General features: G+C 34.0%; 2 protein-coding genes across 2 annotated transcripts; both read left to right on the top strand.

Moving 5' to 3' along the window:
- The first annotated feature begins 8,863 nt into the window (after window positions 1–8,863).
- On the top strand, window positions 8,864–15,994 carry Amy2a (amylase alpha 2A). The gene is made up of 10 exons (XM_046452672.1): window positions 8,864–9,046; window positions 9,402–9,548; window positions 10,367–10,564; window positions 11,068–11,298; window positions 12,053–12,186; window positions 12,915–13,037; window positions 13,115–13,214; window positions 14,136–14,254; window positions 14,354–14,479; window positions 15,777–15,994. The coding sequence occupies exons 1-10, from the start codon at window positions 8,879–8,881 to the stop codon at window positions 15,964–15,966; spliced, it is 1,536 nt and encodes a 511-aa protein (XP_046308628.1). The 5' UTR covers window positions 8,864–8,878; the 3' UTR covers window positions 15,967–15,994.
- A 19,657-nt stretch (window positions 15,995–35,651) lies between these two features.
- LOC124098088 (pancreatic alpha-amylase) lies at window positions 35,652–42,840 on the top strand. Its single transcript, XM_046452673.2, has 10 exons — window positions 35,652–35,844; window positions 36,200–36,346; window positions 37,163–37,360; window positions 37,869–38,099; window positions 38,862–38,995; window positions 39,719–39,841; window positions 39,935–40,034; window positions 40,987–41,105; window positions 41,205–41,330; window positions 42,620–42,840. The coding sequence occupies exons 1-10, from the start codon at window positions 35,677–35,679 to the stop codon at window positions 42,807–42,809; spliced, it is 1,536 nt and encodes a 511-aa protein (XP_046308629.1). The 5' UTR covers window positions 35,652–35,676; the 3' UTR covers window positions 42,810–42,840.
- Window positions 42,841–72,089: the final 29,249 nt, after the last annotated feature.

The raw sequence follows: 72,089 nt of genomic DNA, 5'->3' as shown, positions 1-72,089 counted from the left end.
TAAAAACTAGTCAGATATCCTTGAAATGAAGGATACAATAAATCAAAACCTCAATAGAAATCATAACCAACAGACTAGATAACTTGAATGACATCAGAAAATGAAAACAAAGTATACAATCTGAAAAATAAAGTTGATCACACAGTGAAGGAAGGTAGAAACCACAAACAGAACATCCAAGAATTATGGGAAAGCATCAAAAGAGCAAATCTAAGAGTTATTGGGATAGAAGAAGGCACAGAGTTCCAAACCAAAGGAATGTGCAATTTCTTCAATGAGATAATATCAGAAAATTTCCCAAGCATGAAAAGCAAATTGGAAAACCAAATACAAGAGGCTTACAGGACACCAAATGTACAAAATTACCAAGGCACATTATGATGAAAATGCCTAGCATACAGAATCAGGATAAAATCTTAAAAGCCACAAGAGAGAGGAATCAGATAACATACAGGGGTAGACCATTTCGTATCTCAACAGAGTTTTCAACCCTCATCTCAAAGCCAGGAGATTGTGGAACAACACGTACCAAGCTCTGAAAGAAAATGGATGCCAACCAAGAATCTTATATCAAGCAAAACTAAGCTTTAGATTTGATGACGAAATAAAAACCTTCCATGATAAACAAAAGTTAAAAGAATTTACAACAAGAAAGCCTGAACTACAGAACATCCTCAGCAAAATATTCCAAGATGAGGAAATGAAAAACAATAATGAAAATCAGCAGAGGGAGGGATTACACTAAAGAAAATCTAATCAGAGGAGAAACCAAGTCATGTTAAATACCAAAAATAAACAAAAATGGCTGGGAATACAAATCATGTCTCAATAATAACCCTGAATATTAATGGCCTAAACTCAGAGTCAGAAGACATAGACTAGCAGATTGAATTAAAAACAAACAAACAAACAAAAAATGACCCAACAATATGCTGCCTCCAAGATACGTATCTCATAGAAGAAGGCATTCCCAGACTGAAGGTAAAGGGTTTGGAAAAATCATACCACTCACATGGAATGCTGAAGCAAGCAAGTGTTTCCATCTTCATATCAAATGAAGTAGACTTCAAACTAAAGTCAATCAAAAAGAATAAAGAACGACACTACATACTGCTCAAGGGAATTATACACCAATAAGACTTAACAATTATAAATATTTATGCCCCAAACAACAGAGCAGCTATGTTCATCAAACAAACTCTTCTCAAGTTTAAGAGTCAAATAGACCACAACACAATAATTTTGGTTGAATTTAACACACCTCTTTCATCACTAGAGAGATCCTTCAAACAAAAGCTGAACAAAGAAACTATAGAACTCAGTAATACAATCAATAACTTAGACTTAACTGACATATATAGAATATTCCAACTTTCAATGAGAGAATATTCTTTCTTCTCAGCAACACGTGGATCATACTAAGATGACCATATACTATGCTACAAAGCAACTCTTAGCAAATATAAAAAAAGTAGAGATACTACCCTGCATTCTTTCAGATCATAATGGGATGAAATTAGAGATCAATGATAAAATAAGGAGTAAAATCTACTCCAACTCCTGGAGACTAAATAATATGCTATTGAATGAACAATGGATTACAAAAGATATCAAGGAGGAGATTAAAAAGTTTTTAGAGGTGAATGAGAACACAGATATAACATATCGGAATCTCTGGGACACTGTGAAAGCACTTCTAAGAGGGAAGTTCTTTTCATGTAGTTCATTCCTTAAAAGAAGAAAAAGTCAACAAATAAAATGACTTAATACTACATCTCAAGCCCTAGGAAAAGAAGAAAAAAATCAACACCAAAAGCAGCAGAAGAGAGGAAATAATTAAACTCTTAGCTGAAATCAATGAAATTGAAACAATTGAAAAAAGTGACAGAACAAAAAGTTGGTTCCTTTGACAGACCCTTAGCCGTGCTAATGAAGAGAAGGACAGAGAAAACTCAAATCACTGAGAAATGTGATGAAAAAGGAAATACCACAACAGACACTACAGAAATACAGAATATAATTAGAAATTATTTCAAAAACCTGCACTCCAATAAAATAGAAAATATCAAAGGCATTGACAAATTTCTAAAGTCATATAATTTGCCCAATTTGAATCAGGATGATATACACAATTTAAACTGATCAATTTCAAGTGCTGAAATAGTAGACACCATCAAAAGTCTACCAACCAAGAAAAGCCCAGGACCAAACAGATACACAGCCGAGTTTTACAAGACCTTCAAAGAAAGAACTAATGTCAATACTCTCCAATTAATTTCAGGAAATAGAAAAAGAGGAAGCATTTCCAAACTCATTCTATGAGGCCAATATTACTCTGATTCCAAAACCAAGCAAAGACACATCAAAAAAAAAAAAAGATAACTTCAGACCAATATCTTTAATGAACATAATGCAAAAATTATCAATAAAATTCTGGCAAATCAAATACAAAAAGATCATGCACCATGATCAAGTGGGATTCATCCCAGGGATGCAAGGTTGGTTCAACATAACATACAAAAATCAATAATGTAATTCATCACATCAATAGACTTAAATGTAAGAATCATATGATCATCACAATAGACACAGAAAAAGCATTTGACAATATATAGCACCCGTTTATGTTCAAAACACTAGAAAAACTAGGGATAACAGGAACATAACTCAACATCATAAAGGCTATATATGCTAACCCCAGGCCAACATCATTCTAAATGGAGAAAAATTGAAGGCATTCCCTTTATAAACTGGAACAAGAGAGGGGTACCCTCTTTCACCACTTCTATTTAACATAGTTCTTGAAACACTGGCTAGAGCAATTATACAGATTAAAGAAATTAAAGGAGTACATATAGGAAAAGAAGAACTCAAATTCACACTATTTTCTGATGATATGATTCTATACCTGGAAGACCCTAAAAGTTCCACCAAAAAACCTTCTAGAGTTAGTAAATGAAATCAGCAAAGTATCAGGATATGAAATCAACACCCATAAATCAAAGGCATTTCTGTATATCAGTGACAAATCCTCAGAAAGGGAAATGAGGAAAACTACCCCATTCTCAGTAGCCTCAAAAAAAAAAATAAAATTCTTGGGAATCAATTTAATGAAAGAGGTGAAAGATCTATATTATAAAAATTACAGAACCCTAAAGAAAGAAGTCAAGGAAGACCTTAGAAGATGGAAAGATCTACCTTGCTCTGGATAGGGGGAATTAATATTATCAAAATGACCATACTTCCAAGAGCACTATAGATTTAATGCAATTCTGATCAAAATTCCAATGACATTCCTCATAGAAATAGAAAAAGCAATCATGAAATTCATCTGGAAAAATAATTCATACGCAACAAAATGAAATTAAACCCCTATCTCTCACCATACACAAAACTCAACTCAAAATGGATCAAGGACTTAAGAATACAACCAGAGACACTTCGTTGAATAGAAGAAAAAGTAGGCCCTCATCTACATCATTTGGGATTAGGCCCCAAATTCCTTAATAAGACTCCTGTGGCACAAGAATTAAAATCAAGAATCAATAAATGGGATGGACTCAAACTAAAAACCTTCTTCTCAGCAAAAGACACAATCTTTTAGGTGAATAGAGACCCTATATCTTGGGAGCAAATCTTTACCCCTCACACATCGGATAGAGTACTGATCATTACGATATATGAAGAATTCATAAAGCTAAACACCAAAAAAATGAATAAACCAATAAATAAATGGGCCAAGGACCTGAAGAGACAATTCTCAGAGGTCTCATATACCTACAAATACATTTAAAAAATGTTCATCACCACTAGCAATTAGAAAAATGCAAATCAAACCACTGTAAGATTTCATCTCACTCCAGTCAGAGTGGTATCTATTATGCATACAAACAACAATATGTGTTGGCGAGGATGTGGGGGAAAGGGTACACTTATACACTGCTGGTGAGCTTGAAAATTGGTGAGGCAATATGGAAAGCAGTATGGAGATTTTTTGGAAATTGGGAATAGAACCACCATCTGACCCAGCTAACTCTCTCCTCGGTCTATACCCAAAGGACTTAAAAACAGCATCCTACAGGGACACAGCTACATCAATGCCTATAGCAGCACAATTCACAATAGCTAAACCATAGAACCAACTATATGCCCTTTAATAGATGAATGGATAAAAAATGTGACATATATACACAACGGAATATTACTCAGAAATAAAAGAGAATAAAATCATGGCATTTGCAGGTAAATGGATAGAGTTAGAGAAGATAATGCTAAATCAAGTTAGCCAATCCTCAAAAACCAAATGCCAAATGTTTTCTTTGATATAAGGAAGCTGATTCATAGTGGGGTAGTGAGGGGGAGCATAGGAGGAATAGACCAATTCTAGATAGGGCAGAGGGGATGGAGGGGAAGGGAGGGGGCATGGGGTATTTAATGATGGCAAAATGTGATGATCATTGCTATCCAAAGTACATGTATGAAGACACAAATTGGTGGGAATATACTATTTATACAGTCAGAGATATGAAAAAATATGCTCTATATATGTAGTAAGATTTGTAATGTGTTCTGCTGTCATATACGCATTAAAAAAATTTACATTAAAGAAAGATTTAAAACTAGCTCATATTAATCTTTAGGTCATGTTCTAAACCATCACATTTTAGAATTTGTAACCGTGAATCAAGTATGACATTCAAATGATTCCTCTCTTCTCTCTCAACTCTTTAGAGCATCAGCCCTTTCTTACCACCAACTGTCTAATCCGTCTTCTCTTCTAATCTGATTCTAATACTCAACCGCATCCAGTTAGTGTCTTGTAAACCTTGTAAATTTTCCTTTTTAGGTGAAAATAATTCTCTGGTAATGAAAGAGCTCTTTATTCTCTCCTTCCTATACACTCTACCCCATCTTTTATATCAATTGATGGTATCCTTATTTTCAATATCTCAGTACCTTGTCAGCCTTCAAGGATGCAGTTTTCCAGAACAGATAATTCAGACAGCATTAGCCTTGACATTGTTTGGGGATGACATCTGTTCTGCTAAGTATCTCTGGTAAATCAATAAATATATTTTGTGCCATTCCTCAAAATATCATAGCTTTATTGGAAATTCCCAAATTTCTTTGCTTTTTTGCTTCTCACACCTATCTTTTAAGTTGTTTTTGTATTACCATGTAAGTTTAAAAGTGGAAGCTCAAACTCAGGATTTAGTGTTCCTGAAACCAATTTACCTTTAAATTGTACTGTAAGTGACAAGGGCATTGCCATTTTTCACTTACCCAGCCTTTAAATAACAGAGTCCTCTTAACTCCATTTTTTTTCTTTTCTGATGTCTATTTAGCTACCATTTTCTGTGGTCAATCTTCACCAGATTTATTGCATCACCCCTCTCTGTATAGTTAATTATTATTACTTAATAAAAATATCTCATATCTTATAATTGTATGGGTGGAACAAACAGATGGCCCTTCTGCTGGAGCATTATTCACCTACTGTTAGCTAGTGGGTCAAAAACTCAGATGACTGGAATGGCTAGCGACAACCAGACATCTTTACCTATCCATTCATTCCAACTCTGCACACAGCACAATAGACTCTGATTTTCATAAGATTAAGCCCCATGAAAATCCTAGTAAATTTTTTTCTTGTTTCTTGTTGACTGACTTTTTATAAGACAAATCACACATTGTGTAAATCAATCCCACAGATGATGTAGGAAGAGACTCCACATAGGTATGGCCACTGGAAATAGTTATTCATCGGGTAGCCCTAATTGCAACAATCTGCAGTACTCTCCTAATTCTCATTCTTATTGCTATAATCCTAGTTCAGTTTTTCATGACTGCCTGTTTAATAATCTGCAGGACTTCTAGTGTTTCTGTCCCTGCTACCTGTGCCTTCTAATGCATCTGTTATACTTAAAAATTCTAATCAAGTTCCTTTCCTGTCTAAAGCAAACAAACAGTACCTTCATATAGGCTTCCAAGAAAAGTGTTTTCTTCTTCTGACTTTGAGCATTCTCAATACATCTTTACCACCTTGATGTCCATGGTTCTCCTACACCTCAACTTATGGTTTTAAAGCATTACTTTCCTCCTTGTCCTTACTCACATTTTATAATTCTATTTTTCTTACTAAAATAGAATTTTATCTGATATTTTTTCATTAAATTCAAAACCATTCTTCGAATCAATTTCATCTTCTCCTGTTCATGTCAGAAATTACTTTTTGTGTCAATAAAATCTTAACACACTTTACTCATGACTCTCTTACCACAATGATCTCACCCTTCACTTTACTATGGTAGGCTTTTGTGTGTGGCTGTATCCCTTCTCATACTTAACCTCTAGAATAACTCTATTAGAATCTGACATATCACATATATAATTTAACATTTTTAATGACCATTTGTAAAGAAGCAAAAAATGTACTGAGGTTATTCATGTTAATAATAGATTTTACTTATATTAATGTCTCTCAGAATATTATTTCAACAAGTAAAAAATTATTGATTTTTATGTTCTGGTTTTATATTAACTCTGAAATACAAGTATATTTTATACTTACATCATATCTCTGCTCAAATTAGCAACATTTCAATGCTCCATAATTCTTGCTGGTGGCTTCTACAGTGAACATCCCAACTTCAGAAATACGGAAGAAATACTGATGTAACACAGAAAATGTCACTACATAGTCAGACCTGTTATCATATTTTGCCCTTGTCACTTGCTACAGAAGTTTGGACAATTTGCTCAGTCTCTCTAGGCCTTACTTTCTTCATGTATATGAAACTTTTGGAAACACACAATTTCTGACATTATGTTCATTTATTCATAAGATGAAGACATAACCCATAGTAACCCCAATGTCTTGCACAATACTTGTAACTTAGGAGTATATGTTAGATAGCCATATATTGAGCACATTAGACATACTAATCATTTGCTAGGTTCTAGGACCATTACATATGATGTCTGCCTTTTAAAAGCTTGGTGCAGAATGGTGAACATATAAATATTTAATTATTTATAACACATTTACTATATAAATGATATTTAAGAAGTTGAAAAGCTGTGACACAGAAGAGGAGTTATAAACTATGCCTAGGAATATGAGTGTAGGCTTTATAAAAAATGTTGCTTCAACTCAATATATGCCAGGTACACAACAATGGTGGAAGAGGATCATAGGAAGAATACCAGGAGGTATGAACTTACATGTAAAACACACGGAACTTTGATTGTCCACATGGTTGGTCCCAGGAAAGAACAAAAGGAGAGTGCGGTGAATACTAGAGAAATAATTAGGTAATAATTGGAATAACAACTCTTCCCCAGAGATAGTACTTCCTCATTTCCCCTCATCTTGATAAATGATATCATTGCCAAATATCTATATCTTTAGTGTCTGCATTTCATAATTCTTTAGATTTTATATACCAATAAACCTGTTGCCTCTCACCTTTGAAACATCCTGTCTATGCCCTAGTCAAAGTTACCTACCTCTTTCCTGGACTACTATAAAAAGCCTCTAACTTATCTTCCTTTTTTCATTCTTATACTCCAGTTTCTGATTTCCTCCAAGAGGCAATGATGATTTCCTTTTAAAGTACAGCATGCTCTTTCACCACTCTTTACAGCATTACTAGCTCTCTTTCTTGATTCATTCTAAGATATGACCTACCTATCTATCTTCAATTCATTTGCTTTTCCATTTATCACACATGCTTTAGCCTTGCTAACTTAAGAAAGAAAAAGTTTCTCGAGTATTCCAAGATTTATTCTAAACCCATGAGTTTTTGCTTTCTCCTCTGTCTAGATTGGTCTTTTCCTTGTCTTCAACTGACTACTTATTTTTAATTCTTTAATTCACAGCTAAAATCACTCCCTCAAGTAATGTTTCACTGACCATCCAGTCTGAAATACTCTGATAGTGATGTTACCCTCTATTTTATTATGCTGTTACTTCATAGTAGTTTTTATAGAAATCTGAAATTATTTATCATCATTGTTATTCTCATTACCGATATTGTATTTACTTGCATATTTTATTTTTCTTCCACTAGAATGTAAGTTCTCTTGGAATAGAAAAATGACTGTCTTGCTCATCATTATATCCCTTATATCATCCTTAATACTTGGCAAAGGAGAACACTCAATCCTTTTTGAAAGGATGGATAACATTTTCCCACCTATACATTAATTAAAGAGGAAAAGGATGTGCATTCATTGATTTAGTGTTTTATTAGACATAAAAGATATTTGGCTATGGGGATAAAATCATAACCACCACAAATTCTGCTATTCCATCACAAATCCTACTATTCTAGCACAACATCTACTCTCTAGCCATGTTATTAAGCACTTGAATTGATGGGAATGCAGAAGTGTAAATAAATAAAAATTGGTGTGTGGGAAGGAGGACAAGAAAATTAATGTCTTGTTTCTTTTTGGAAATTGAAATATTACAAACATTGCAGATAAATAGTTCAAACAACATTTTGAGTATAAGTTGAGTTGTGTCTAATTGTAACTTTCTATTAGTGAAGCACATCAGAAATAAGATCTACTTCTAGGTAAATAATACATGAATGAGGACTGTTTACACATGTCACATGCCAGATATTTGAAAAGACTAATATTCCTTTAATAAAAACAACATTAAGTTCTAAAAGGTCATTTAAGATTATTTTCTTGAGAGAGTTTATGAATGTTCTTCACCTGTTGATTTAACATTATTATTAATAGTCTTATTCACATTCAGTGTTTTTACTGTAAATATTTTTTCATCTTAACATTTACTTTGTCAAATGTGTTCTTTTACAGGAATATATATATTTGCTAGAAAGAACAGTGGCAGCTTCAGAGCAAAATGAAGTTCTTTGTGCTGCTTTCAGCCCTTGGGCTCTGTTGGGCTCAGTATTCCCCAAACACTCAACAGGGAAGGACCTCTATGGTCCACTTGTTTGAGTGGCGCTGGGTTGATATTGCTCAGGAATGTGAGCGATACTTAGCTCCCAATGGATTTGGAGGAGTTCAGGTAAGGATTGTTCACATCATAAATTGCAACATTTACTTGAGTTTATGATAAATGATATAGTAAAATGTCAATCCATTTCTGTGAATCTGAGATAATATTTTACTTCTCATATAAGTCCTCTGAAACAGTTTTCTGAGGAAGAAAAAATTTAGTATTGGTGGCAACTTTATATTTTGTTTCAGAATAAGAGCAGGACATCTTTAATGGGCTGTTAATATTTTAGAGTGGTTATAAAGTAATGTAGCTGCATGTACAAAGATTCAGCAATAACTTTAGGTTATTAATTTGTTTTAGAGGTTTTAATGATATAAAATAATCTATAATTTAATACTTATTAAGTTTGCTTTCTTTGTAGATCTCACCACCCAATGAAAATATTGTTGTTAACAACCCTTCAAGACCTTGGTGGGAAAGATACCAACCAATTAGCTATAAAATATGCACAAGATCTGGAAATGAAGATGAGTTCAGAGACATGGTGTCTAGGTGTAACAATGTTGGTGTAAGTGAATTTAAGTTTCCATTAAATATTATATAGGAAGATAATTTCTTCTTTTTTTTTCTCTCTTGAGCAGTAAGTTTTTGGGACTTGATTTTTTAAAATTTAACTTCATACTTGAGCAGTAACTCAAAATGAACTATTGCTATATGTTCAACCTTTATAAATACTTATAAATGTGCCATTTATCTACTAAAGAAAAGACCTTTTAAAGTTTAAAGAAGAGTTTACTTGTAAAGCAAGGCATCAACTCTAACCCTTATAACGAAATACATTTCTTATTAAGTATTAGAATTCCCAATTATAATAATTTCTGTAAATTTTATGTGATTTATCTACAAGTAAATTCCTGAGCACTCTTCTCCATCTTTTTTAAAATAATGAATAGCCATTTTCTCTTTATAGTGAGGAGTGTAATGATAGGCAATATCTATCTTCCTTTCTTCAGATACTAAGCAGAGAGTAAAGGCTAATTTTTTTCTTTTTCCTTGTGATCCACTGAAATTTCAAAAATTAATAATTTTTTCTGTCTCAACTGATTCTTATCTCCTCAAAAATGACTTTCTTAATAATTATCATAGTTTCCGCTTTTCTCAATTCATCATTTTTGTAAATGTATGACCAGACAACTAGAATAGATATCACTCTTCATTTCACATTAGTTTCCTTTCATGCTTCACTTTTTAGTCTTATTGGGAAAAGAAGTTATACAATAATAAAGAAATATTTTAGATTTTAATGAATACTCTGTAAAGTTTAATCAATAATGTTTCAGATTTTTACTTAAAAAAAAAAACTGAAGTAAACCCTTTGCTTTTCAGGTCCGAATTTATGTGGATGCTGTAATTAATCATATGTGTGGTGAAGGGGGAGGTGCAGGAACAAGCAGTACTTGTGGAAGTTACTTCAATGCTGGAAATAGGGAGTTTCCAGCAGTCCCATACTCTGGTTGGGATTTTAATGATGGTAAATGTAAAACCTCAAGTGGCGGCATTGAGAGCTATAATGATGCTTATCAGGTAATTTTCTTTTTTAAATAATAATCTGAATAAAGAACTACCCATGCCTTTAATTATGCACATGTAACTTACTTGAACACTGATTTTAAACACTAGTTTAGATTCCTATGTAAAATAAGTAACCATGACTGCATAAAAATAAAAAAACTCAATAATCGAAAGCATTCTGCAGTCATGATACTAGGTATAGAACTCAGTGATAGAATACTTGCCTGGCATGTGTAAGGCACTGGGTTCACTCCTCAATCCCAGAAGGATAAATAAATAAATAAATTCCTCCAATCAACTAAAAAGCTCATCTACTCATTTTCTACTTTCTCCATTTTTATGCTAGAAAATATTTCAAAGTATATCCACAGAATAATGCCAATATTCCCAGTGCCTAATTTAAAAAATGAATTATGGAAATATCTGTTGATGAATAAATGAATGAACAAATGATCAAACAGATTCTCAGGTCAAAGATGATATTTTAAAAAAACATAAAATTTTTACCTCAACAGGTCAGAGATTGTCGTCTGGATGGTCTTCTTGATCTTGCCCTGGAGAAAGATTATGTGCGCACCCAAATTGCCAATTATATGAACCATCTCATTGATATTGGTGTAGCAGGGTTCAGACTAGATGCTTCTAAGCACATGTGGCCTGGAGACATAAAGGCAATTTTGGATAAACTACATAATCTAAACACAAACTGGTTCCCTGGAGGAAGCAGGCCTTTCATTTTCCAGGAGGTACATTCATCTATATATATGCATTAAAAACTGTATCATTTCATTCACTAGAAAATAAATGGCAGATTTAATTCAATAAGAAATTTCTGTAGGTTAATGGCTAAGTCATTAATATACTGTAGCATTCTTAAAAAATTTTATTCATAAATAACACATTTAATTCTATCAAAGTTTGTTATTTGAAACTACAGGAAATTTGATTAGGCTACAAATCCCTGATATTTATTACATTGCAGAGACCATTATACAAGACCAAAAATAAAATAGTTGTTGCCTAAGCCATTCTGAGTTTGGGTCTTTACTATACCACTATTGGCTGTCTAAGTTTTTATTCAAATTAATTTTCCTTTCTGTGAAAAAATATTTTTTATGTAAAGAAAAGGACTAATGATAAAGTTTATGTTTTTGATCTCTTTGGAAAATTAATTAGTAATTAATGAATTATTAATTATCAAGCATTAATAAATATCGATAAGGAAGTAAGTTCTATGATAGTGTGAGCTATTGTTTTTATAATTTATGTGCAAGACTAAATGAGATCAAGATTTTCACAGGTTACCTTGTCAAGAGATTTCTTTCAATATTGTGACATATATTTTATCAAAACAAAATAAGAATATCAATATGATGAAAGCAGTTTTAAGCATTTCAAATAACATAAATGTTTTAAAGCTATTTTTATATTAATTTTTTCATTAAAATACTTTAAAATTTTTGTACTTTAAAATGATATATTGCACTATATTTCTACCAGGTGATTGATCTGGGTGGTGAGGCAATTACAAGTAGTGAGTACTTTGGAAATGGCCGTGTGACAGAATTCAAGTATGGTGCAAAACTGGGCACAGTTATTCGCAGATGGAATGGAGAGAAGATGGCTTACTTAAAGTAAATATAATTTGTCATTTATAGTATTTTACAGATCTATTAGACATACTACTCCAGTATGAGTTATTGTCTTAGAACCTTCTTAGATAATCAAGAAGTAGATTATTAATAAATGTTATTCTTCCTCAAACCACAATTAATCATCTTTTTAATTTAGAATTATCAGTCTCCAGGATGTATTCTGGAAACCAAAACATCACCTAAATATTTTCATCTATTATTTTAATACACTGGATTTGAGTAATGTTTCCTTATAATCTATTAAAACTAAGTTATTTTTAAGAGGATGCTACCATTTATAAAGTGCCTACAATTTGGCCATAACTATGGAATAAGTATGCATTTTCTCAACTCTTTAATTTGAAACATTAAGGTGTTCATTCTTAAGGAATACAGTGTTGAAGCCTCATTTTAACCAAGTTTGTCTTTCTCTATAATGTGATATGAATATTAACCTTCAGAAATCCACATAGAATTCATATACTGAAAACTTTCAAAGAAACTTTTGCATGACAAAAATCTTATATATGAATGGATACAAGCAATCCTACATATATATATATATAAACACAGAATGAATTTATAGATTTGTTAATCTATAAAAACCCTAAATTCTATGGAATAATTAATTATAGAATTTATCTAAGGATGCTACATAAAAAGAGATGCAGATTTAGATTACCATAAACCTATTGTAAAAGAATAAAAATATTTATTTTTTTTAATAGGAACTGGGGAGAAGGTTGGGGTTTCATGCCCTCAGACAGAGCTCTAGTCTTTGTGGATAACCATGACAACCAACGAGGACATGGAGCTGGAGGATCATCCATTCTTACCTTCTGGGATGCAAGGTAGGAAAAAAACTCACCTTTTAATGAGAGTAATAATATTCTATTCTTCGATTGTAATATATTTTTATAATTTTCAGGCTGTATAAAATGGCAGTTGGATTTATGCTTGCTCATCCTTATGGATTTACACGAGTAATGTCAAGCTACCGTTGGCCAAGATATTTTGTGAATGGACAAGTAAGTTTTGAATTTGTTCAAAATATCTTTTTTTCAAGAAAGAAGTAGGTAATTTTCTTTTAATTTCTCATGAGTTTGTTGCATTCAATATTTATCATCAAGTATTTATTTAAATGGAAACATAATGCTGATCTCTGATTTTTGTAATGGAAAGGATATTAAATACATAAAATTTATGTTCTCTTTTTTCAAAGAGTATGAAAACTGTTCAGTAATAGGACAGATATCCACACACTAAGAAAAGAAACTTATGAAAAAGAACAAGTTACAGGGTATAAAGTATATACTTATCATAAGTACCCAATTTCATAGAGTTGATATGAGGATTACACATGCTAAAACTTATCAAGAACTTAAATCAGTTCCTGCTTTTATTATAAGAAATGAATACTATGAAAATATTTTTTTATAAAAGTTTTATGGTGTGCAAAGAAATGGTTCAGCTGAGCTGAAGTTAAATGAGGAAAATATCTTAAAAGATGAATGAAATGATATACATTACAGAATTAAAAAATTCCAGACCACTTCAGGATAAGTAAGTATGAGAAAAATATCAGGGATATGGTAAAAACATTAATCTAAATATCAATTTCAAAACTAAACTGAGAAGTAAATTATGAAGATGCTTTAAAAGTTAAGTGAGGGTTTTCTTTTTAAACTAAAGATTTCAGAAGTAGCATCATTAAAGAGACTTCATATCTAAAATCAATCCCTTCTGTATAATTCAGACAGATGCCTAGAGAAACAGAGTTTACAGAGATTCTAAAAATTCAGTAAAGGTCTATAAAAATTGTATACATGATGTATTCTAAATAAAGACACTGCAGAGACAAGTAGCAGGACCAATTAATTGAGTTTAGTATAATGAAGGAAGTGAAAGATAGATGTGTGTGTTAAAAATTTGTTTTTGTTTAAATTAAGGATGTTAATGATTGGGTTGGACCACCAAATAATAATGGAGTGACTAAAGAAGTAACTATTAATCCAGACACTACTTGTGGCAATGACTGGGTCTGTGAACATCGATGGCGCCAAATAAGGTAAGAGTAATACATATCCTCTAACATTTTCCTTAACATTTTACTTTAAACTGTTTGAGTTTAAGAATAGCAACATTTTATATGATACTATGCTTTTAGAAACATGGTTATTTTCCGAAATGTGGTTGATGGCCAGCCTTTTCAAAACTGGTGGGATAATGGTAGCAACCAAGTGGCTTTTGGAAGAGGAAACAAAGGATTCATTGTCTTTAATAATGATGACTGGTAAGTAGATATCAATTTTAAATAATTTTTACACTATTGTGTTCTAGTTTTATTCTGTTCCTGTTCATTGACTGTTTTCATATCTTCAAAATCCTTTAAGTCAGGGAATTAAGAAAATAAGAAATCAGAAAATTAAAGAAGAAAAATGATGATGGCATTTATTTCACCCCCTATTTTTATAAGGGTCTTTGTTTTAACTGGAGCTTTCTTATGCATCCATGCAATATTGTTTACTGAATATTATGCATATTATGCTAATATTACATGAGCCACTAAATATACCAACAGTTATTTTAAGGGTGGCAAAATCTCTAAAAGAACATGGCTTTCAATATCAATCTTAGTATTGGAATATTTTTTTTTTGCTCTGTATCTCAACTACTCCACTATCTGCTCCTTTGCTATACATTCTTCACTTCCTACCTCTCAGGGACAAGTACTACTTTAAAGTGTATGTGTTAGAAATGTATCTTATGGCCAATGATATTCCCACTAGATTTTTGTAGTTTTACTTCTAAAGCTTCTCATTGCTGTCCTTTCTTTAGTGATACTGATAGCCTATTCTTGTAGTCTAATGAGTCTTTCATATGGAGAACTACAGACAGAAGAACTCTGCCAGCTTTGGAATGTCTCAGTCCCAGCCCAACTTCTGCTCATGTTTAGCTCAGGTTAGGCTAAAATTACATTTTATTGGCCAAAAATAAATAAGTAAGTAATGTGTCTTTTTTTTTCCAAAAGAGCCTATGGCTAGTTCTTTAATTTCTGTGTTTTCCGGATAGAAGAACGGAAATAAATTTATACAAGATAGTTTCTATTCCAAGCTATATAATTCTTCATAAAAGTGCTAAAATATTTTTACTTCTATTTCTAATTATTTTTGGCCTCTACAAAAAATATTTTTTGAAGAAAAATTCCAATTTTAGTTCTTTAAAGCAATCAGTATTTTTACAAATTCACAAAAAGACAAATTGAAAATATATTTGTTTACCACAGGGAGTATTTTTATCTAAGGGTAGCAATTCCTGTAGATCTTCACTGCTATTCTTCAACCTTTATGGTCTGGTAATAGTCACCACTGACTAAGAATGGGTAGGTGTTCTGTATGTTTACATTGTACTGAGAGTGCTGTTGACATCCACTGGAAAGATCTCTGTGTTTTCATTTTCTTCTTATTGAGACCTTGACTGCTTAAAATTCTATGGCACAAAATTAAGCTGTTTATTTACTTTAGAGAGATTCTGAATTCTTATATTTGACAGTAATGAATTTAAGTTAAATAGCAAATTTTGTTTTATAGGTCATTGTCAACAACTTTGCAAACTGGTCTTCCTGGTGGCACATATTGTGATGTCATTTCTGGAGATAAAATTAATGGAAATTGCACAGGAATTAAAGTCTATGTTTCCAGTGATGGCAAGGCTCAGTTTTCTATTAGTAACTCTGCTGAAGACCCATTCATTGCAATTCATGCTGATTCAAAGTTGTAAAATTTAAATTAAATGCATATACACAGCATTATCAAGTGTCTTTTTATTGTAAATACTTTCATTTCCATAATCCTTTAAATTTTATTATAAGATGTATGTCATCAACTTGAAAAGGTCAAGTATTAAAAAATAGCATTACTCATATGTATAATTATAAGAAAACAACAGGCAAAGTGTTATTGTTTTAGAAGACACACTTTAACCTACCTGTCAAGGGAATTTATAAGAACTCAGAAAGGCATTTTGACAAATATATTTATTGTCATTGACACCATTTGTCCACTATGTATCTCTTATTTCTGAGATATAGTCTGAAAGTCTGTCTACGATTTAGAGATATACTCTGAAATTCTGTCTGTAATTCTCTCACAAAGTCTTTCTGCCAATTAGAAAGAACTGGTTTAATGGTGATTCACATACTGAGATAGCTCAATTGGATGGTTTTCACAATACTGAAGTGGTTTTATAATTTACAGAGTTAAAAATAGAAGAGACTGGGGCTGTGTGGCTCAGTGATAGAAAACTTGCTGAGCATGTGTGAGGCACTGGGTTCATTTCTCAGCATCACGTATAAATAAATGAATAAACTAAAGGTCCACCAACATATAAAAAATAGTTTTAAAAAATAGAAGGGACTTCAATTATGCAGTCTATAATTTTTAATATTATTGAGCCCTCAAGAATATTCTACTCCTTTCCCTATAGTCTTGTCTCTCATTGTCTTTTTTTGATTGTTTTTTAAGCTGTAGTTGGACACAATGCCTTTTTATTTTACTTATGTATTTTCATGTGGTGCTGAGGATCAAACCCATCACCTGGCAAATACTAGGCGAGCTCTGTACCACTGAGTCACAATCCCTGCCTGCCTTTCATTTTCTTTCAGTGGTTTTGACTTGCTGTCATATGGCTTTTCATTCTTGCTCTAATCTCTAACATGGATGTTCAGTTAAGGCTTTCATGTCACTATATTCTCCAGATTTTCTTTATAATCTTACTTTAGTCCTCCTTCCAACCACATGGTCCTCCACCATACAATCAAGGTGATTTTCAAATTGGAAAACCATCACCATCACCACTACAATGTTTCCAAATCTCATTAATGGATTTCTTACCTTCCATAGGATAAAAGGCCAAAAGTCTAACTAGATTATTAAGTCTGCATTTGAAGCCTCACCTCAAAATATTTCTTCTCTTTAGCGTCTGTTTTTTTAATAAAGCTAACCTTTTAGTTATTTGAAATTAACAAACCTCACTTAGCTTCTTAAGTTCAATACAAGAAACATTCTAGGTCAGGGCTGATGGCGCACACCTGTAATTCCAGTGGTGTGGGAGGCAGAGGAAGGGGATTAGGAGTTCAAAGCCAGCCTTAGCAAAAGCCAGGTGCTAAGCAACTCATTGAGACCTGTCACTAAATAAAATACAAAATAGGTCTGTGATGTGGCTCAGTGGCCAAGTGCTCCTGGGTTCAATCCCAGTACCCAACCCCTTGCAAAAAAAATTATTTTCCTTCTACTTGGGATATTCTTTACCTCTTCTCCCAATAAACTTCTATTCATCATTCATTCTTGGTTCAATGGCTGACCTATGGATTAGGTCAGATCCCCTGATTTCTTTCATGACTGCCCATATCGTCCTTCTTATTACTCATTAGTACATTAGAAAATGTCTCTTTTGCTCTTTATTGAATCCTTAATCTCAGTATAGAATCCAGAACATATTATGTATGAATTCAATAAGTATTTGTAAAATGAATTGATATATTGATTTGCTTAGTACCTTGCTTTTGCTGAGGCTGGCTTTGAACTTGTGATCCTCTTGCTTCAGCCTCCTGAGTTACTGGGATTACAGGCATGTGCCACCACGTCCAGCTCAATTTTTCTTTTTAAGAAACTAAAAATGGAAGACTAAATTAAATCCCCAGAGCAAGTAGAAGGGAAAAATAAAATAAAACTTGAGTCACTGAACTTAAACATGAAAGAGTAAGGGAAAATAAATTGTGTAAACAACAGCTAATTCCAGTAAAAGACTAGAGAAATTGAAAAAGTTATTGCTAGATTACCAAGAAAAGATGAATGACAAATGTCAAGAATAGAAGGTAATCATTGATGAAAGCTATCATTAAATCCCCAAATTCTAAGAAGGTACTAATGGAATATTTTAAACAATTTATCTCCACAAATTTGATGAAAAGAACAATTTCATGAAGGTCACAAACTCCTTCTATTTAAAAAGTAGGTTACCTGAATCCTATGTATGTTTAAGATATTTACTTTTTAGATAAGTTTTCACATAAGGAAAACTCAATAGTTTTCCCATATTGTTTCACTGGTGAATTCAGCCAAACATTAAAGGAAGAAAGTACACTATGAATCCAACATATAAGACTGTTCAAGAAAACTACACATTACTACTTTTAATGAATATGGGAAATTTTATTTTGTCAAGTGGGATTTATCTTGGGAAATGTTGACTATTTGAGCCTTTGAAAATCATTGAAATCACGTATAACAACAAAGAAAAAGCATATGATCATCTTAATTAGGGAACAAGAGATGATATTTGACAAGATTAAGTATCCTCTTATAACAAAAACTTAGGAAACCAGAAATGAAACAGACTCTTAAACTACCAGTGTCTATAGAACTTATATCTATGTTGATGGCAAAATACTGAATAATGAAAGTCTTTTTCCTAAGGTTGTAAACGAGGAAAGAAGGTACAAACTCTAGATGACTATTGAGCCTATAACTGGGAGTATGGCCAGTGAAATTAAAAAAGAAAAAAAAGTATAAAAATTAATAATGAAATAAAGTTGTTCTTAGAGATAGCATGGTTTTGGATGTAACAAATACCTAAAAATTAGTAAAGTGGCTCCTACAAACAATAAATGAGTTAAGGTAAATATGAAAAAATCAATTTTACTATATATTTTCAAAAACAACTAGAAATTTAATTACATGGATAGGCAGAACTAACATCATCAAAATGGCGATATTACCAAAAGTTCTCTATAGGTTTAATGCAATGCCGATCAAAATGCCAATGGCATTTCTTGTAGAAATAGATAAAGCAATCATGAAATTCATATGGAAAAATAAAAGACCAAGAATAGCAAAAGCAATTCTAAGCAGGAAGTGTGAATCAGGTGGTATAGCGATACCGGATTTAAAACTATATTACAGAGCAATAGTAACAAAAACAGCATGGTACTCGTACCAGAACAGGCGGATGGACCAATTGTACAGAATAGAGGACACAGAGACTAATCCACAAAGCTACAGCTATCTTATATTTGATAAAGGTGCTAAAAGCATGCAATGGAGGAAGGATAGCATCTTCAACAAATGGTGTTGGGAAAACTGGAAATCCATATGCAACAAAATGAAACTGAATCCCCTCCTCTCGCCATGCACAAAAGGTAATTCAAAGTGGATCAAGGAGCTAGATATCAAATCAGAGACTCTGCGTCTGATAGAAGAAAAAGTTGGCTCCGATCTACATATTGTGGGGTCGGGCTCCAAATTCCTTAATAGGACACCCATAGCACAAAAGTTAATAACTAGAATCAACAAATGGGACCTACTTAAACTGAAAAGTTTTTTCTCAGCAAGAGAAACAATAAGAGAGGTAAATAGGGAGCCTACATCATGGGAACAAATTTTTACTCCTCACACTTCAGATAGAGCCCTAATATCCAGAGTATACAAAGAACTCAAAAAATTAAACAATAAGAAAACAAATAACCCAATCAACAAATGGGCCAAGGACCTGAACAGACACTTCTCAGAGGAGGACATACAATCAATCAACAAGTACATGAAAAAATGCTCACCATCACTAATAGTCAGAGAAATGCAAATCAAAACCACCCTAAGATACCATCTTACTCCAGTAAGATTGGCAGCCATTATGAAGTCAAACAACAACAAGTGCTTGGAGAGGATGTGGGGAAAAGGGTACTCTTGTACATTGCTGGTGGGACTGCAAACTGGTGTGGCCAATTTGGAAAGCAGTATGGAGATTCCTGGGAAAGCTGGGAATGGAACCACCATTTGACCCAGCTATTGCCCTTCTCGGACTATTCCTTGAAGACCTTAAAAGAGCGTACTACAGGGATACTGCTACATCGATGTTCATAGCAGCACAATTCACAATCGCTAGACTGTGGAACCAACCCAGATGCCCTTCAGTAGATGAATGGATAAAAAAAATGTGGCATTTATACACAATGGAGTATTATACAGCACTAAAAAATGACAAAATCATGGAATTTGCAGGGAAATGGATGGCACTAGAGCAGATTATGCTAAGTGAAGCTAGCCAATCACTAAAAAACAAATACCAAATGTCTTCTTTGATATAATGAGAGCAACTAAGAACAAAGCAGGGAGGAAGAGCAGGAAGAAAAGATTAACATTAAACAGATACATGAGGTGGGAGGGAAAGGGAGAGAAAAGGGAAATTGCATGGTAATGGAGGGAGATCCTCATTGTTATACAAAATTACATATAAGAGGTTGTGAGGGGAATGGGAAAATAAACAAGGAGAGAAATGAATTAAAGTAAATGGGGTAGAGAGAGAAGATGGGAGGGGAGGGGAGGGGAGATAGTAGAGGATAGGAAAGGTAGCAGAATACAACAGTTCCTAATAGGGAATTATGTAAAAATGTAGATGTGTAACCGACGTGATTCTGCAATCTGTATTTGGGGTAAAATTGGGAGTTCAAAACCCACCTGAATCAAATGTATGAAATATGATATGTCAAGAGCTTTGTAATGTTTTGAACAACGAATAAAAAAAAAGCAAAAAAAAAACCCCAAAACAAAGCTGAACAAAGAAACTATAGAACTCAATAATATAATCAATAACTTAGACTTAACTGACATATATAGAATATTCCAACTTTCAATGAGAGAATATTCTTTCTTCTCAGCAACACATGGATCGTACTCTAAGATGACCATATGCTATGTTACAAAGCAACTCTTAGCAAATATAAAAAAGTAGAGATACTATCCTGCATTCCATCAGATCATAATGGTATGAAATTAGAAATCAATGATAAAATAAGGAGTAAAATCTACTCCAACACCTGGAGACTAAATAATATGCTATTGAATGAACAATGGATTACAAAAGACATCAAGGAGGAGATTAAAATGTTTTTACAGGTGAATGAGAACACAGATACAACATATCAAAATCTCTGGGACACTGTGAAAGCAGTTCCAAGAGGGAAGTTCTTTGCATGTAGTTCATTCCTTAAAAGAAGAAAAAGTCAACAAATAAAATGACTTAATACTACATCTCAAGCCCTAGAAAAAGAAGAAAAAAATCAACACCAAAAGCAGCAGAAGAGAGGAAATAATTAAACTCTTAGCTGAAATCAAAGAAATTGAAACAATTAAAAAAAGTGACAGAACAAAAAGTTGGTCCTTTTGACAGACACTTAGCCATGTTAATGAAGAGAAGGACAGAGAAAACTCAATCACTAACATACATGATGAAAAAGGAAATACCAAAACAGACACTACAGAAATACAGAATATAATTAGAAATTATTTCAAAAACCTGCACTCCAATAAAATAGAAAATATCAAAGGCATTGACAAATTTCTAAAGTCATATAGTTTGCCCAAATTGAATCAGGATGATATACACATTTAAAAAGATCAATTTCAAGTGATGAAATAGCAGACACCATCAAAAGTCTACCAACCAAGAAAAGCCCAGGACCAAACAGATACATAGCCGAGTTTTACAAGACCTTTAAAGAAAGAACTAATATCAATACTCTCCAATTAATTTCAGGAAATAGAAAAAGAGGCAGCATTTCCAAACTCATTCTATGAGGCCAATATCACTCTGATTCCAAAACCAAGCAAAGATACATCAAAAAAAAAAAAAGATAACTTCAGACCAATATCTCTGATGAACATAATGCAAAAATTGTCAATAAAATTCTGGCAAATCAAATACAAAAAGCTCATGTACTATGATCAAGTGGGATTCATCCTAGGGACACAAGGTTGGTTCAACATAACATACAACAATCAATAAATGTAATTTATCACATCAATAGAGTTAAATATAACAATCATATGATCATCTCAATAGACACAGAAAAAGCATTTGACAACATATAGCACCCTTTATGTTCAAACACTAGAAAAACTAGGGATAATAGGATCATATCTCAACATAATAAAGGTTATATATGCTAATCCCCAGGCCAACATCATTCTAAATGGAGAAAAATTGAAGGCATTCTCTCTATAAACTGGAACAAGACAGGGATACCCTCTTTCATCACTTCTATTTAACATAGTTGTTGAAACACTGGCCAGAACAATTACACAGATGAAAGAAATTAAAGGAGTACACATAGGAAAAGAAGAACTCAAATTGGCACTATTTGTTGATGATATGATTCTATACTTGGAAGACCCTAAAAGTTCCACCAAAAAACCTTGTAGAGTTTGTAAATGAATTCATCAAAATAGCAGGATATAAAATCAACACCCATAAATCAAAGGCATTTCTGTGTATCAGTGACAAATTCTCAGAAAGGGAAATGAGGAAAACTACCCCATTCTCAATAGCCTCAAAAAAAAAAGTTCTTGGGAATCAACTTAATGAAAGAGGTGAAAGATCTATATAATAAAAATTACAGAACCCCAAGAAAGAAGTCAAAGAAGACCTTAGAAGATGGAAAGATCTACCTTGCTCTGGATAGGGGGAATTAATATTATCAAAATGACCATACTTCCAAAAGCACTATAGATTTAATGCAATTCTGATCCAAATTCCAATGACATTCCTCATAGAAATAGTAAAAGCAATCATGAAATTCATCTGCAAAAATAATCCATATGCCACAAAATGAAATTAAACCCTTATCTCTCACCATACACGAAACTCAACTCAAAATGGATCAAGGACTTAAAAATACAACCAGAGGGCTGGGGATGTGGCATGTGTAGGGCGCTGGGTTTGATCCTCAGCACCACCTAAAAGTAAAATAAAGATGTTGTGTCCACCGCTGCTGAGAGCCACGGCCGAGTCTGTATGGCCCCTGGCATTTTGCCAACAGTATTGATTGACAGGTGAGGCATTACTATCTGCCTCTGCCGCAACTTTTGAGTTCTCGCACTATTTTGGAGTTCTCGTGGGGATTTCCGGGGACTCCCCGAGAGTTCCCATTGGTTGGGGAAGTGCAGGAGGAGGGATTTCCGGGAGAGATATTTCCTCCTGGGGGTTCCTGGACCAGCCGCGTGGCGTTCGGGAGGATTCCCCGGGAGCTGTGTGAAGTGTTTTCCTGCAGTTCAAAAATAAAGTTTGTTCCTGCTTCAGTGGCTCGTGATTTGTGCCCAGCCAGACTGCGGCAATTGGCGGCCCGTGCGGGGAACGTCTGAAGCTTCTGGGTAAGTGAAATTGCTTGCCCCTAAGGGAAGGCCAGAGAATGGGTGTCCATTTTAAAAAACAATGTGTTCTTGTTTTGATTTGTTTTGTGTTTGTTTCAAGCTGCCTATCCCTAGAAATTTCTCAGGCAGATTGGGAAAAATGGTTGGCTCAAGGTTTGAAGTTGTTCACCCCTGAGGAAGAGATAGATATAGACCACAAATGCACATATCAAGAAAATAGGAAAATTGATACAACGATTTTTTGTTCCGTTTTTGTTTCATTCTGTTTTGGTTTTGTTTTGTGTTATCTTATTGGGTTGCGTTATCTTTATAACAGATTAGAAATTAGTAAAAAACATACTGAAAGAGTGTTAAGTAAATTGTTAGAGGTTCAGACCATGGAGAAAGACATTTTAGATCAAGCAAAAGAGAAGGTCTCTCAAGCTAGTCAGACAGAGGAAGAAAATTTAAAGAAAGAAAGCTTAGAGGAGAAACAGCTATTAGGGAAAAAGCTACAACAGGAGGCTGCTACTAACACCGTTCTATCACCAGAGGGCATAATTCAACCAACAGCTCCCCCTATGGAGATAGCTGAGTGGCCCTCAAACCCCATAGTTGATAGATGGGATCCTGAGACAGGACCTCAAAGATTAGCATGCCCTGTACTTGAGCAGGCAGGAGGGCAACGAATTCACCGTGCTTTAGATTTTAAAACAGTGAAGCAGTTAAAGGAGGCTGTAACAACCTATGGTCCTCAAGCTCCGTTCACTGTAAGCATGGTCGAATGCATTACCAACTTGGACATGATGCCAGCAGATTGGGCTAGTATGTGTAAATCTGTGCTAAATGGAGGACAATATTTGTTATGGAAGGTTGCCAATGAGGAATTTTGCAGGGAGACAGCTAGGCAAAATGCAGCAGCTGGTTACCCTCAAAGAAATCTAGATATGTTGTTAGGAAAAGGACCTTATGAGGGTCAACGGCAACAAATTGAATATGATCCTGGCGTATACGCACAAATTGCTGTAGATGCGATTAGGGCATGGAAAACTTTACAGGGGCATGGAGATTTACAAGGTCAATTATCTAAGGTAATACAAGGAACTAATGAACCTTACGCTGAATTTGTAGATAGACTTATTCAAGCAGCTTCCAGAATTTTTGGGGATACAGAACAGGCAATGCCATTTAAAAAACAACTGGCTTATGACCAAGCAAATCGTTGTTGCAGAGAGGTCATTAGACCATGGAGACATGAAGATTTAAACACATATATTAAATTATGTAGAGACATTAATGAACAAGGGCGAGTCTTAGCAGCAGTACAACAGGCTTTAGATGCCAGGCCAAAAACATGCTATAATTGTGATCAAACAGGACATTTTAAAAGGAGTTGCCCCATAGGAGGAGGGTTTAACAAAGCTAGGTATCAAAGGAATAGAATACCAGGTATTTGCCCACGATGCCGTAGAGGGAAACATTGGGCTAATGAATGCCATTCTCAAACCACCATAGAGGGTATTCCGTTATCAAAAAACAGACAAGGACCAAGTGTTTACCCACGATATCATGGAGAAAGGCATCGGGCTCCTTTGCCAAAAAACGGACAGGGGGGCCCAATGCTCCGGGGCCCACGACCACAAATGTACGGGGCACTGGAGGAACCCAGAAACACCATGGAGGAACCCAGCAACACCATCAGGGTAGTGCCCAGGACACATTATCCATCAGATCTCTCATCAGACGAATCAGAGGGAGTGCAGGGTTGGACATCTGCGCCTCCGCCAGAGCAGTACTAACTCCAGAGATGGGAGTTCAAATCATTCCCACAGGAGTAAAAGGACCTCTTCCCCAAGGAACAGTAGGCTTATTGTTAGGATGCAGTTCTTCTATGCTAAAAGGACTTATGATAAGTCCCAGGGTAATTGATCCCGATTATGAAGGTGAAATAAAAATTATAGCTAGTTCTCCAAAGGGTATGTCAGTAATTTCACCAGGAGATAGAATAGCACAGTTATTAATAATACCCAGCCTACATGATAAATTTTCCAGTAGTACTATAGAAAGAGGTTCCAGGGGATTAGGCTCCACAGGTATAGATTGGGCTATGCTGTCTTTAAATTTAGATTCTCGCCCCATGCTAAAACTAAATATTCAAGGACATGAATTTAATGGGCTACTGGATACAGGTGCAGACCTTAGCATCATATCTCATCAAGAATGGCCAAAACATTGGCCGTTACAACAAGCCACTCAAACGCTTCGAGGCCTAGGAGTGGCGACTAATCCCCATAGAAGTGCAATGGCATTAGATTGGAAGGATCTTGAAGGATGTGAAGGAACTATACAGCCATATGTATTGGATCATCTTCCTATAAATTTATGGGGACGAGATGTCCTAGATCAATTAGGTTTGACATTAACAAATAACATCAATCCAAATGCGCCCACTATTAGGGCTAGACAAGGTTTCAGGAAAGAAAAAAGATTAGGAGAACAAGGCATAGCAGCACCAATTCAAATAGATCAAGGAATAAATAGACATGGACTGGGTTTTCAGAAGGGGTCACTGAGGCAATAAAAATTACTTGGAAATCAGAAAGACCAGTATGGGTTCCTCAGTGGCCCCTGACTAAAGAAAAGATACAAGCAGCCCATGACCTGGTCAAACAACAATTAGCGGAGGGACATATACAACCTTCCGTATCTCCTTACAATACTCCCATTTTTGTCATTAAAAAGAAATCTGGTAAATGGAGATTATTGCAAGATTTAAGAGCCATTAATAATGAGATGGTTATTATGGGACCTGCTCAATCGGGGATTCCTCAATTGTCTGCTTTGCCAAAAACCTGGTATGTTTTAGCTATAGATATTAAAGATTGTTTTTTTTTTTCAATTCCAATTCATCCTGAGGATAGTCCACATTTTGCATTTACTATCCCTGCACTGAATCATGAAGGTCCTGATCAGAGATATGAATGGAAAGTACTCCCTCAAGGGATGGCTAATAGCCCAACTATGTGTCAAATTTATGTTAACAAAGCAATCCAGCCACTTAGAAATCAAAATCCTAAACTACAAATATTTCACTATATGGATGATGTATTGTTAGCACACAAAGATAAAAACACATTGCTAGAATGTTATGCCACACTTACAAATTTATTAAAAAATTATAATCTAGAGATAGCAATAGATAAAGTACAATTATATTTTCCAATTAATTATTTAGGAGTTCTATTATCCTCAACCATGGTCCGTCCACCAAAAATTCAAATACGAGTAGATCAACTCAAATCACTTAACGACTTTCAAAAGTTATTAGGAGACATAAATTGGATAAGGCCTTATCTAGGCATACCAACAGGAGAGTTGGGACCTTTATTTGATATCCTAAAAGGTCCATCAGATCCAAATTCACCCCGCATGTTAACGCCTGAAGCAAGAAAGGCATTAAAAATTATTGAAACATATATGGAAAATATGCATTTGGATAGAATTGATATAACTTTGCCTTTATTATTTATTGTACTACCAACAAAAAATATTCCTACAGGAGTATTTTGGCAAGAAGGTCCATTATTGTGGATACATTTATCTTATTCTCCTAACACTATTCTTACTAGGTATCCTGAGGCTGTAGGACAATTAATACTCAAAGGAATAAAAGCAGCAAAGGGAGTGTTTGGAATTTCTCCCAATAAAATTATTACTCCATATACTATGGATCAAATTGATGAGTTAGCTAATGAGTTAAATACTTGGGCAATAATCATGTGTAAATCTAATGTTTCATTTGATAATCACTTACCACCTAATCCTTTGTTGTCTTTTTGGTCTTCGCATCCTGTAGTTTTTCCAAAAATGACAAGAAAAGCCCCTATCATGAATGCTCCAAATGTATTCACTGATAGGTCAAATAATGGTACAGCAGCAGTAGTTACCCCGATCAAACTTTTACATTTTTAGTACCCAAACAATCAGCTCAAAAGGTAGAGCTTAATGCAGTTTTACAAGCTTTTGTGATGTTTAAAGATTCTGTATTTAATTTATTTTCTGATAGTCAGTATATAGTTAATGCTATAGTATCCCTTGAAGATGCTGGCAGGATTTCCCCTTCCTCTACTGTTTTCTCTTTGTTTTCTGCTATACAAAGTCTAATCTGGGACAGAAAAGATCCATTCTTTATAGGACATATCAGAGCACATGCAGGATTGCCTGGAGCCCTTAGTTTGTGCAACGATTTAGCAGATAAAACTACACATGACATACATATTTTCTCTACACTAGAAGAAGCTACACATTTTCATAAAAGGTTCCATGTCAACGCTAATACTTTACAAAAGCATTTTAAAATAACTAAGGAACAAGCTAGACAAATAATAAAACAATGTCAAAATTGTGTGACCTTTTTACCACAAGTTAATCTTGGAGTCAATCCTAGAGGACTGATACCTAACCATATTTGGCAGATGGACGTCACACACTTGCCAGAATTTGGAAAATTAAAATATTTGCATGTTACAGTTGATACTTCTTCCGGATTTTTGATGGGCTCCCTTCATTCCGGAGAAAAAACTAAAGATTTTATAGCTCATTGCTTACAAAATTTTGCCACTGTGGGCGTTCCAAAACAGTTAAAAACAGATAATGGTCCTGGTTATACTTCTACCTCTTTTAAACAATTTTGCTCATCATTTGGCATTACTCATATAACAGGAATCCCATACAATCCTCAGGGACAAGGCATAGTTGAAAGAGCTCATCAAACTATTAAAATGTACTTATTAAAGCAAAAAGAGGGAATTGGAAAGGGGTATATATCACCCAAAGATAAACTTAAAATAACCATTTTTACTCTAAACTTTTTAAATTTGGATTCATCAGGGCTTAGTGCTGCGGAAAGGCATATGTGTCCAAAAAATGTACATAAGCCTAAGGTACTTTGGAAGGATATTCTAACAGGACAATGGAAAGGTCCTGACCCAGTGATTGTCTGGAGTCGGGGTTCTGTTTGTGTTTTTCCACAGGGAGAACAGCAGCCGATTTGGATTCCAGAGAGATTAACTAAAACAATTTCTACAGACCAAAAGGAAGATGATTTGAATCAAATCCATAACAGCTGATATCCAGAACTCCAGTTTGGCTATTCTTACATCTGCGACAGTGATTAACCAGGATGCTTTTTTCAATATTTATTTTATTATTTGCCTTTTCCCACATCATAAAGTTCTATTTTATTTTTGAGCTCATACAGACCTAGGTTAATGTTTTTCTGATCAGTTTTATTTTTTGACTGTGGAGTTTTTAAGCATTGTAATGGAGATTTCACCTAGGTAAAGCTACAAGGCCTTTACTATTGTCTTATGTGTTGTATGTTATGTGTGCACACTTCTGTTTTGTGTTGTATGTCTGTATGTGCGTATGTCCGTATATCATATATGAGGAGCGCTCATGAATAAATGGATCCGAATTTTTTTATTCACATGATTTTAATGGTTTAATTTAGATTGGGTAAACAGCTGTTGAAAATTGTTTTAATATGTGAACAAATAAGGAGGTTAACAGATCTGTTTGTTTACTTTCACCTTTCCTTCTCATTATATTTAATAATTCTGTTCAGGATAATGTAAATTGTTCAAAAAATTGTTTTCTTAGTGCCTGTTGGAATGTTACATAATTTTTTTCTTAGCATCATTGCCAGAATTCCTATCTTCATCCCAGTGCTGGTGAAGACAAAGATAAAACCAAACTACAGCTTCTTCGATAGTTATCACAACAAACTGTATAAACTGATGCATCAATGAATAATAACTCAACAAGTAATGCTCAATCAAGGAGTCGATTTACTTTGGGAGGAAATGGACATATTGACAGATTCCTCTGCTTTGAACTGCTTGCAGAACTTGCCTGGACTATGTATCACTTGTATGCATTGTGAACTATCTGTTGGTGCAGTGAATTGTGGTAGTGCTGGAGTATTTTTGCTGATGGTGTCACCGGTGGTACAATTTTTCAAAGGAGCCCTCAATTGGCTTAGTGTCATGGCATTTTGCATCCTCCTCCCTTCTACTAGTGATGGTCTAAAATTTGGGGGCCAACAGAGGTGAGGCAAAGAACCTCACCCCCCCACTGGTGCAAAGGCCTATCCACAAGTATGGCTGTATGCTGGACCGGTAGTCAGTGATGGGTATGATCCAATTGCAGTGGTACCAACCTAAGACAGGAGGCTGATGCCTAGAGGTCAGTTCATCCGATGACGGGTAAGGACCATATGTTGAATTGGACTGCCTAACAGGCACGGTCCCTAAGCCACATTGCTTGTTGTTTAATTAAACAAAAAGGGGGAGATGCTGAGAGCCACGGCCAAGTCTGTATGGCCCCTGGCATTTTGCCAACAGTATTGATTGACAGGTGAGGCATTACTATCCGCCTCTGCCACAACTTTTGAGTTCTCGCACTATTTTGGAGTTCTCGTGGGGATTTCCGGGGATTCCCCGAGAGTTCCCATTGGTTGGGGAAGTGCAGGAGGAGGGATTTCCGGGAGACATATTTACTCCTGGGGGTTCCTGGACCAGCCGTGTGGAGTTCGGGAGGATTCCCCGGGAGCTGTGTGAAGTGTTTTCCTGCAGTTCAAAAATAAAGTTTGTTCCTGCTTCAGTGGCTCATGATTTGTGCCCAGCCAGACTGCGGCACACCGCAAACTAGAAAAATAAAAAATTCTCTCTCTCTCTCTCTCTAAATAAAAAAAAGAATACAAGTAGAGACCCTTCGTGGAATAGAAGAAAAAGTAGGCCCTAATCTCCCTCATTCGGGATTAGGTCCCAACTCCCTTAATAAGACTCCTGTGGCATAAGAATTAAAATCAAGAATCAATAAATGGGATGGACTTAAACTAAAAACCTTCTTCTCCGCAAAAGACACAATCTTTTAGGTGAATAGAGAGCCTATATCTTGGGAGCAAATCTTTACCACTCACACACCGGAAAGAGTACTGATTATTATGATATATAAAGAATTCATAAAGCTAAACACCAAAAAACAAATAAACCAATCAATAAATGGGCCAAGGAACTGAAGAGACACTTCTCAGAGGTCTCACATATCGACAAATACATGAAAAAAAAATGTTCAGCACCACTAGCAATTAGAGAAATGCAAATCAAAACCACTGTAAGATTTAATCTCACTCCAGTCAGAGTGGTAGCTATTATGCATACAAACAACAATATGTGTTGGCGAGGATGTGGGGAAAAGGGTACACTCATACACTGCTGGTGAGCCTGAAAATTGGTGCAGCCAATATGGAAAGCAGTGTGGAGATTTCTTAGAAATTGGGAATGGAACCACCATTGGCCCCAGCTAACCCTCTCCTCTGTCTATACCCAAAGGACTTAAAAACAGCATCCTACAGGGACACAGGTACATCAATGTCTATAGCAGTACAATTCACAACAGCTAAACTGTGGAACAAACCTATATGCCCTTCAATAGATGAATGGATAAAAAATGTGGCATATATACACAATGGAATATTACTGAGCAATAAAAGAGAATAAAATCATGGTATTTGCAGGTAAATGGATAGAGTTAGAGAAGATAATGCTAAATCAAGTTAGCCAGTACCCCCAAACCAAATGCTGAATATTTTCTTTGATATAAGGGGCCTGATTCATAGTGAGGTAGGAAGGGGAAGCATAGGAGGAATAGACAGACTCTAGATAGGGCAGAGGGGATGGAAAGAAGGGAGGAGGCATGGGGTAATTAATGATGGTGAAATGTGATGATCATATACTATGCAAAGTACATGTATGAAGACACAAATTGGTGTGAATATAGTATGCGTACAACAAGAGATATGAAAATTATGGTCTATATATGTAATAAGACTTATAATGTGTTCTGCTGTCATATATACATTAAAAAATTACATTAAAGACAGATTTAAAACTAGCTTGTCTTAATCTTTAGGTCATGTTCTGAACCATCCATTTTAGAATTTGTAACCTTCAATCAAGTGTGACATTCAAATGAATCCTCTCTTCTCTCTCAACTCTTTAGAGCATCAGCCCTATATTGTCACCAACTGTCTAATAAGTCTTCTTTTCTACTCTGATTCTAATACTCAACCACATCCAGTTAGTGTCTTGTAAACCTTGCAAATGTTCCTTTGTTGTTTGTTGTTGAAAAACATTCTCTGGTAATGAAATAGCTCTTTATTTTCTCCTTCCTATACCCTCTACCCCATCTTTTATATCAATTGGTGGGCTTTGCCCAAAGTTATATCTTTGCTTTCAATGACTCTCTTGGTACCTTGTCAGCTATCAAGGATGCAGTTTTCCAAAACAGATAATACAGACAGAGTTAGCCTGGACATTGTTTGGGGATGACATCTGTTCTGCTCAATATCTCTGATAAATCAATAAATATTTTGAGAGCCATTCCTCAAAACATCATAGCTTTATTGGAAATTCCCATATTTCTCTGCTTTTTGCTTCTCACACCTATCTTTAAAGTTGTTTTTGTATTCCCATGTAGGTTTAAAAGTTAAAGCTCAAACTCAGTATTTAGTGTTCCTGTAACCATTCTACCTTTAAATTGCACTGTAAGTGATAAGGGCATTGCCATTTTCCACTCACCCAAACTTTAAATAACAGAGTCCCTTTAACTCCATTTTTTTTCTTCCCTGATATCTATTTAGCTACCATTTCCTGTGGTCAACCTTCACCAGATTTATTGCATCTATCCTCTCTGTATAAGTTAATTATTACTTAAAAACAATATCTCATGTGCTGGTTCAGCCCTGGATCATCATTCACCTACTGTTAGCTAGTGGGTCAAAAACTCAGATGACTGGAATGGCTAGGGACAACCAAACCTCTTTACCTATTTGTTCATTCTGACTCTGCACACAGCACAAAAGTCTCTGATTTTGATAAGATTAAGCCTCCTGCAAGTCCTAATAAAATTTTTGCTGTTTCTTATTGACTGACATTTCACTCTACAAGGCAAATCACACACTGTATAAGTCAATCCCACAGACTATACAGGAAGAGACTCCACATAGGTATGGCTACTGGAGAATGTTATTCATCTGGTCGCCCTTATAGCAACAATCTGCAATTCTTTCCTAATTCTCATTCTTACTGCTATAATCCTAGTTCAGATTTTCATGACTGCCTCTTTAATAATCTGCAGGATTTCTAGTGTTTCTGTCCCTGCTACCTGTGCCTTCTAATGCATCTGTTATACTTAAAAAGTTCTAATCAAGTTCCTTTCCTGTCTAAAGCAAACAAACAGTACCTTCATATAGGCTTCCAAGAAAAGTGTTTTCTTCTTCATGACTTTGAGCATTCTCAGTACATCTTTGCCACCTTGATGCCCATGGTTCTCCCACACCTTAACTTACAGTTTTAAAGCATTTCTTTCCTCCTTCCCCTTACTCACATTTGATAATTCTATTTTTCTTACTAAAATGGAATTTTACCTGATATTTTTTCATTAAAGTCAAACCCATTCTTTGAATCAATTTTTTCTTCCCCTATTCATGTCAGAAATTACTTTTTGTGTCAATAAAATCTTAACATAGTTTACTCATGACTCCCTTACCACAATGATCTCACCCTTCACTTTACTACGGTAGGCTTTTGTGTGTGGCTGTATCCCTTCTCATGCTTAACCTCTAGAATAATTCTACTAGGATCTGACATATCACATATATAATTTAACATTTTTAATGACCATTTGTAAAGAAGCAAAAAATGTACTGAGGTTATTCATGTTAATCATAGATTTTACTTATCTTAATGTCTCTCAGAATATTATTTCAACAAGTAAAAAAATTATTGATTTTTATGTTCTGGTTTTATATTAACTCTGAAATACAAGTATATTTTATACTTACATCATATCTCTGCTCAAATTAGCAACATTGCAATGCTCCATAATTCTTCCTGTTGGCTTCTATAGGTGCACATCACTATAGGTGAACATCCTAACTTCAGAAATACGGAAGAAATACTGATGTAACACAGGAAATGTCACTTCATAGTCAGACCTGTTATCATATTTTGCCTTTGTCACTTGCTACAGAAGTTTGAACAATTTGCTCAGTCTCTCTAGGCCTTAGTTTCTTCATGTATATGAAATTTTTGAAAAGACAAGGATTGAAGTATTATACAATTTCTGACATGGTGTTCATTTATTTATAAAATGAAGACATAACCCATAATAACCTCAATGTCTTGCACGATACTTGGAGCTCAGAGTATATGTTAGATAGTCATTTGTTGAGCACATTAGACATACTAATCATTTGCTAGGTTCAACATTACATTTAATGTCTACCTTTTAATAGATCTGTCCAGAATGGTGAACATGTAATATTTATTATTTATAACACATTTACTATATAAATTATATATATATATATATATATATAAAGTTGAAAAGCTGTTACACAGAACAGGAGTTATGAACTATGCCTGAGAATATAAGTGTAGGCTTTATAAAGATGTTGTTTCAACTCAATATATGCCAGGTACATAACAATGGTAGAAGAGGATCATAGGAAGAATACCAGGAGGTATGAACTTACATGAAAAACACATGGAACTTTGATTGTCCACATGATTGGTCCCAGGAAGGACCAAAGGAGGGTGCTGTGAATACTAGAGAAATAATTAGGTAATAATTGGAATAATAACTTTTCCCCAGAGATAGTACTTCCTCATTTCCCCTCATCTTGATAAATGATATTCATCGCCAAATATCTATATCTTTAGTGTCTGCATTTCATAATTCTTTAGATTTAATATACCCATAAACCTGTTGCCTCTCACCTTTGAAACATCCTGTCTATGCCCTAGTCAAAGTCACCCACTTCTTTCCTGGACTACTATAAAAAGCTTCTAACTTATCTTCCTTTTTTCATTCTTATACTCCAGTTTCTGATTTCCTCCAAGAGGCAATGATGATTTCCTTTTAAAGTACAGCATGCTTTTTCAGCACTCCTTACAGCCGCTCTTTTTTGATATGTTCTGAGATCTGGCCTACCTATCTGTCTTCAATTCATTTGCTTTTCCATTTATCACACATGCTTTAGCCTTGCTAACTTAAAAAAAAAAAAAAAAGGTTTCTCAAGTATTCCAAGATTTTTTGACCCATAAGTTTTTGCTTTGTCCTCTAGCTAGATTGTTCTTTTCCTTGTCTTCAAATGACTACTGATTTTTAATTCTTTAATTCACAGCTAAAATCACTCCTTCAGTAATGTTTCACTGACCATCCAGACTGAAATACTCTCATAGGGATGTTACTCTCTATTTTATTATGCTGTTACTTCATAGTAGTTTTTATTGAAATCTGAAATTATTTATCATCCCTATTATTCTCATTACTGATATTATATTTACTTGCATATTTTGTTTTTCTTCTACTAGAATGCAAGCTCTCTTGGAATAGAAAAATGACTGTCTTGCTCATCATTTATCCCTTCTATCATCCTTAATACTTGACAAAGGAGAACACTCAATCCTTGTTGAAAGGATGGATAACATTTTCCCACCTATACTATTAATTAAGGAGGAAAAGGATGTGCATTCTTTGATTTAGTGTTTTACTAGACACAAAAAAATATTTGGCTATGGGGAGAAAATCATAACAACCACAAACCCTACTATTCCAGCATAAATTCTACTAGTCTAGCACAAGATCTACTACTCTAGCCATGTTATTAAGCACTTGATTCGATGGGAGGGGGTCTAATTCTCCAATTCATGGGCATTTAAATTTCAAGTAGTTTTTAAAATTTTAATGCAGAAATGTAAATAACTAAAAATTTGTGCATGGGAAGGAGGATAAGAAAATTACTGTCCTGTTTCTTTTTGGAAACTGAAATATTACAAACATTGCAGATAAATAGTTCAAACAACATTTTGAGTATAAGTTGAGTTGTGTCTAATTGTAAATTTATTTCTATTAGTAAAGCACATCAGAAAAGAGATATACCTAAATAATATATGAATGAGGACTGTTTATGTATGTCACATGCCAGATATTTGAAAAGGCTAATATTCTTTCAATAAGAACAATATTAAGTTCTAAAAGGTTATTTAAGGTTATTTTCTTGGGAGATTTTATGAATGTTCTTCACCTGTTGAGTTAACATTATTATTAATAATCTTTTTAACATTCCAGTGTTTGTACTCTAAATATTTATTCATCTTAACATTTATTTTGTCAAATGTGCTCTTTTTACAGGAATATAAATAGCTGCTAGAAAGAACAGTGGCAGCTTCAGAGCAAAATGAAGTTCTTTTTGCTGCTTTCAGCCCTTGGGCTCTGTTGGGCTCAGTATTCCCCAAACACTCAACAGGGAAGGACCTCTATGGTCCACTTGTTTGAGTGGCGCTGGGTTGATATTGCTCAGGAATGTGAGCGATACTTAGCTCCCAATGGATTTGGAGGAGTTCAGGTAAGGATTGTTCACATCATAAATTGCAACATTTATTTGAGCTTATGTTAAATGATATAGTAAAATGTCAATCCATTTCTGTGAATCTGAGATAATATTTTACTTAACATATAAGCCCTCTGAAACAGTTTTCTGAGGAAGAAAAAAATTAGTATTTGTGGCAACTTTATATTTTCTTTCAGGATAACAGCAGGACATTTTTAATGTGCTGTTAATATTTTAGAGTGGTTATAAAGTACTGTAGCTGCATGTACAAAGATTCAGCAATAATTTTAGGTTATTAATTTGTTTTAGAGGTTTTAATGATATAAAATAATCTATTATTTGATAATCATTAAGTTTGCTTTCTTTATAGATTTCACCACCCAATGAAAATATTGTTGTTAACAACCCTTCAAGACCTTGGTGGGAAAGATACCAACCAATTAGCTATAAAATATGCACAAGATCTGGAAATGAAAATGAGTTCAGAGACATGGTGACAAGGTGTAACAATGTTGGTGTAAGTGAATTTAAGTTTCCTTTAAAAATATTATATAGGAAGATAATTTCTTCTTTTTCTTTCTCTTCTTGAGCAGAAAGTTTCTGGGGCTTGATTTTTTAAAATTTTATTTCATACTTGAGCAATAACTCAAAAGGAACTATTGCTTTATGTTCAACCTTTATAAATCCTTATTTATGTGCCAGTCATCTACTAAAGAAAAGACCATTTAGTTCAAAGAAGAGTTTATTTGTAAAGCAATGCAGCAACTTTAAACCTTTATAACTAAATACATTTCTTATTAAGTGGTAGAAGTTCCAATTATAATAGTTGCTATAATTTTTATGTGATTTATCTATAAGTAAATTCCTGAGTACTCTTCTCCATCATTTTTATTTAATAATAAATAGTCATTTTCTCTTTATGGTGAGGAGAGTAACGATAGGCAATATTTGTCTTCCTTTCTTCAGATCCTAAGCAGAATGTAAAAGCTACTTGTTTCTTTTTCCTTGTGATCCACTGAAATTTCAAAAATTAATAATTTCTTCTGTCTCAACTGATTATTACTTCCTCAAAAATGCCTTTCATAATAATTATAGTTTCCGCTTTTCTCAATTCATCATTTATGTAAATATATAACCAGACAACTAGAATGGATATCACTGTTCATTTGACATTAGTTTACTTTCATGCTTCACTTTTTAGTCTTATTGGAAAATGAAAGTATGCAATAATAAAGAAATATTTTATATTTTAATGAATATTCTGTTAAGTTTAATCAATAATGTTTCAGATTTTTACCTAAAATCAAATTGAAGTAAACCCTTTGCTTTTCAGGTCCGAATTTATGTGGATGCTGTAATTAATCATATGTGTGGTGAAGGGGGAGGTGCAGGAACAAGCAGTACTTGTGGAAGTTACTTCAATGCTGGAAATAGGGAGTTTCCAGCAGTCCCATACTCTGGTTGGGATTTTAATGATGGTAAATGTAAAACCTCAAGTGGCGGCATTGAAAGCTATAATGATGCTTATCAGGTAATTTTCTTTTTAAAATAATGATCTGAATAAAGAACTACCTATGCCTTTAATTATGCACATGTAACTTACTTAAACACTGATTTTAAACACTACTTTAGATTCCTACAGAAAATAACTAACCATGACTGCATAACAATAAAAAAAAACTCAATAATCAAAATCATTCTGCAGTCATGATACTAAGTATACAACTCAGTGATAGAATACTTGCCTGGTATGTGTAAGGAAGGCACTGAGTTTACTCCTCAATCACAGAAGGATAAATAAATAAATAATTTCCTCCAATCAACTGAAAAGTTCATCTACTCATTTTCTACTTTCTCCATTTTTATGCTAGAAAATATTTCAAAGTGCACCACAGAATAATGCCAATATTCCCAATGCCCAATTTAAAAAATGAATTATGGAAATATCTGTTGATGAATAAATGAATGAATAAATGATCAAACAGATTTTCGGGTCAAAGATGATATTTTAAAAAAACATAAAATTTTTACCTCAACAGGTCAGAGATTGTCGTCTGGTTGGTCTTCTTGATCTTGCCCTGGAGAAAGATTATGTGCGCACCCAAATTGCCAATTACATGAACAATCTCATTGATATTGGTGTAGCAGGGTTCAGACTGGATGCTTCTAAACATATGTGGCCTGGAGACATAAAGGCAGTTTTGGATAAACTGCATAATCTAAACACAAAGTGGTTCCCTGGAGGAAGCAGGCCTTTCATTTTCCAGGAGGTACATTCATCTATATACGTGCATTAAAACTGTATCATTTCATTCACTAGAAAATAAATGGCAGATTTAATTCAATATGAAATTTCTGTAGGTTAATGGCTGAGTCACTAATATACTGTAGTATTCTTAAAATTTTTATTTAGAAATAACACGTTTAACTTTTTATCAAAGTATGTTCTTTGGAACTACAGAACATTTATTTAGGCTACAAATCACAGCTATTTACTACCTTCCAGAGACCATTATACAAGACCAAAAAGTACATAGTTGTTGTTCTAAGCCAGTCTGAGTTTAAATCTTCACTATACAACTACTAGCTCTCTAAGTTTATAGTGAAATTAATTTTCCTTTCTGTGAAACAAATTTTTTTTTCATCTAAAGAAAAGGAATAATGGGAAAGTTTATGTTTTTGTTCTCTTTGGAAAATTAAACGTATTAATAATTATCGAGCATTGAGAAATATTGATCAGATAGTGAGTTCTATGATAGTGTGAACTATTGTTTATATAATTATTGTGCAAGACTAAATGAGATCAGGATTTTCACAGGACCACAGGTTACTTCATCATAGATATCTCTTTCAATATTGTGACATATATTTTATCAAAACAAATTAAGAAACTCAGTGTGATGAAAGCAGTTTTAAGCATTTCAAATAACATAGATGTTTTAAGGCTATTTTTATGTTATATTAATTTTTTCATTAAAATACTTTAAAAGGTTTGTACATTAAAATGATATTTTCCCCTGTGTATCTCCCAGGTGATTGATCTGGGTGGTGAGGCAATTACAAGTAGTGAGTACTTTGGAAATGGCCGTGTGACAGAATTCAAGTATGGTGCAAAACTGGGCACAGTCATTCGCAGATGGAATGGAGAGAAGATGGCTTACTTAAAGTAAATATAATTTGTAATTTATAGTACTTTACAGATTTATTAGACATACTACTCCAGTATGAGTTATCTTCTTAGAACCTTCTTAGATAATCAAGAAGTAGATTATTAATAAATGTTATTCTTCTTTAAACCATAATTAATCATCTTTTTAATTTAGAATATCAGTCATAAGGAAGTATTCTGGAAACCAAAACATCACCTAAATATTTTCATCTATCTATTATTTGAGTACACTAGATTTGAGTAATGTTTCCTTATAATCTATTAAAGCTAGGTTATTTTTCAGAGGATGCTACCATTTATAAAGTACCTACAATTTGGTCATAACTATGGAATAAGTATGCATTTTCTCAACTCATTAATTTGAAACATTAAGGTGTTCATTCTAAGGAATAAAGTGTTGAAGCCTCATTTTAACCAAGTTTGCCTTTCTGTATAATGTGATATAAATATTAACCCTTTGGAAATCCACATAAAATGCATATCCTGAAACCTTTAAAAGAACCATTTTATGACAAAAATCTTACATATGAATGGATACAAGGAATTCTACATATATACAAACACAGAATGAATTTATAGATTTGTTAATCTACAAAATCCTAAATTCTATGGTATAATTAATTACAGAGTTTATCTAAGGATGCTACATAAAAAGAGATGCAGATTTAGATTACCTTAAACCTATTGTAAAAGAATACAAATATTTATTTTTTTTAATAGGAACTGGGGAGAAGGTTGGGGTTTCATGCCCTCAGACAGAGCTCTAGTCTTTGTGGATAACCATGACAACCAAAGAGGACATGGAGCTGGAGGATCATCCATTCTTACCTTCTGGGATGCAAGGTAGGAGAAAAACCTCTCTACATGTCTTTAACTCACCTTTCAATGATAGTAATAATAGTCTATTCTATTTTAATATATTTTTATAACTTTCAGGCTGTATAAAATGGCAGTTGGATTTATGCTTGCTCATCCTTATGGATTTACACGAGTAATGTCAAGCTACCGTTGGCCAAGATATTTTGTGAATGGACAAGTAAGTTTTGAATTTGTTCAAAATATCTTTTTCTCAAGAAAGAAGTAGGTAATTTTCTTTTAATTTCTCATGAGGTTGTTGCATTCAATATTTATTCATCAAGTATTTATTTAAATAGAAACCTAAGACTAATCTCTGATTTTAGTAATGGAAAGGATATTGAATACATAAAATTTATCTTCTATTTTTTTCAAAGAATATGAAAACTGTTCAGTAATCGGACAGATATCCACACACTAAGAAAAAAAAAAAACTTATGAATAAGAACAAGTTACAGGGTATAAAATATATACTTACTGTAAGTACCCAATGTCATAGAGTTGAAATGAAGATTACACATGCTAAAACTTATCAAGAACTTAAATTGGTTCCTGTTTTTATTATCAGAAATATGAATATTGTGAAAATATTTTTTTAAAAAGTTTTATGGAATGCAAAGAAATGGTTCAGCTGAGCTGAAGTTAAATGAGGAAAATATCTTAAAAGATGAATGAAATGAAATACATTACAGAATTAAAAATTTACAGACCACTTCAGGATAAGTAAGAATGAGAAAAATATCAGGGGTATGGTAAAAACATTAATCCAAATATCAATTTCAAAACTGAACCGAGAAATAAATTATGAAGATGCTTTAGAAGTTAAGTGAGGGTTTTCTTTTTAAACTGAAGATTTCAGACGTAGCCTCATTACAGAGACTTTATATCTAAAGTAAATCCTTTTCCTATAATTCAGAAAGATACCTAAAGAACCAGAGTTTAGAGAGATGATAAAAACTCAGTAAAGGTCTATAAAAATTCTATACATGATGTATTCTAAATAAAGACACTGCAGAGACAAGTAGCAGGACCAATTAATTGAGTTTAGTATAATGAAGGAAGTGAAAGATAGATGTGTGTGTGTGTGTGTATGTGTGTGTGTGTGTTAAAAATCTGTTTTTGTTTAAATTAAGGATGTTAATGATTGGATTGGACCACCAAATAATAATGGAGTGATCAAAGAAGTAACTATTAATCCAGACACTACTTGTGGCAATGACTGGGTCTGTGAACATCGATGGCGCCAAATAAGGTAAAAATAATACATATTCTCGAAAACTTTCCTTAACATTTTACTTTAAACTGTTTGAGTTTAAGAATATCAACATTTTGTATGATCCTGTGCTTTTAGAAACATGGTTATTTTCCGAAATGTAGTTGATGGCCAGCCTTTTCAAAACTGGTGGGATAATGGTAGCAACCAAGTGGCCTTTGGAAGAGGAAACAAAGGATTCATTGTCTTTAATAATGATGACTGGTAAGTGGATATCAATTTTAAACAATTTTTACACTGTTAAGTTCTAGTTTTATTCTATTCCGGTTCATTTACTTTTTTTTATATCTTAAAAATCCTTTAAATCAGGGAATGAAGAAAGTAAGAAATCAGAAAAGTAAAGAAGAAAAATTATGATGGCATTTATTCCCCCCCCTTTGTTTTAACTCGAGCTTTCTTATGCATCCATGAAATATTGTGTACTAAATATTATGCATATTATGCTAATATTACATGAGCCACTAAATAAACCAACAGTTAATATAAGGATGGCAAAATCTCTAAAATAACATGGCTTTCAATCTCAATCTTAGTATTGGAATATCTTTTTTTTAGCTCTGTATCTCAACTACTCCACTGTCTGCTCCTTTGCTATATATTCTTCACTTCCTACCTCTCAGGGACAAGTACTACTTTAAAGTGTATGTGTTAGAAATGTATCTTATGGCCAATGATATTCCTCACTAGATTTTTTAGTTTTACTTCTAAAGCTTCTCATTGCTGGCCTTTCTTTAGTGATACTGATAGCCTATTCTTGTAGTCTAATGAGTCTTTCATATGGAGAACTACAGACAGAAGAACTCTGCCAGCTTTGGAGTGTCTCAGTCCCACCCCAACTTCTGCTCATGTTTAGCTCAGGTTAGGCTAAAATTACATTTTATTGGCCAAACATAAATAAGTAAGTAATGTGTCTTTTTTTTTTTTTCTAAAAGAGCCTATGGCTAGATCTTTAATTTCTGTGTTTTCCGGATAGAAGAACTGAAATAAATTTGTACAAGATAGTTTTCTATTCCAAGCTATATAATTCTTCATAAAAGTGCTAAAATATTTTTACTTCTATTTCTATTTATTTTTGGTCTCTTGAAAAAAATATTTTTTGAAGAAAAATTCCAATTTTAATTCTTTAAAGCAATCAGTATTTTTATAAATTCACTAAAAGACAAATAGAAAATATTTATGTTTACCACAGGCAGTACTTTTATCTAAGGGTAGCAATTCCTGTAGATCTTCACTGCTGTTCTTCAACCTTTATGGTCTGGTAATAGTCACCACTGACTAGGAATGGATAGGTGTTCTGTATGATTACATTGTCCTGAGAGTGCTGTTCACATCCACTGGAAAGATCTCTGTGTTTTCATTTTCTTCTTATTGAGACTTTGACTGCTTAAAAATCTATGGCACAAAATTAAGCTGTTTATTTACTTTAGAGAGAATCTGAATTCTTATATTTGACAGTAATGAATTTAAGTTAAATAGCAAATTTTGTTTTATAGGTCATTGTCAACAACTTTGCAAACTGGTCTTCCTGGTGGCACATATTGTGATGTCATTTCTGGAGATAAAATTAATGGAAATTGCACAGGAATTAAAGTCTATGTTTCCAGTGATGGCAAGGCTCAGTTTTCTATTAGTAACTCTGCTGAAGACCCATTCATTGCAATTCATGCTGATTCAAAGTTGTAAAATTTAAATTAAATGCAAATATAGAGCATTATCAAGTGTCCTTTTTTATTGTATATACATTAGTTTTCATAATCCTTTAATTTTATTTTAAGTTGTATGCCATCGACTTGAAAAGATCAAGCATTAAAAAATCACATGACTTATATGTATAATTATAAGAAAACAACAGGCAAGGTGTTATTGTTTTAGAAGACACACTTTAACCTACTTGTCAAGGGAATTTCTAAGAACTCAGAAAGGCATTTTGACAAATATATTTATTGTCATTGACACCATTTGTCCACTATGTATCTCTTATTTCTGAGATATAGTCTGAAATTCTCTCTACAATTTACAGATATAGTCGGAAATTCCGTCTATAATTCTCTCACACTTCTTTCTGTCAATTAGAAAGAGCTGGTTTAATGGTGATTCACATACTGAGATAGCTCAATTGGATGGTTTTCACAATACAGAAGTGCTTTTATAATTTACAGGGTTAAAAATAGAAGAGACTGGGGCTGCGCAGCGGTTGTGGCTCAGTGGTAGAATACTTGCCTAGCATGTGTGAGGCACTGGGTTCATTAAAAAATGAATAAAATAAAGGTCCCCCAACATCTAAAAAATAGTTTAAAAAATTGAAGGGACTTCAATTACCTACTCTATAATTTTTAATATTTTTGATCCCACAGGAATATTCTACTCCTTTCCTTATAGTCTACTCTCCTTTTCTTTTTTTTTTTAAATTTTGTTTTAGCTGTGGTTGAACACAATGCCTTTTTATTTTATTTATATATTTTCATGTGGTGCTGAGGATCAAACCCATTGCCTGGCACAGGCTAGGTGAGCTGAGCCATAACCCCTGCCCTCTTCTCATTTTCTTTCAGTGTTTTGACTTGCTGTCACATGGCTTTTCATTCCTGCTCCAACCTGTAACATGGATGTTCAGTTAAGGCTTTCATGACACTATATTCTCCAGATTTTCTTTGTAATCCTCTAGTTGCTTACTCCCCATTGTCTTAAAATTTAACATAGAATGTCTTATGGCACTCACCTAGATCTTTATATAACTCAGTTGTTTTATAATGCTTAAGTGAGAAGATAGAAGAAATAAATTGAAAACTCTTCTTTTCATCTATAAATTTATCTGTCTCTGCCATGAAACAGATTCATAGTGCATTTGTTACAACTTCAGCCCAATTCATCTTGTGCTCCAATTTTTTACAATTTTTGTGACTATTATGATACAGAACACACACATACACACACACACACACACACACGAATTTTCATGAAGCAGGTTAATTATTTACAGAGAGGCAACAAGGGACAACAGACACCTAGCATAGCCATTCTCCCCAAGGCTCAGGAAAGCTGCACACGGTAGATGCAGTCTCATCAGCATGTGCCTCATTTGTTTTAAAGCAGAGGGTACAAGGCTGCCTTCCGTAGATTGTATATCCCCGGGATTCACAAGATTTCCTGGGCTAAAGTGAGAAGGCCATCTGGTTCTTGGAGGGACAAAAGCAGCTTGGACTGTTATTGTTAATTCCCATTTCAGGATGTTGTATTTCAGCCTATTTCTACAGTTATTCTTGAGAACTAAAAGTGTAAAAGGGAGACCAACTGTCTGGACCACAACATCCTCAAGGATAGTCATTCATTTGCCCATAGGATTTTCTTCTTTTCTCTTTCATGATAAAAAACAAAACAAAACAAAAAAAATAGCACATTCTTCCAAAGGTCATTCCATCCACCTGTGTCAATGGTCTTGCCTTTTTTAACCTCTCTGTTGTAGCCGTCTTTTCCTTCCTTCCTCATTAGTCTCCTTAGATTATATGCACTATAGTGTTTCTACTAAAAAAAAAAAATCCATGCTTTTAGCTAGGTTCAGTAGTGTACACCCATAATCCCAACTACTTGCAAGTTAAGGCAGGAAGATCAAAATGTCCAATCAGTTTAGGCAACTTAGCAAGACCTTATTTCAAAAGCAGCTGAGGATGTAGCCCAGTGGGAGAGTTCTTGCACAAGACACTTTGTTCAATTCCAGTAGTACAAATTAAAATGGATAACTAAATAAGTCCATTCTTTGATTTTATATGGTTTGTTTTCCAAGGGTCATGTGTTGGTCTTGGTCCCCATTTGGTGATGTGAGAGGCAATGGGACCTTCATGTGGTAAAGCCTAGTGGGAGTTGTTTAGGTCATTGAGGGTGCTATCACCTTAATGGGTTAAGGAAATTCTGTGGGAACTTGGTTAGTTCTCAAAAGTGAGTTGTTGCAAAAGAATAAGTCTGACTCCTGAATCCCTCTTTGGCTTCTTGTCTTATTATGTGATCCCTTTATATTTGTTCCCACCATGATGCCATTCACAATGAGACCCTCACTAGAGGCCAAACAAATGGGACCACCCAATCTTGGTCTCTTGGCATCTAAAACTGAGAATAAATAAACCTCTTTTCTATGTTTTTATGTTTTACACAGTATCAACATCATTTCTCATCTCTCCACTATTTTCCATCATCAATAAATCCACCTTATTTTGTCTTTCCTATCATCTGTAACATTTATGCTATCAGTCTTATGTTCTTCTCTATTCTTATTGTATTCTACTTCACAGCCATATTCACTATGGTGGATCACTCTCTCTTCCTTTGGTTGGTATGATCTATTCATCATTCAAATCTTAGTTAAATGGCTGACCTATGGATTAGGTCAGATCCCCTTATTTCTTTCATGACTGCCCATATCATCCTTCTTATTACTCATTAGTATTATGGAAAATGCCTACTTTGCTCTTTATTGAATCCTTATTCTCAGTATAGCAACCAGAACATATAATGTATGAATTAAATAATTATTTGTAAAATGAATTAATATAATGAAAGAGAATAAAATAAGAAATACATCAATTTTTGAGAAGAAAAACAAACTAGTAGAGATATAATCTTGAAATGAAGATGGTTTTTTCATGCTCCCCTCAATTCTTCCCAAAATTAATTAATTCCTGATTAGCTCTGATTTCTTGATTTATGAAAGTCATGAAAAAGTCAAGTACCCATCATGCTGCTGAGGTAAAGATATATCCTCAATACTGCAAAAGCCATCATGTTTTTAGCATTTTAAAACCATAACATACTAAATCAACAAAGTATTCTTAAAACAATATCAGTATAATGATGCCATACTAATCTAGATATAATAAATTTAAAATTCATCTTAGTTATAGAATTAATCCTGCCTATGAAACTACTGAGTTATTTCTCTTGTCATAAAAGGAAAAAAATAACTATTTTATAGAAAATTATCCTTACTCCATGATTAGACTCTCATTTGCAAGGCAAAACTTAGCAAACAAACTTATATTTGTCAACCAAAATGGCAAGTTGAGGCTGCTGAGATCATGGAAACACACGCTTTATTTCAGCCAAATTGAGGATAACAACACAGGAAAACATTAATTCTGGCTGCCCAAGATAAGTACCCCAAAATGGGATCTGTTTTTCTACATGAAAAAAAAAGAAGTTATAGCAAACAGGTTGTTACTATTGCTTTAGTTGTCAAGAATAACTTAGGATTTTAGTTAATAATGTAAGAGTAGCAATAAGCAAGAACAGGGTATTTTCTGAGTTACTTATTACTCTAATACCATCTACAAGGAACTGTGTTAATTAAAGGCTTACATTAACTAGGATTGAAATTCAGAAGGCATGTTTCAGGCCCCTTTTATTTATGGGTCTTTGTGATCACACAGAATGACTGACCACAGAGGATAGCTGGAGCCTTTGCTCAGTGTCTATCCAAAAAGTAAGTTCAGTATTTTTATCATTAGTATTGTTATTATTATTATTGGGCTTCCACATAAAGATCATTTAGCTGTTAGATCAATATATAACAAAAATCTTCTAAAAAGATGTTATCAGAATTAAAGTGTCAGGCTGCCCACTTCTGGAAGGCCAACATTCAGAAAAAGAGAAAGTTTATAGAAAGAAATCAGATTTATTCAAGGACCAGCAGCAATCTTGAGAAAACTGAGAGGTTATTGCCCCAAAGCTGTATCTTGGCAGGGGACAGGGGCACACCAGGCTTTTATACACAGGGAGGCAAAGGAGCAGCAGGGGAGGAAGTTTCTGTGCTGAGTGAGGACTTTATCATCTTAGGCACATCTATTCTTCTCTGAAACATTGTAATAGTCTTGACCTCCAGGGGCAGGCTCCTGTAGTTTCTTTGTTTGTTTTGTTTTGTTTTGTTTTAAATCTACCTGCTTTGTGCTAGTTAATGTGTAGAACCAAAGACTAAGGAAAGGTGATCTTAGGTATCAGATGTTCCAGATGCTATAAATCTGAAGAGAGATTTAGTAGTTAACATCTCAACCATAGGGATAGGGTTTCTCTTCAGCAATGGTACTAGGGAAAGGCAAAAAGGAAAAAGGAGGGGAAAGCAAAAGACAATTCCAAAGGAGTAACCCTGTTACAAAGACACTTTCAATTATCCAAATCTCTAAAGAGACCACTTTCTGAGTTATGAAGGTAACAATGAGTTTTTGCAAAGGAAAGTAAAAATCCCTAATCATTTAAACCAAAGTTTTTGGAGCATTTTGGTCTTTTGGATATATCAAAGTGAAGGATTTCAATCATTTTGAAAGTAACCGAAAAAAAATTCAGGGTCTTCATGCTGGTTTAAGCGAGTCTCAATTTTTCTTCTGTTTTGTTTGCCCTTGCAAGTTTCCTCAAAAAAAAAAAAAAAAAAAAAAAAAAAAAAAAAAAAAACTATAAAGAAACAAATCTAGATATAACTGATGAAACTTATTTGCTGCAGAAAATGATAAGATTTTAGAAAAAATCATTTAAGAATTCTCATGGAAAACAATATTTAAAAAGCAGAAGTGAAAGTGATGTATTAAAAGAACTTTGAAAAGTCTTTCACAAGAAAGTGAACAGATGAGCAAACATAGTCTGTTTGCTGTTTTTGTCCTTGAACAGAAACTCAGGAAAAAAAAAAAAAACAACATGTAGTTCAGAGCTCTTCATATAATATGTTTTAAGGTTCAAATTGGTGTGTTGAAAGGGTTTGGGTACAAATAGTACCACCCAAATGTGAACTAAAAAGTGATATATATTATTTCTCTATAGTTGCCAATTTGCCAAACACATCTCACCATTTTTATTAATACATTTAAGGATTTTTCAAATGATAAAAAGATTATATTTTTGATCAACTCAATCAATGGACTTTAAAAAATTTCCCTGAACCTCAGTTTCCTTAAGTGAAAATGGTATTCATTCTTTCAGTCTGTTGTATTAAATGAGAAGCTGTAATATACTAAATACTATTTCTGGCTAAATGGATACTTCCTCATCTCTTCAAAAAACATTGCTTATTCTCAGTACAGAGGGCTGGAAAACTTCTAATTCAAACAAGAAAAGGAAATCACAAAGCTTTGTAATTGGAGCAGAAAGTGATATGGTACTCTTACTTGAAATATTGCCACATTCAGCCTATGTGCCACTGATGAAAGCTAGTCTGTAACTGAGGTTTAGAGGCTGCTTTTGCTAAGAGCCCCAACTCTTTACCTGGTCCTACACCTATCCAACACGTGACTGACAACAGAATCAAAGCTTGGCATCTCGGCCTTCCTATTGCATCAGTTCCTTTTGCTATTTTAAACTTCAGGTCAGATTCCAGTTGGTTCTTAAAATACACATGTATATCATTCAAGAAGTGCTTGTCTAAAACTAATCCAAGGTTGATTACCTGTAAGTTTTCCTAATTTCTCTACTCTCCTTTAATGGCTAAAGACATTAAGAGGAACTAAGATATTTTCAAGACTTACAGGAACATCATAATCACCAGGTTTTTCAACCACCAACTTTTACAGTGTCTTATTCCAGACCACTGCAGCAGTGCTCTGAAGTCTCCAGTCATTGCCCTTAACCTGAAGTAAGGTCAAATTGTATCCTAATTAGCTTCATTTTGTTCCATGAACTTGTTCATTCATTTTGAGTCATTTCTTCTCCTCAGTCCATCTCAAGTCCAAGAACAGTGAGACTCACAGGCAATGACTTCCTCTGTTGTTAATAAAACCCCACAAAACCAGACCTGAGATAACCAGACCATAATTGATCAAGATTGCTTGTCTGTGCATACCTGTTTGTTCCTTCCCCTGTATAATCCTAGACCTATTATCAATCCCTGGAACACATACCTTAGGTCACAAGATCACTATTCTTTCTGGTAGGGCCACCACCACCTCTTCCTGCTAATTGTATTATAATGGCAAGTGGCTAAGTCTGGTCTGTTGGAAGTCCAGGAGTGAGGTCTCCAGCCTAGGATTCCAGTAAAAAGTTAATAGAAAATAGATGTTTTGAGTTTAGTGTTCTTTCTAATTCCGTTTTAGGTCAGAGGATTTGTAGGAATGCCTCTATAAAGCCTCAGTTTCAGCTTTGTACGCTATGATCAGGTATCCCATATATGCTCTAAAGCCACAAGTAAAGATTAAATAAATTTATGTTATAATCAAAAGGCATGTTAGCCGATACATCATATATTTATCAATTCACAGCATTCTTTCAGGTGCCTTGAAACATGTTACTCATGTTTAAGCATAGAAGATAGTTGGGAAAGCAAAGTAAATTTGCAATATGTTAATAAAAATCAAGGGGTTGGGGCTATGTAACTCAGTGATAGAAAGCCCGCCTCATACACGTGAGGTGCTGGGTTCGATCTCAGCACCACATAAAAATAAAGAAAGATATTAAAATTTTTAAAAATAATAGTTGAAGTGATGCATAATAAGATAAAAAGTAGATTGTTGGGATTAAAGGTGAATATATCAAAAAAGTCTGAGAAAGCTTTCTGGAAATGGAAGTTCTTGATATCAATCAGGGGGATTTATTACAGTATGGAGGGAAGAACACTCCAAGAACAAAAAATATATAACAAAATCATAAAGAAATGAAAGACTGTGGCAGTGAACAGACTCATTGATTAGTAAGGCTGAGGAGGCAGATTCATGGGATATGAGTGGAAAATACATCAGGAAGGTAGAATAATACCAACAGAAGAATCCATTTCCCATAAAGACTTTCCCATTAGGTTCAATGTGCTCATACCAGCATAGCCATCTCTATGTAAGTTATATCTCTAGTAATGCAAGATAGCCATTTATTACCACTAAGAAATTTAGGAACTAATTATCATTGTCTACGTTAATATTAGTACAAAAGTGGCTTATTAAGTTTTAGTGTATATAACCTTTATAGTTTTCTTTCCTTCTCCCCTAGTCCGTTTGTGTAATTTAAATGAACCTGAATTCTACTATGTCTACTAGCACATATCTTATCTTTGAATGGTTTCAGTTTTGCATGGATCTGTATTTGTCAATGCTCACTCCATGCTTACATTGTTATATGTTGAAATAATTGATTTTGAATGACAACTTACTTCTTGTTTATTATTTTTATAACATCAGGGATGGAGATAATAGAATTATCCCTTTATTTAACTGTCAGTCAAATGACAACTCAAGCATAGTATAAAATTAAACAGCTCCACAATCTGTCAAGGACTAGTGGTTTTGAGAATAGTGCTGTCTTTGTAGAAGAAAGTTCAGTTTTATTTTTCTATCTCATAACAGATACCAATGTAATACATTGAAAAATCAAAATATAGAATTACATCAGCAAAAGTTACCAATAGCTGACTGAAAACAAGATAAAAGCTGGAGCTTTTTTGGGGGGACACTATTTGGGGGAGTGATTCTGGATCATCAAAGTTATATCCTTTGCACTTTCTTTGAGAACACCTGTTGCATCCTTGGCTTCCTATATAATTAAATCTGTGTATTTTTTTTTTTCTGTTGTTCATTTGTCTTTCAGTAGTTTGATTCACATGCCCCCACCATTGTTCCCAGGATGTGAGAGGAAGAGTTTCTTATCCTTTCCTTTAACTCCTTCCATGAGAATAAACTTTTAAAAATTTATTTTGAGGATAAAAAGCATTGCTTGGTATAAATGTTTTCTGCCTTTACTTCAAAAGCTACCAAATCAATGAAGTAATGTGTATCCATTGGACAAAAATGTCTGAATAAAGAAAAACAAAATGAAGGGTTAATGAAACTGTAGAACTTTCTCTGAGAATGTTTTCAGCACAATGCAGTTTCAATTTGCGGAGACATATTTTAGAGGTAATATATGGAAAAAATTGTGTGTGCAGGCTCAGAGATTTCCCAATATATATGTAGTGTTTTTTCCTGTATCTGTGGTTCAAACTAAATGAAAAGGAAAAAAAAAAAAGAATAAGGAAGCTAGAACCCCAAATCACCATTTCAAATGTCATCTTTTTTAAGAAGCTGATACAAAAGAATACCTTTTGTATCAAGGAGTAAATGGGGTTCCTGTTAGTTAACCTAAGAATTGGAATAACTTCCCCAAACAGCTGACTGAACTGGGGCAGTGCTCCTCTGGACAGGGACAGAATCTCTCTAGGAGAGGAAAGTAGACTATTATTATATACAAATTACTGCAAAGAGAAATAGAAGAAGGAGCTGGGTTGTATGTGCCATATTTCTTTCCAAAACCATCAAAAAAAGATTTTAATCCACTCCAACTGGGTAAAGGGGCTGCAATAATCTAGAGTGTTACATAAATTTAGCTGTTCCTCAGAAGAAGAAACAATGAATAAGAAAAAATCATCTCCATGCTTTCTGGTTTGTTATAAGAGCATTGAATGTCTTTTTATCGAAATCAACATTTTTAAAGGGGATAAAGAAAAAGAAGAAACAACACAAAAATACCATCACTGAGTTTCTTCTACATTTTTTCACTTTTATTTACCAGTGACTTTTTGAGAGAAATTCAGAGTGCTCTGTAATACTTGAATGGTTTTAGGATTTCTAGCCTGTGTCTTTAGTTTTCTTCCTCCTTATTCTGGAACCCTCTACCCTCCAACACTTAGACCTGGAGAACTCAGAGACAACACTCCCAAATTTTACAATTTTACTCTCCCCAATATTTAACTAAAACTTTTCTATTTTTCCTCTTTTTACAAAAGATGTTTTTATTGCTTTGCTAACAAATTTGAAAAAGTAACAGACCTATCATTCCAAGGAGATACGAAGTTCATTATAGTAAATATGATAATAGACTTATTGGGGGAATGCTACAAACATATATACTCCTACTGAGCTTTCATTACTCCATAGCTATGCTTTGGTTGGGCACATCTGGATTGGATGAATCACAGAAAGTGTAGTAGACAATAGGTGGGGAGTCTCCACCTTATAGTACAATAAAAATATAAGGAGATTCGATAATTGGTGACTCTATTAGAAAGGTGGCTCTGGAACCTACCGTCAGTATTAATACCTAGTTTTCCAGGTAATAATTAGAATTGGAATAATTAGAATTTCCAGGTAATGAATTAGACCTGTGGAATTAGTTTCTTATAAAGCTACCAAACAAGAAGAAGAGATGAGATTTTAAAGAAAATTGAATTAATCTCTCCTCCTCATCTTAAGGTTTTAATAGGTACTAATGGCTTAGTATAGTTTCTCTTTATTAAGCAATTTAAATTTTAATAATCATAAAAATAATCTCCTGAAGATAATATCATAACCCAGATGTATTGACATTGTGATGGGGCTGATATTTTAATAGGTTCTGGGTCATCTTCAAACACTAAATCTTAGTCACTGCCTACTAGTCATTTTGAAATTAAGGTTAAAGAGAATGCTCTAAATGTTAAAATCTCTCATGATTATATCCACTTACATATCAGTTGAAGAGTTACATTAAGGTTTTTTAAAAAGAATTTTCTACTTAGTAGTAAAACATGCATTACAGATATATAGGTCTTTATAAGTGCAAACAATAAAATGCTTTCTTTTCTTTCTGAAGAACAGTATCCTTCCCAATGAAAATATCTTTTACATTTCAAACTTTAATACAGGACATATTCTGATTAACACATTAAAGGAGTGAGAGGAAAAAAGTCGTGATTATTTAGGCTAGGAGGAAAACCTATTTCATCACTCATGTACAGTTTACATAATTTCTTACTTTTTATTTGAAGGTATCTGTGCTTGAATTTAATTACAATACACATAAATATTACTTTCAGGAGTGGTAAGAAAATTTCCAATTTTCTAGGTAAGATGACTATGTAGTGAAGTAGGTTACAAATTTGTTTCTAACTTAGCAAAAAAAAATCCTCCTGGTTCTTTAAAAAATTAAAATGTTGTATAAAATCCTTACTGGTGTATAAAAATATTAGCAATGAGGTTTCTCTGAAGTTGCAGCAAAGTGTAGCTGGAGCACTGAGTTGCCTGCCCCACATTCCACCTCCTCTCAGGGTGGTGATATGGGTCATGGTTTAGATATGATGTGTCCTCCCAAAGCTCATGAAGGAGACAATGCAAACATACTCAGAGGTGAAATAATCAGATTATGAGAGCTGTGACTTAATCTGTGAATTAATCCATTTGATGGATGAAAATTTTTACTTGGTGATAACGGTAGGCAGGTAGGGAATAACTGGAGGATGTACGTTACTGGGGTGTGCCTCAGAGATTATGTTGTCCCTGGCTCCACTTTTTCAAGCTCTGCTTCCTGGCTGTCATAAACTGAGCTGTTTTCCTCCTCCATGCCCTTCTGCCCTGATATTGTGACACACTTAGGCCCCAGAGCTATGAAGTCAGCTGATAACAGACTAAACCTCCGAAACAGCCAAAATAAACCTTTCTTTCTCTAAATTGCTCCTGTCAGTTATTTTAGTCACAGTGACCAAAGCTAACTAAAACAATATGGTTGTTTTTAAATTTAAATATAGGGTAAAAGACTTTAAAATTTTATTTTAATTTTTATCTTTTATGGGAAATGTTTGATATTTCATAGTTAAATCTTTTAAAGAAACAATAATCTATTACATGTAGAAATTTTCCTGCTATTTTCAGAATTATTAAACATTTTAGAGCAGTGAATATTTTTCTTGCTTCCAAGTCTACAGGTAATTGTGGGTAGCTCTACTTTGTACTACAGTTTCCCTGGGCTTGACTTTAGACTGTGCATTGGAATTAGTTCTGATTCATTTTATTTTAACTGGTGACTAGTCAAGGCATGTTCCTTTCATGCTACAATGTAGAAATGTAAAAGACAAAGTCTCATGGAGAAAGTATATTGAAAGTTTTTGATTTTCTCAATGGGCAAAAAATAATGTTGGTGAAAGCAAGACACCTGGATAAGCCCAGTGTCATCAAGTAGGAAAATGCACTATGTATGCTTTAACAGAGGGAAATCAAAAACATATGACAAAGACACGGATGTATGATTAACACTGATGGAGTAAAGAGTTTGAAATAATCAAACAAAATATATCAAAGTCAAATAAAAGGAAACTCAAGTTTTATCGTGGTTAGTTCAGAACAAATATGGTATAATGATTCAACAATGTTTTAGATAACAGGTACATTCAGGTGCGAATTTTCTACTACTGTTATTTTAAGATTAGATAGCTTCCTTTTATAATAAGGCATTATAGTTAGCTGTAACTTTTAGTGATAACATCTTCTAGGTCCACAGGAACCAGAGTCTTTCAATATAGGCATGTGATGAATGCTGTTTGTACCCATCAAGCATGCTTCCCTTTTTGGTAATAATTTACCACTCTCTTGAAGTAAGCATTCAGAGACCCAGAGACAATGTTTCACTTATGTTGTAAGGCACTGTTGACCCATTTCTCAGCTCCAGAGATAGTGGAATAAGATCTATGTTGGAACAACCATGGCATTCTATTCCCTTGCCACATGCTTGGTTCTGGGATGGGCTTATTCACCAAGCTAGATGGATTAAGGGTCAGCCTTGGGACTTTGGATTGAACTTTTGGGAAAGAGGTGTTGGAACTAGGAAACTGTTGGGAAAGTGGTGCTTACTATTCTCTGTTTGCCTGTCTGATAGAAAGTAAACTTGATATTGCATGTGAACAGCAGTTCCCTGAGAATCAAGTCAAAACTTGGAAAGCAGAGACAAGAGATGGAGAGAGGTGTTCTTTTTTTTTTTTTTTAGCTCCTAATTCCAATCTGAAGTCATATGAATCCCTGCATTTCCATATTACAAAAACTAAAAATTTTCTTTATGCTGAGTCAATTTAATCATGGCTATAACTTCCAAAACATTTGTCCTAGCACCTGTTACTTTTTTTCTGTAGGCTTCTTCCAAAGTCCTTTCTCTGGACTCACTTGTCATATCACCCTCTCTGTCACACGATGTTTCAAGGGTCATTTATTTCCCTGTGACCTTAATTTTCCACCATGTCCTGGACTAATGATTAATTCATGTATTTTACTTCCTGAGAGTGTAGCTTTGCTAAATAAGATGAGTTCTTAAACAACTTTGTTTGCTCAGTCTGGCATGGATATTAATTCCCAGGTCTGAATGAAACTGTTTTATTATTCTATGCCTCAGACTCTGACTACGCCTATGACTATGGCACTACCAATTTGCCTTCAGAGTCTCCCAAGTCCTCTATGTGAAAGGCTTCATGCCTAGCTCATGTATGAACATATTCAGAACCACATGGCTACCTTCCTACTTATGACTGTCTAGGTGTCTGTTACGCCAACACATGAAATTATTTTTTTTAGCTAATATAGACCACCAGCCCCTTCCCTGCTAAAGTGAACCCTCTGTAGAAAATACCATGCTTCCGTGAAGCCATACTTTCAGGACAAAGTCACTAATAGGCTTGTGTAGCATTGGTTTTCAGTTATCTGTGGTTTCCACATCTGTGAATTGAATGGATTAAAAAAAAAAAACCAAACCTTTTAAAACCTGCAAATTGTGTCTATACTGAACATATACAGACTTTTTTCTTTGTCATTATTTTATAAACAATCTAGTATAACAGCTATTTATATCATATTTACATTGTACTAAGATTTTAAGTAATCTAAAGATGACTTAGAGTATGTGGGAGGGTGTACATCGGTACATGTAAATGCTATGCCATTTCATATAAGACCCTTGAGCCTCTGCAAAATTTGGTATCTTCTGTGGGTCCTGGAACCAATCCACTATGAATAGCAAAGGGCTTCTATACTTACTAGGGGGTGGAAGCTCTTTGTATGTCAAAGTCTTGTTTTGGAAGAAACTCTTTCTTCCAACAATGATGTGCTGCATGAAGTTTGAAATCAGTCTTGCCTTTTAATCCAAATATATCACAAAGATTTTCAATTATTGAGCATAATTTCTGTCTTCAGACCTTAATTGTCAATCTTCGGGAACTGTCAATTGATAACAAACCATCAGAGGGACAGAAGCAATGGTGTAGTTCTCAGAATCACCTCTTTCCCCTTAACCTTTTGATCAAATTTTACTTTTTTATGAGTTCTGTCCTCAATTTTTCCTAATCTTTTAGGAAAGACAGTAGTCTTGTCACTTGCCGTCTTTCTTCATTGGCTAAATTCTATCAGCAATAGAATTGAACATTCTGAGAATCCCACCATAAAATAAAATATTTCACACTGGATGTATAAGACATCATGAAGCTGGTGGCACATGACTGTAATCCCAGCAGCTCAGGAGGCTGAGGCAGGAGGATCGTGAGTTCAAAGCCAGCCTCAGCAATGGCAAGGCTCTAAGCAACTCAGTGAGACCCTGTCTCTAAATAAAATACAAAATAGAGTTGGGGATGTGGCTCAGGGGTTGAGTGCCTCTGAGTTCAATCTCCAATACCTCCCACTGCTATGAAAAAACGACATCATGAATTCTTTCTTTTATTCTTTATTTCTTTCAGAAAAGGAAAAGTTTATATGTTTATTTGGGGGCTCACTGTTTCAGTGAGCCAACTTCATTCCTCAGGGCTCAAGGTAAGGCAGGACATCATAGTGGAATCATATGGCAGAGGAAAGCAGGGCAGGACATGACTTACAGGAATCAGAGCTTCATGATTTCTTTTCCTTAAATTTTAAATTAAATTTTTATTTCCAACTGATATTTATGAACAAAAATTGCAAATATTTATGGGTTATCACATAATATTTTGATATATATATATTTTATACACACACACTTTGTATAGTATTTAAATGAAGTAAAAACTATCTCCTCAAACATTTGTCATTTCTTTCTTTTTTGGAGGGGCGGATGGGTACCAAGGATTGAACTCAAGAGCACTCAACCACTGAGCCACATCCCCATCCCTATTTTGTATTTTATTTAGAGACAGGGTCTCACTGAGTTGCTTAGTGCCTTGCTTTTGCTGAGGTTGGCTTTGAACTCTCTATCCTCCTGCCCCAGCCTCCTAAGCTTCTCAGATTACAGGTGTGCACCACCATGCCCAGCTGCATTTGTCATTTCTTTTTGGTGAAAATAACTAAAATCCTTCCTTCTGACTCTTTGAAATATATGGTATTTTATCATTATCTATAGTCATCCCACTATATGCATACAAGAACTTATTCTGTTCTAACTATAACTTGGTACCCATTGATCAACCAAACCCTTCTTTCCCCTACTTTCCTAAATCTCTGGTGACCACCATTTTACTTGCAAATTTTATGACATCAACCATTCTATATTCCACATTTAACTGAGATCCTGCAATACTTGTTTTTTTTTTTTTTTTTTGGCCCAGCTCATTTCAGTTGACATAATAATCCCCATTTCCATTCATGTCATTGCCAATGACAAGGTTTCATTCTTGTTTAGATTGAATAATATTCCATGTGTTTATATACTATCTTTCTTCATCCACTCATCTGTTGTTGGACATTTAGGCTGTTTCCATTTCTTGGTGTGCTGCAATAAACATCAGAGTACAGATATTTCTTTGACATACTGTTTTTATTTCTTTGGATACACACCCAATAGTGAGACTGCTGGATCATATGATATTCTACTTTTATTTTTTTGAGAAAACTCTGTACTATTCTCCACAATGGCTTTTGAAATTTACATTCCCAACTCATGGTGTAGTGGGGTCCCAATTTTTCCATATCCTCATCACAACTGATGTCTTTTGTCTCTTTGATAATAATGATTTTTTATCATTTTTATTAAAGTAAGGTGATGATCTCAGTGTGGTTCTGATTAGCATTTCCGTAAAAAATAGGGATACAGTACATTCTTTTCATATGTCTAGTCGTCATTTGCATGTCTTTTGTTGAAAAATGTCTATTTAGGTCTATTGTCCATTTTTAAACCATATTATTTGTTTTTTGACTCTTGAGTTTTAAGTTACTTATATAGCCTAGATATTAACCCCCTATCAGGTATATAGTTTGTAAACATTTTCTCTCATTCTGAAGTTTGTCTGTTTACTCTGTTATTTTCTTGGTTGTACAGAAGGTTTTTAGCTTGATATAGTCCTTTTTGTTTATGTTTTATTTTGCTTCCTGTGCTTTTCAGGTCTTGTCTAAAATATCTTTACCCATTCCTGTGTCCTAAAACATTTCCCCAATTTTTTCTTCTTGTAGTTTCACATTTTCAGGAATCCCAAATGAAAATACCAAATATTTTTGATTGGATATACTGATGTTCATATCTTCATACTGGTATTAAAATAACTTTCAGAATTCAGTCTCATTACCTAGTCTTATTCTCAGGAAAACAAATATATTACTGCAGATTAAGATCATAATCTGTGCAGTTGCACATACCTGTAATCCCTGCTATCTGGGAGGCTGAAGCAGGAGAATCTCAAATTCCAGGCCCTCCTTAGCAATGTAGTGAGACTCTGTTCTCAAAGTAGTAATCAATCAGTTAATAAAAAGTCTGGGAAGGGCTGAGGATATAGCTCAATGGTAGGGTGGCCCTTGGCTCAATCCTCTACAAAAAAGAAAAAGGAAAGGAAAAAAGAGATCATAGACATTTCATGCTAAATGCTAAAATGAAACACTACCCTGTAGCAAAGTGGAAGCACTTCAGGATTCAGCATTCAGCAAGAATTGTCAGAGATCAGAGGATTATTAGGATTATTTTAATATTCAGACATTCCCATGGTCCAAATGTTTGTAGTTCCCTGACTCATAAGCAGAAGTCCTGCCCCCAGAGATCATGGTGTTAGGAGGTCCTAGGTGTGGAAAGTGATAGGTGGGAGTGGGGGCATAGGGTCTTCATTAGCATTCTTATCAAAGGAGCCTGAGGGAGCTCACTGGCCCCTTCCATCCTGTGAGGACAAGAAAGAAGGCTCTTGTAAATGATGCAGTGGGGCCCTCATCAGATGATGAATTATCTTGGACTTCCCAGGTTCTATTCTTTTGTTTTAGCAGTCAAAAAGACTAAGGCAGACATATTCTCGGCTTCCTTCTTTGAGTATCTGAAATCATCACTCTGGATTCCAGCACCTAATCCTACTTCCAAACCCCCTATACTCCAGCACACAATTATAAATAATTCTACTAGGAATTGTCATGTTTCACCCAGTCACCCCAATGTGTTTATTCAGTTTGCACAAGACACAAGCACTTGTTACCACATTTAAATAAGTCAAAGCTCCTACCCTGAAATACAGATACTGTAGCTCAGTACTGTCATCATCACAATCTAATAACTTACTTTATTCTACCCAAACCCAAAGCTTTACACAATGATGCTGCTTTAAATGGTAGAACCTATAGCTCTTTGCAATGTTTCATTGTTTCCAGATCCTGTGAGGGAAGAAACAAGGTCAAGTGCTATGTGTTGGTGAATCCGTGGTAGAAGAGCTGCCCAGATGCTGTCTGTAATGACAGGGGACAGGATGAGTTAAGTATGAAGACCTTACTTCTGGTCAGAATGAAGCCTCTGGTGATTATCCAATGGAAAAGAAGCCCCCTTCTCTGGCCTAGTAGCTGATATTCTGTGGTTATACATATTATAAATATCTATTAACCTCAGAATGAAATGTTCTATTGAAATTGAGGAGGGAGGTTGGGACTCTGCTAAGGAAGGTTGCTTTTTCAGATGCAATAAGATGTAAAATGAAACATCCGTTGTTCCTACTTGCACATTTTGTAAAAATTGGGTGTTATTTTAGGTGTTGTGCAAAATTCTATCTTAAGCACTTGTATGCTATCAGTGTCAGTCTTCTCAGTAATTGAATTTGACCAGGACATTTCTTTTTAGTTTTTTCTTTCTCTTTTCATTGGGCAAATGTTATTTTGCTGAAGATTTACTGTTCCTATTGCAATAACATTTAACTCATTAAAAAGAACATTTAGAGTCCTTAGAGAAAAAAATCATTTTAGAGCAAATGAAGAAAAAGAAGGTTCATATTTTAAATGAGTTATATTAATTAATTAGGAGAATGTTAATAAAAAGCTTGTTGCTTGAATATTCCTTTCACATTTTTGACAGCATCACAACATTTATAAACAGTAGGATATAATGGTGGGAATGGGTAGGGGAAAAATTAGGTAGGTGTGGCATTTGTTCTAGAGGATACCCTTTTCTGGAATCTGGCTAATAGTTCCCTATATCCTCAGAAAATTTTGTATTTGCTTCTTCTATTAATCAAAAATATTAAAAAGAGTAATCTGAAACATATATAAAAGACCCATATAGTATAATACACTGTTTTGCATTGTTTACCTGAAATGAATTACATTTGCTGTAGATAAAATTCAATACTGTAGCTGCTTACTTAAAATAATTGAAAGTGAATCTAAAGATTAGTATTATTATTTTTTCTGTATTTACCTTTCTACTTGCCTATATCATTCATATTTTCAGACTCCAAAATAGCAAAAACTTAATCATTTCCTTTCTAAAAGCTTATAGGAATCTAGTTAATCATAAATTTTAAATTGATTCACACAAAAATCAAATAAATGCTTTTGAAGTAAATATATTGTAAATTCATTTCAATTATAGATAATTTAGTTATAGCAGTAGACATTTTCATTTTTCTATGTTTGAAGATAGCCAGGTAAAAATATTTCCACTCTAACATCATTTTTAATAAAAATAGAAAATAACATCAAGGAAAAAAGCTATAGGAAAAACTATCTTTAATAATACTATGTCTAGTCCAAATAATAAGCTGTAAGCATCAACATATAAATACCAAAATATTGGAATATTGTACTTAACATTTGGTATTTAATTTAGTATACTAATATAGAAAGGAATTAACACCAAAAGATTTTGTGCATAGCATATGCTTCTTAGAAATTTTGAAGTCTTTAGCCTTAAATACTTAAACAAAGATTTCTTACTCTGAATATTGAGCTTCTGGGGATTTAGAACTGTCCTGTCCACAAATCTTGTACCGCAATGTAGGAGCAAGATAAGCCACAAAGAAAGTCCACATCTTTCAGATGAAGTCAGTGTTTTAAGAAAAGGCAAGGGATATGTTTGATGATCAATTTAATAGTTGTTGGACAAAGTCTATTCAGTGGTATGAATAAGTAATTAAAGTAGTTAGTTTGCAATTTCTGTTCACTCTTTTTTACTGGTGGAAGTCCTGAGGGAAAAGACTAGAAGATGAACTGGTTAGTCTCCTTATCAGCTAGACTTTTAAAAAAAGGAATTATAGATATTTGCTAGAGGGAAGAGAGCTTATCTCTGAAATGCCCTTTGCAGTGTCTCTTACTCATGGTGGAAAGAATTCAAAATCTATGGGGCATTATGTGGCCTTCTAAAGTATTCAATAAGATGCTTTTAACTTGAATGCTCATGTTGTGTAAAGTAACCCCATGAATGTTATTTAGAGACCTAATTATTGTTCGGATCCAGACATACATGTCTAATGCTGTTAAAATCTCAGATCTTTTTCTGCTTTGTTGGAAACTCTTGATTGACTATATAATTAAGATTATTAGTAAAGACTGAGGTTGGAATCAGATCTTTGATTTACATGTGTCTGATTTTTACAAAAAATTCTGTGGGTTATCTCAGAGGGAAATAAAACTCTCTCAGATCAAAAAGGAAACCTGTATCATAAAATGCTTCATAATAAGCCATACAGATTTTCTGCTTGTTCTGGGGTGGGGGTGGGGGAGAAGCTAACAGGAAAAAGTATTAGAAAGAAAAGAAATTATCTTGGAACAGATACTACACATTTGAAGAAAAACGTTTTGAGATAATATACACACCCAAGGAAGATGTTCCAGCTAACTGATGTTTCCCCTCCAATCCCAACCCACATGCATATGTACATACACACACAGTTTTAGATTATGCATAACAAGAATGGGTAATAATCAAAAAGGAAAGTACACATGTCCCATATTAACTAACATTAAGGAAGTAAAAGAAGATAAACAAAAGACAGGTGTGAATTCACAGCAGTACAAAAATCAATGGCATTCTGAAAAATAAGCAAAAGTACTTGGTAAAAGGTATTTAAAATATAATTTAAAATAACAGTAAAGCTATATGCTACTTAAACCTAATAAAAGATGTAAATTGAGTGTATTAAGAAAATTTCTAATGTTTTCAAGACACACACACACAAACAAAAAATGGAAATGTTTCATGAATGAAATTCTTGAAATTAAAAGAGTGATAACTGAAATAAAAATTCAACAGAAAACTTGGAATCTAAAATTTAAAAAATCTTCAAAGAAACTTAACAGAAAGATAACAGATGGGAAACAAAATGGAATAGATTTAAAAATTTAAAAATTATTTCAAGAAGTTCATAATTTAATAAAAGCAAGACTATGGGAAAAGAGACAAGAGTCTTCATTCCCCTACAAATATAGCAATTAGTCATCCATGGACCAAAAACAGATCTAGGAAAGCTCCTGAGGTCAATCACAAACTTACAGTAACAAAATGGAGCAAAAACTGGAGAATAAGCATATAAAAGGAATTCTGGGAGACTAACACACCTGGCATATTTGGAAATAGGAAGAAAGGTGAGGGTTCACTTGCAGCAGGTTTGGCTGCTGAGGCAACCAACATCCCTTGTTACCACAAACCTCCCACAAATGAAGATACTCTTGACCCTCTCTCTCAAGCCACTGTTATGTTGTGTTATGATTTGAGTATAGTTTTTTTTTTTTTTGTACTAAAAACCATTTTAAGGCTTGGTCTTCAGTCTGGGACTGTTGGGTAATGGTACTTTTGAGACGTGTTGGCAGCCTTTAAAATGCATTAATGTTTTTCTCACAGAGGTGAGTTCTTTCTCTCAAAGGAGTGTATTGGTTTTTGCCAAGAGCATGCTATTACAAAAAAAAGCCTGCAATCTCCCCTCAGTCTCTATGGATCTACACAATGCCCTGTCTTCTTCTTTGCCATGTTGTGATGCAGTCATTGCCATTATCAGATTCCAGAACTATATTGTTTGGGCTCTTCAGTCACCAGAATCATAAGCCAATAAATCTCTTTTTTAATGCATTACTCAGCCTCGGGCAATCTGCTATAGTAACTGAAAATAAATTAAGACAACATCCAAAGAAAATAAAATAACTATCTCCTATGTTTGTTACAGCATTAGTCATAATAGCCAAGATATGGAAACAACTTAAGTGTCCTTCTACTGATGAATGGATAAAGATATTGTGGTATTTCTGTGTATACAATTGCCTTAAAGAAGAAGAAAATCCTCCCATTTACAACAACATGGATAAACAGGAACACATTATGCTAAATAAAATAGCCAGACAAAGAATGAAAAATACTACAGGTTAAAGCTTGTAAATTGCTGGTATACAAGGAATAAGTTAATATGGTGACTATAGTTAATTATAATGTATTTATACTTTAATTCAGCTAAGAAAATAGATCTTAAGTATCCTCAGAATACACACACACAATGTGCAGTGATGCTTATGCTAATTAGCCTGATTGTGGAAGTCATTTCGTAATGTATACATACATGAAAACATCATGTTATTTTCTTTGAATATATATAATTTTGATTAGTAACCCCTATTTCAATAAAGCAAAAATATCATCTAATTAAAATAATTTTTGAACAAATTTTTATGGAAAATTAGAGGAAATTATGAGCTCAAGACATAAATAGGTAAAAAACCAAAATATTGATAACAATGCATATTGTATTATTAAAAAAACTGAAGAAAAGAAAAGCTATTCTAAAAACTATAATTATGCCAGAATAAGACAGCAGATAGGTATTGGATTCAGATCTCAACTATACAACACATGTAGTAAGTAGTCTGAGAAAAGCTGCCTAATTTTTTTGCACATCCATTTCCTCTTCTGTCATTAAGGATAATAATACATTTTTGTAAGTTTGTTGCAAGGAACATAATCCAATACAAGACTGGATACATAGGAAGTGCTGAATTAATGTTAGCTACTGTTCAAAAACTTATAAACCAGCAACATGTGAATCTTGAGCAGAATACATAATACCTTTAAAATTCTGAGAGAATGATTTCCAACTTAGAATTGTGTAGTTACCAAAACTATCAATCATGATTTGTGTGAGGGACTAGACATTTATCATATGCGAAAACCATAACCCCATATACCCTTTATTTTCCAAATGAAAACTAAACCTAGAAAGAGGATAATAAGTTTCCTGAGATAGAAATTCCAATATAGTACACAATGTAATATTATTCAACATTAAGAGGATAAAATCATGGCATTTGCAGGTAAGTGGATGGAGTTGGAGAATATTATGCTAAGTGAAGTAAGCCAATCCCCAAAAAACCAAATGCAAAATGTTTTCTATGATATGAGGATGCTGATCCATAACAAGGATGGGGGTGGAGCATGGGAGGAATTTAGATAGGGCAAAGGGGAGGGAGAAAAAGGGAGGGGTCAGTGGGTAAGAAAGATGGTGGAATGAGTGGGACATTGTTACCCTGAGTACACATATGCAGACAAGAAAGGTATGACTCTACTTTGTGTACAACCAGAGACATGAAAAATTTTGCTCTATATGTGTACTATGAATTGAAATGCATTCTGCTGTCATATACAACAAATTAAAGTAAATAAATTAATTAAAAAAAAGAAATTCCAATATAGAAGAGAGACCAAGGGGAATTCTCAACATAATGACAAAGAAAGTATCCACACATTAGGATTCCCATAGCTAAAGATTTCCTGGTAGACATTGCATCAGGATGATAGTGAGCTTTGTGAGAAACTTTTTTTTCAGCAAAATATAATAAAGTTAAGATTGATACATTATCAGAGAGGCTTGACCATGTTTACTTGGAAAGGCATTTTACAGAGCTGTTGGAAATTTAGGATGACTTAAGCAGAGATTTGAAGTTGCTAAGCAAGTGAAAATTAAACTTTATGAAAAGCAAAAGCTGTTGTTTAAGAAAGGCAATGAAATATTGTTATAATACAAATCAGGATGAAAAATGTTTACAGTCATAATACTGAATGCAGAAATTTTGGATTTAACTAGTCATATTGAGTGAAGAGAAAACAAAGTGTTCATGTGTGAGTGCAATATTAGCATGATAAATTATAAAAAAATTGAAGCTGATGCATAATATATAAAGTAGGGAGGGAGGGAAGGAGAAATGGAGAGAGAAGGGAGGGAGAAGAACTAGAGGGAGAAAGAGAGAGAGAGAGAGAGAGAGAGAGAGAGAGAGAGAGAGAGACTGACTTTCATAACAAATATCTCCTGAAAATAAAAAAAAGAATCCTCATTTTGCAGTTCACACTTATTTGTTAATATCACCTGAATTTTAAGGCACTAACCACTAAAACCATTTTGGAATGCAATATAAATAAATGAATAATTAAAATACTACATTGAGCATAACTGAAAGGAATTCTAATGAAGTTTTGAGTTTATATTAGGAAACTCTGGTGATTTTGTTTTTCAAAATATATTTCTCCTCCCAAATGTATTTTTTTTTCTTTATTTCAGCTTTTACAAAGCCACAAAGTCTGCCCATAGTGGAATCTACCTCAGGTCACACTACAAGCGGTCCTGCCACAGTCTACCCATTAGCTAGAAACACACATGAGAAGGATAAAGTTCCAGCACAGTAAAGGGCAGCTGTGGCCAGGCCCTCTCTACCATTAGAATATAAGAAACAATTTAATTGAAAAGAATTGTAGAAGGTAATGAGCAGGGGGTGGAGGAATGCTTGTCTGGGTGGGGTTGGTGAAGATGGATATCCATGTGGTATCCCCATCTACATTCAGGGATACAGGTTGTTTTCCCATATACATAAGATAATGGTGATGCTAATGATTGGAAGTGAATTAAGATTATTTGTACTAAGATTTTTGTACCCTTCTTTCCTCTCATATGCCTCAGATAACACCTCATATCACTTTGGCTTTATTGTAGAAGGAGATACACAGGCTGATATGGGTGTACTGGTTTGGATGGTAGTCCATTCCCAGAAAAAAGGGTTTCACTGATTAGAAATTTAAACACACACTTAATTTAAACCCAAGAGGTCTGTTGCTCTTGACCTATCTTCCCTCAAAGCAGCTGAAATAGATATAAAACAGGTTTATGTCATTTAGCTCATCCCTGATAGATTGTGAGAGTCAAGTCTATATTTTTAGTATGTGGGTTTTGAATTTTTAAAATTTTGCAGGTTTAGTTTGAGAAAAAAATATGTGATTTGTCCTGGGACTATTGATTGCTCGTAGAATTAAATCATCTGCATTAGTGAAACTGTACATGCTGCTCAGTCAGGTATGCTCACACTCTTATGGCTGCCAAGTTAGTCCATCATTACATGTCACCCAGAAAAATGCTGACATATTGCCAATTAGGGTGAGTCTTCCTGTCACCCAGTCCTAGATTTTTATTGCTTTGGAATGAATACTGTGCAAGTATGAATCAATATATGTTAGGTCGAATAAAAAAAGTCTAAAAAAAATCTGTTCCATATAATTGGAACAGTGAATCAGATACTGGTCAGGCAAGTATCTATGCTCATATTTACAGAGATTTTTGGAGAAAAAAAAAATCTTAAATTAAGAACTGGCAACATTTCCAAAAGGAAAAATTCCTCAAATAGTTGTTTAGAAAAAAATTTCAAAAGTTATTATTGCATTAATAGTACTTTAAGTTATATATTTCATAAATATTGCAATAATTTGAGAAAATCCATAAAATAAAAAAAATTAGAAAAACAAATCTGTATAATTATTTAAATACCTATTTAAATCTAAGGATACATTTAAACCTTAACACATAGTTTGCTATCTGATAGAAAGTAGACTTTAAAATAAAAATTTTTGAATATATTGATGAATATTGAAAGAAAAAGTATTTTCTCATTAGATATTAAGATATAACCTTGGAAAGTAGCTTATATATAAACCAATATAAATAATAAAAGAATATTCATAATTGAAAAGAATAAATTTTTATATTGTAAAAGTATTTTGGGGTAAGACAGACCAAATTCCTCCTACTGGATTTTGTGACTTTGGGTAATTTAACTTCTCTGCACTTTAGTGTTATTAGTTAATTATAGGAGAAATCACCTAGCTTATAGAAAATTGTAGAAATGCAGTAAAATATACAGCACTACTTTAATGAATGTGTAACAAATTAAAGTTATTATTTCAATAAAATTTTATCTTGACTAGAAATAAGTAAATAATGTAATTATATAAGTTAGGATAAACATGAACCTGTCTAATTAATTCAAAGGATTCTTTTCCTTAAACATCTCTAAGTCTTATTTTTGTGATATCAATTTACATATACTGAAGTAAAAATATAAATAAATAAAATTGACTTTAGAGTGGTAAGAAATTTAATTTAGCAATTGTATTTTTATGCAGCCATCAGAAGTGTAATTTTAAAGAGTAATAATTTTTTATTAATCTTTTTGTTTTAGTTATACATGTCACTATAATGCATTTATGCACTTTGATATATCATTCATAGATGGGATATAATTTGTCATTTTTCTGAGTGTACATGTTGCAGAATCATATTGGTCATGTAGTCACAAATATGCACAAAGTAATAATGTCTGTTTCATTCTACTATGTTTCCTATCCCCACATCTCCTCCCCTCCCCTCCCTTCACTTCCCTTTACCTAATCTAAGGTAACACTATTCTTCTCTAGTGCCTGCCTGCTTCTTGTGAATTAGCATCTGCATATTAAAAAAAAAAAATCAGCCCTTGGTTACTTGGGATAGGCTTATTTTGCTTAGCATGATATTCTTCAACTCCATCCATTTACTAGCAAATGCCATAATTTCACTCTTCTTTAAAGCTGAGTAATATTCTATTGAATATCTATCTATCTATCTATCTATATACATACATATCACATTTTAAAATTTATTCATCTATTGAAGGACACCTAAGTTGGTTCCATAGTTTAGTTATTGTGAATTGAGCTGCTATAAACATTGATGTGGCTGCATTATTGACTGATTTTAAGTCCTTTGGGTATAAACTGAGATGTGGTATAGCCAAGTCAAATAGTGGTTCCATTCCAGGTTTTCTGAAGAATCTCCATACTGCTTTCTATAGTGGTTGCACCAATTTGCAGTCTCACCAGCAATGTATGAGTGTGCCTTTTCCCCCACATTCTCACCAACGCTTATGCTTATTGTTTCTTGTATTCATGATGATTGCCATTCTGATAGGAGTGAGATGAAATCTTAGAGTAGTTTTGATTTGTGCACATACGTAATTACTTTTTGAATATAAACTTATAAGAATAAGTGATTGATGAGTGGTTACTAACTTCCTTTATTTGTTTTTTTTTTCCAGGGCTGGATATATCAAACCAAGGGTCTCAATCATGGTGGGCAAGTACTCTACAACCCAGGTGTATCTGCAGCCCTAGTGTTCACTATTAATTTTAAATATTCAAAGAAAAATATATTAAATTTTTCATTGTTTTGAATCTTTATCATTTGATTAAATGAAGTAAATTAATAATGCCTAAATAATGATTGCATTTATTTGTACTGTCAAGGCAAATGAGAATGAGAATGCAGAATCTCAAGTTGCATGTCTGTCTCTTAAACTAGCTGACAGGGTGATCCTGAGATGGTCGTTTCTCTCTCAGTCACAAGGATGCTGGATAAGATTGACTTTAAGGTGCCTAATAGGGTGTGTCTTCAATGAAGTCTACTTTAGAGCTAAAAAGTACATCCTCCAACCATTGGGGTTGAGTGAAAAGCAAATGGTTATGACATGTGAAAATTTATTATTTTCTAATCTGGCATCTTCCCCAAAACAAAATGCTTCTCTTTGGGAAGATATCTTGAAAAACTACTGAGGAATAGTGAGACTGAGATAAAAACCTAGGTCTCTATGAGAAAAGAGAGGATTTTTTTTTTCTAGGAAAGAACATAAAATTAGGGACTAAAGAGGAAAGAGATTTACACAGAGAAGCCAGTGAAACACTTTGAAGTGACCCTGAGGACGTGAATCCATTTCCTCCCTCTCTCCCTCTCTCCCATTAACAAAAATCCTGATTTCCAAAGCAAATGGAGCTGGAAATTTTATCAAGTCTTACTTAGTTCTCAAAGGGCAAGTAAGCCACAGATGACATCTGGATTACATTGTGTGTGTGTGGGGGCTATTCAGGATCAGTGGAACTAAGGCTTTAGTTTAGTGCATCTTGAAGTAAATCACTAATCTCAAACTCATTGAGCCCCTAGTCACAAAAGTGTTGCACACATGGAATAAGGTAGAAAACCTGAGTAGATGTTTAAAAAACACTCTGGAAAATCATGACTCTAATTGAGGCTATTTTGTGGTTGACCTATGCAGCAGTATAAGAAAAGGAAGATCTTGAAAAGGGATGTTTACCCCAGCTCTAATTAATACATGCTTTCTTAAAGGGTTAAACTTTTGCTGAAAGGCAATACATAGCCCATTTGTTTGAAGGAGTTCAAGTTCCCATTATGCTCCCTGCACACTGTGTTGCTATGGTACAGGTAAGCATTAGAGTTTTAGGGGAGGCTATGTGCAGTTAACCAGGGATGTTCAAAACAATGCCACCAAAATAGTGAAGGGGAGCCTTAGGAATCATAAAAGTGAAGAATAAAGGTAGATTTATAGGGAAATAAGATTAGCATATTCCCAGAGAATCAGCATTTCAGTTTCTGTCACCTATTGCATGACAACATTCAAATGGGGTATTATCAGTATTCACTGTCAAATATTTGGCAATCCATGAGCAGAAAGAAGACCACTTTATTTGTGTCAGTTCTGGTGATACCACCATGATTTCCATTTTAGTTGGCTTTTTTTTTTTTTTTTCTGCAACTCAAAAGACCTAACAAGAGCAATTTTACAGGAGGAAGAGTTGATTTGTTGCTCACAGTTTCAGAGGTCTTAGTCCTTAAATGGTGGACTATTTCTCTGGGCCCAAGGTGTGGCAGAATATCATAGCAGAAGTGTATGGCAGAGGAAAGCAGCTGGGATATGACACCAGAAAGCAGAGAGATGAGACAGAGGGGTGAGTGGGAGAACTCTACTTTCCAAGGACAAAATATAAACCTCAAAGGCATACCTCTAGGGATCCACCTCCTCTAGTCACATCCTACTTGCCTACAGCTATTAGGGAATTCATGAACTGACTGTGTTAAGGCTCTCACAACCAAATCGCTTCACCCTTTTTGCATTGTCTCCCACATAAGCTTTTAGGGGACACACTTTCTGTGTGTCTACATACTATACCTGTGATTCAGGAAAGAAGATAACAAGTAACTACTGTAAAAATGAAAAGGAACAAATCATTGTGTTTTTAGGATTTTTTTTTTTTTTTTTAGCGAGGAAGATGATTTTGATGAGGTCAGGAAGTTAATCAGGGTGTTGCTGGCTGGAGATGGGACGGCCTCAGCAGTACTTCGAGGACAGCATTAGAGCAAACACTCTCAAACCCATGGAGGAAGTGGAAGTGGTTGCTGACAGATGGAATATACAGACAGACTATGAAAAAGAAGGACTTAAGAGTGTAAAGAATTAGAAGTGAATAAGCCAACATAAACGAGTAGTAACAAAGAATTGGAGGTGAATGAAATAGGAAAACAATGGTCATTAGTTCATATTTGAACACGTGTGTTTCCAGGTAGTGATACTCAGTGAGCAGCTGGACATGTAGATTTAGACTTCATAAGAAAAATCTTTTCAACAAGATATGTATCTGGGAAATTTCAATATAGAAGTAGTAATTGAGTCCTTAATTAGAGCTTTATTTTTGAAGTGAAAGGAGAGAAGAGGGAGAAAAATGAATACAAAAAGAGAAAAGGAAAGCACATAAAAATGAGCTGTTAAGGGCAAAAAAAAAAGGCTACAAAGGTTAAAGTCAGGATTTATCAGTCAGGATTTAACAGTCAGGGTTTAGCAGAAACCAAAAGAGCTAAAGCAAGCGAAAAGAACAGGAGTGGGTATGAGAAAGTTCGAATAAGACAATTAGTTACTTTCTCTCAGTGACCATGATAATTTCAGTGGAGTAGTGTCAGACTGGAAACCTCCTGTCTGAGAATCAGACATGGAGGAGAAATGATCAATTTTATGTTTAGATATCTAAATCTTAAACTCAGGAGGAACATAAGTGTAATTTGAAAATTATCCAGATTACATGGCACAATGTAGAACATTAAATGTTTTTACAAAAGAAATATATGTTTTGCCAGGTAGATGATTGAAAACGATGTAGATTTTTTAAAGATTGTAATTTAATTGTATATATTTTTGATAGTTGGTATTTTCACAGCACTATGGAATTTTAGATTTTTAAGCTCGGTAGAATTGCTAGCTGAATTGAAATTGATAGCTTAGGTTTTTCAATTTCCATTTAAATGTTCAACAAACTGTCACAAGGAAGTAGTTTTTCGTGGTTTATAACAACTTTGAAAGATTTGTAGCTGTGCTATGAATGCATCCAATCATAGTAAATATGCCTTTAAAAATTACTTTTTGCTATTACCTGGACAAGTTAGTGTAGAGTAACATGGTTTGTCTAGTACAAAAAGTAATATAGACTTGAACATTTGATATATTCAAATAACTCTATGCACAGAAAAAGGGAAGATTATGGCATCTGTTTATTACAGATAAAACCTAATTAAAATAAAGAAGAGATTTTAGGTCTGAATTTTTCATTTCAGATCCAGATATTTGTATCAAGTGATACAAATCATTTGAGAAAACATTTGGAATTCTCAATACTATCTGTTGAATTTTGGGTGATTTCATTTTTAAATATAAGGCACACACTCTACTGAGTTTAAGGCAGAATCCAGAACCAGAGTGTTAGGAAAGGATATGGCTATCGTCTTAGCCTTGAACTCTTGTTTTGTGTTTTAGATGAAGAAATTACAGTTGTAAACTCAAAAAAGAAACAAAGAGCCTGGAAGGGTAAGTCTGAATGGAGTGCCTCTGTTGAGGACTAGGAATGAACATATGGTGGCTTCTCAGCACTGAACAACTG

This window comes from Marmota monax, unplaced genomic scaffold, assembly GCF_021218885.2.
Source record: "Marmota monax isolate L192 unplaced genomic scaffold, Marmota_monax_Labrador192_F-V1.1 WCK01_AAM20220418_F8-fsc00308, whole genome shotgun sequence".
In the NCBI taxonomy this organism is placed as follows: Eukaryota; Metazoa; Chordata; class Mammalia; order Rodentia; family Sciuridae; genus Marmota; species Marmota monax.
Note: the sequence above shows the minus strand (reverse complement) of the source record. Positions and strands in the feature narration are given on the sequence as shown.

What these genes read in the sequence shown, in the direction of transcription:
- Amy2a (XM_046452672.1), top strand. Translation starts at nt 8,879, where the DNA reads ATGAAGTTCTTTGTGCTGCTTTCAGCCCTTGGGCTCTGTTGGGCTCAG. An exon ending in CTAGGTGTAACAATGTTGGT is followed by an intron (nt 9,549 to 10,366) that starts GTAAGTGAATTT and finishes TTTGCTTTTCAG; the next exon opens with GTCCGAATTTATGTGGATGC. An exon ending in CATCGATGGCGCCAAATAAG is followed by an intron (nt 14,255 to 14,353) that starts GTAAGAGTAATA and finishes CTATGCTTTTAG; the next exon opens with AAACATGGTTATTTTCCGAA.
- LOC124098088 (XM_046452673.2), top strand. Translation starts at nt 35,677, where the DNA reads ATGAAGTTCTTTTTGCTGCTTTCAGCCCTTGGGCTCTGTTGGGCTCAG. An exon ending in GAGAAGATGGCTTACTTAAA is followed by an intron (nt 38,996 to 39,718) that starts GTAAATATAATT and finishes TTTTTTTAATAG; the next exon opens with GAACTGGGGAGAAGGTTGGG. An exon ending in GTCTTTAATAATGATGACTG is followed by an intron (nt 41,331 to 42,619) that starts GTAAGTGGATAT and finishes TTTGTTTTATAG; the next exon opens with GTCATTGTCAACAACTTTGC.